General features: G+C 37.2%; 4 protein-coding genes across 11 annotated transcripts; 1 reads left to right on the forward strand and 3 right to left on the reverse strand.

Annotated features, from left to right (window-relative positions):
• Positions 1 to 8,496: 8,496 nt before the first annotated feature.
• Positions 8,497 to 9,696, reverse strand: LOC108339241 (uncharacterized). Its single transcript, XM_017576381.1, has one exon. It carries the CDS (start codon positions 9,694 to 9,696, stop codon positions 8,497 to 8,499), a length of 1,200 nt encoding a protein of 399 aa, XP_017431870.1.
• Positions 9,697 to 11,249: 1,553 nt separating this feature from the next.
• Positions 11,250 to 12,140, reverse strand: LOC128196669 (uncharacterized). The gene has a single exon (XM_052878166.1). It carries the CDS (start codon positions 12,138 to 12,140, stop codon positions 11,250 to 11,252), a length of 891 nt encoding a protein of 296 aa, XP_052734126.1.
• A 3,328-nt stretch (positions 12,141 to 15,468) lies between these two features.
• On the reverse strand, positions 15,469 to 44,540 carry LOC108340358 (leucine carboxyl methyltransferase 1 homolog). Of its 6 annotated transcripts, none has more exons than XM_052877507.1 (13): positions 44,349 to 44,536; positions 42,531 to 42,619; positions 42,294 to 42,436; positions 41,011 to 41,058; positions 40,600 to 40,681; positions 39,715 to 39,817; positions 32,709 to 32,829; positions 32,574 to 32,621; positions 28,610 to 28,693; positions 26,689 to 26,753; positions 16,888 to 16,939; positions 16,013 to 16,083; positions 15,469 to 15,734 (listed from the first exon to the last, which is right to left on the reverse strand). In XM_052877507.1, the coding sequence occupies exons 1-12, from the start codon at positions 44,423 to 44,425 to the stop codon at positions 16,039 to 16,041; spliced, it is 957 nt and encodes a 318-aa protein (XP_052733467.1). In that variant the 5' UTR covers positions 44,426 to 44,536; the 3' UTR covers positions 15,469 to 15,734; positions 16,013 to 16,038. The 6 variants fall into 6 exon arrangements, 4 of the variants coding, with proteins under 4 accessions (XP_052733467.1, XP_017433174.1, XP_017433175.1 ...); XM_017577685.2 differs by having other exon boundaries at positions 16,045 to 16,083; positions 44,349 to 44,531; XM_017577686.2 differs by having other exon boundaries at positions 16,045 to 16,083; positions 42,531 to 42,650; positions 44,349 to 44,509.
• A 16,367-nt stretch (positions 44,541 to 60,907) lies between these two features.
• On the forward strand, positions 60,908 to 67,293 carry LOC108340826 (COP9 signalosome complex subunit 7). 3 transcript variants are annotated; one of them, XM_017578419.2, is made up of 9 exons: positions 60,908 to 61,278; positions 61,830 to 61,905; positions 62,741 to 62,829; positions 63,909 to 63,998; positions 64,125 to 64,169; positions 64,281 to 64,351; positions 64,808 to 64,943; positions 66,216 to 66,321; positions 66,812 to 66,951. In XM_017578419.2, the coding sequence occupies exons 1-8, from the start codon at positions 61,117 to 61,119 to the stop codon at positions 66,285 to 66,287; spliced, it is 741 nt and encodes a 246-aa protein (XP_017433908.1). In that variant the 5' UTR covers positions 60,908 to 61,116; the 3' UTR covers positions 66,288 to 66,321; positions 66,812 to 66,951. The 3 variants fall into 3 exon arrangements, with proteins under 3 accessions (XP_017433908.1, XP_017433906.1, XP_017433907.1); XM_017578417.2 differs by having other exon boundaries at positions 60,909 to 61,278; positions 66,233 to 66,321; positions 66,812 to 67,293; XM_017578418.2 differs by having other exon boundaries at positions 60,909 to 61,278; positions 66,213 to 66,321.
• The last annotated feature ends 4,796 nt before the right edge of the window (positions 67,294 to 72,089 follow it).

The following is a 72,089-nucleotide window of genomic DNA, read 5'->3' on the forward strand; positions in this document are numbered from 1 at the left end:
ACTTCCAATTCAACTCAAAATGTGATGGATTAATAGGCAAATCTGCATATAGGCTAAAATTTGACCAAATGAATTGTGCTAGCAACTTTCAAACATCAATTTAAACTTGTTCAAGCTTTTAAATAGCAAAGAAACAACACCAAGTGAAATCAGACCTTGCAATAGCCAAACATGTAGTAAAATACACCAACTAACCACCAAAATAAGTTTTAATAGAATCAAAAGCTGGAACAGTGATCAAATTGACTTAAGGAAGTGTAAATGCATTGATCTAAGCTAGAATTGGAAAGCTTAACATGACCAAACAGGAATTAGACCAAACAACAAAATTTTAGCACGGTGAAAAGCTAGAATAAAGCTGAAACAGTGAGATGCTAAGGATTTTGAGCAACCAAGCTATGCATATTGCATTTCATTGCTTATTATGGTTTGCTACACCTTTAGCAAGCTCCAACAACACTAAACAATGTTGTACCCAACTTCGACTTCAATGGAAAACAGTTGGAACAGATTTAACAACTTAAACCAGAATAAAAATTCTGCATGAGAATTGAAACAGTATTGAAAATTAGATTTGCTTTTGAGTGCTTCAGCTTGTATCACCAAGGCTAGAACAAGTCTTCATTGCCTTTATTGGTAGATATATAGCTTGTCTAGCATTTGAACTCAAGCAAAAACGAAATAAACCAGTAGAAATGAAAACCAAACAGAGACAAAATGAAAACTGCAACTATAAAGTGCACAAGACTAAGACACTACTGAATTTGAAAATTAAAGCTAGAAATGACTCAACCACACCAAATTCATCGTTTAAAATAAAGGATAAACATGATAACAGAATGGAAGCACACCAAACAATGATTAAACACACCAAATTAAGAAGAACAGAATAAAAAAAACTAAAACATTGCTGGAAGAATAATCTGGACAGAATGCAAAACAGAATACAGAATTGGAAAGGACAATGGATGAAATAGCTTAGCTCTTGGTGTGTGGACGACCTAAGCTCATGATACCACTTGATGGAAGCCTACCTAGACTTGGAACTCGTAAGTAGCAACTCCAAACAGCAAGCATTGATGGTGCAGCGGAATGAATGAAGATGAGTGGTGTTTTGGTGTGTTTTTAATGGAAGGAGTGTATGTAGAGACCTCTCAGCTTAGAAGGCCTTCCTACTATGGAAGGAAGCTAGAGGAAAGGGTAGAGAAAGTGAAGAGAAAGAGTGACTCAAGAGCATATAGGGTTGGAATCAAATTCTGCAGCATTTCACTAAAGCTCAAAAGTGAAAATATACAATGGAGAGGCCCTCTTATTTATAGGTGAAGAGGGGCCTCAAATATGGTCCAAATTCCCTCCAAAATTTAAATGAAAATCGATCTTGGAGGCCAAGCTAGTTGGATCACGGAAGGCATGCTGGGTCACATGAAAAATGCATCAAAAACATGTAGTATGCAGCTCCCCTGGCGTTCAACGGAACATGACTGGCGTTGAGGCTACCAATGCTGCCAACTTGAAAAGCTTCCAAAATTCGGGTTGGCTGGTCCATGGTTCCTGGCTTTATTGTATCCTACAAAAAAAAAAAACAAAACAACCATATAGTATTAAAAGAGAAATCCTTCTAAAACATAGAGAAAGAAAATCAAGAAAGAGTCTTTAAAAGTTCTTCTTCAACTTCCTTTTCCTAGCCTTAGCATGAGTTAGTACTCCTTTGGATGGCTTGCCTAATTAGGTTTCCATCATAATATGCATGCTTCCTTTCTCTTCACTTTCTCTACCCTTTCCTCTAGCTTCCTTCCATAGTAGGAAGGCCTTCTGAGCTGAGAGGTCTCTACACACACTCCTTCCATTAAGAACACACCAAAACACCACTCATCTTCATTCATTATGCTGCACCATCAATGCTTGTTGTTTGGAGTTGCTACCTGCGAGTTCCAAGCCTAGGCAGGCTTCCATCAATAAGTCAAGGCAAGATGTTGTATGTTGTGTTGGGGTGGTGATGCGTTGGCTTTTTTCATGTTCTACCTATTCCACCTTTCTCTTTATTCTCACATTTTCCTCTCTTAACACTTCCATCACCCATGCACTCTCCTTTTTTAATTCAAAAAACTCTTTCTGCATCTCTAACCGCATGGCCAATTTCACTTGAGATGTTGTTGACTTCTTTTCCATTAGCCACACCATAAGTTTTTTCTTCAAGGAGTGTATATCAACCCAATAGTGGGTGTCAAATGTTCTTATAGAGCTGAAATCAAACTGCAAAAACTCCACAAGAAGCTCATCTCTACACTCTTTCAATCTTCAACCAAAATACTCTTCCTCTGCTTCTAGATACTTTAAGATATTCACAAGTTTTGATGTTGTCCCAATCTGAGAAAGAGTGTACCTACAAAAAACACTTTGACATCAAGTCAGGTAGGTGCATTAAATGATAGTTTTGTTTATCCTTATTAACTTTGACTAAGACGTTCTTGTCAACATGATACTACTTTATCCAATCCGAGATGATCTTGGTCATATATTATACATAAATGATTTCACTAAACTATTAAATGTTTATAAGTATTTTTGTCATTATCACATCTGAGTTACACGATTACATAAAATATCTTCATATTATCAACTCGAGTTTAGTAATAAGTATACAATAATTCTTTTAATTAAGTTCATAATTTTTTTCCAAACTATGCAACAATAAAGTTGTTTTTACATAACTTCATACTCTGTTAAGTAGATATAAAATAAAAGCATTCCTTATATAGAATCTAGCTCCACACAAATGTGAATGATGTATAATTAAATTGTTATTTTATACTAGTTGTCTAACTGTTTCTTAAGAACTAGAAGTTTTAAACAATAAAAAAGAAAAGATTATGCACATAATGAGTTTTTGTAAATGTTTTGCAAATTCTTTATGTATATGACCAACTTCTATTTAATAGGTATCACAAAAAGATTTGTTACGATTAGATACTTCTGTCTTATCTTCTTGAGCATCCCATTTGTTATTGAAGTCATTTCTCGATATCTTCATCATTTAACACTTCAATCTTTTTATTTTTTCGTATGACTCATCAAATATTTCTTTACATCAAATTTAAACTTAGACAGTATATAGATATTCATCAAGTTCACGCCCAAAATATTTTTTCTTTCAACATTATAAAAATAATAGATCTAGTTGTTATAAAATTTAATTATATTTAGTCTTTTATATAACTACTTAACATTTATTCAATTATGATTTAAAACTTGATGAAAAAAATTATATTTGATATTAAAGAAAATAAAATATGTATGCTTTCGCCATTACATTCATAATAATATTAAGTTTCTTTTATGTGAATATTTTTATGTTGCATATGCAATGTCTAGAGAAGTATATGTAGAACATTCAAGTGGATGCATTCATTAAGATGAGAGTTGCATTAAAATTGCATTAAATGAATTTCACCTAATTGGTTTCTTTTATCGTTAATCCAACTTGTTTATTTTCCTTAAGCAACAAATCTGACACTTTTCTGCCATTGTCACTTCCCTATTATGCAAAAATAATAAGTTGTTTCAAGTAGCAAGTGGCTCAAAGTGATTGGTTTTTAATGTAGCTTGACTTTAGGCATGAAATCGTTTAGACAAAAGGATAGTTTTTATTTATGAACATTCTCTGCAAAAAATAAAAAATAAACAAAGTGAATAAATGGAAACATTCACACGCAGTTAATGCTCTTATTGCAACATTCTTAGAGGATTCTATCATGTATATGATAGCTTTAATATGAGTTTTATTGTTTGAGCTTTCTTCTTAATGAACATGAAACGTAAGTTTTATGCATGCTAATGTTATCTAAGACTTAGATGAAAACTAATATTTATTCACATCACTTTATAACCTAACTAGGGTATTATCGTCTTAAATCTAACATTACATTTTGACTTGGTTCCTCAAAGTTCAAGTAATATATAAATTGTTCTTCCTTCTAGCATAAAAGAGTATAGTTCATGCATTTATGTATTATGCATGAGTTTTCGTAAAAGATTAGAAAATTAACTACATTAGTCTTATTGTATAAATTTGCTGCTTAGTTTTTCTAGCTATAACAACAAAAGATGATGTTTCGGACGTGTAGGGCTGTGTTATTCCAAATCTCCCAATTCTCCTACTACCGAGCTCCGATGGCTGATCTTCTCTTCAAGTCTTAGTTCCCTTCTTGATCTTGAGGGGTGGAGACCTGTAGAAGATTCTCCGATGCCAAAGTCAGTTTCAGAGCAATGGCTTTTCTTAGGGATAGTAATAAATGTGCACTCAATTTAACCTATCTACCACTCACCCTGGACTTGTATTTATAGTTTTCGCTATGGGCTTGAGATTAGTGAGAAGTTAATCACGGCCCATGACAGCCCAATACCTTCTAAACTCTACTTACCTTAAACCAAGACGATTCTCATTAAGCCAAGATGATTAGCAGCATGGCCGGCCATTGTCACAGATCTAGTCATTGGGCGGCCGGCCTTGGGATGTGTTCATACCGTGTGACATGGGCGCCCGCCTCTGTCGTACTCAACCGTCCCTATTAGTCATTGGTGATGTAATCCCACGGGTTTCAAGTGTTAAAATGGGCGTCCGGGCCTATGACTTGGATGATGAAATGGGCGGACGGTAATATACCGCTTTGACGGTAATTGTTGAAATGGGCGTCCTTCCTTAGGGCGCCCGCCCCTCGCTGGTATACAAGCCCCCCAAGTCCTAGTTCACGTAGTGGACTTAGGATTTCAAGTGTGGCGTGGATTTGGGCTAGTAGTCCGCGTTTGGGCCGTGTCCTGTGGGCTTTTATAGTTGGACTTTAGGTGGGAAGCATACATGGTGCCCTCCTACTGGCGGAAGGGGAAGCGTCTTCGTATCTGGAGCATTGGTCGTGCCAAATCTGGACGGCGAGGATGCGTCCAACGGTTACTAAACTTCTCCTATAAATAGGGGATGGGACGTTGTCATTTTCACTTGCCTCCATCATTCAAGATTTCAAATTTCTTTTCCCTCAGGTAATAAATGGCCGTTATTTCTATCGAGTCAGGTTCTGAGTCTTCGGGCGGAGTCCGGGGAGGGGCGGCAAGGAGTGGCGACGATTCTCCAAGCTCGGTTTCTTCTCATTTTTTGGAGGAGGTTGTTGGGTCTTCTAGGGCGGATCCAGAAGTGCCAGTCATTATGGGCGATCAGATATTTCATGGCGTGCCCATGTTCTTGCTTAAGGGCGGCATCCGTGTAGACGGCTCTCCTTTCGAGCCGGACGGTCAAGGGGTGGTGGTGAGCGAAGGGGCTCCCTACGTTCCTAGCCTGTTTACTTCCGCCTATCCTTTTCGTCAAGATTTGGAGCGGAGGGTCGGTCGGACCCACATTGTCCGGGACGTAGAAGATTCCCGATTGATTCGGGCGGGAGTCAGTTTGAGAAATGAAAGGATTTATTATGGAAAGAGAGCAAGTCCGGATGACTTCTTCTATGTGTACTTGACCTTCTTCACCCATCTCCATCTTCGGGTGCCTTTTACCAAGTTCTAGATGGCCGTCCTTCGAGAGGTCAATGTGGCTCCCACCCAGCTGCATCCTAACTCCTAGGCGGCCGTTCAAGCATTTTTGGCCATGTGTTTAGCAGTGGGGGTTACTCCCACTATCCCAGTGTTTTTCCACTTTTTTGAAGTTCGGCCGGCCCCCAGCGGTGGATGGGTCTCCTTTACCTCAGTTAGGGAGAGGGCGTTGTTTCGTCCGTTCTCTGATTCTTTCAAGAACTTCAAGCAGTACTATTTCAAAATAATAATTGACGCAACCGGCCGCCATGAATTCCATGATGCTGATGGGAAACCGTTGTTCCCCTTTTACTGGACGAGAAATCCCCAGCGAATAAAGGCGATTTCTGTAGGGGCCTTAACAGCATCCGACTTAGAGGCCGTGCGTACCATCAATGCCCTTCCCCGCCGGATTTCCGCTCGATACTTGGTCGAATGCCTTAGTCTTGAGGATTGTAGACAAAAGGCGTTCGGTATGGTATTATTATATTGGGTCTTTTTTACCTTTAGTATACTAACGTTAACTTTTCTGAATTGTTTTGTTTCTTCTCAGAGCTCATGACGACTCCTATCCCCCGCCAATCCAACTTTATGGCCTCCCAGAAGAAAACTGGGGCGAGCTCGTCAACAGTCCGGCCGACGAGTGTTCCTACCATGGCGCGTTCGCCTCCTGCAGGACGTCCTTCCTCGGGCGGTCGCCTCCTGCCTGTGCGCCTAGCTCAGAAGGCAGGAGTCCCTCCAGTTGATCAGACCGGAGGTTCGGGCGTCAAGGCGTCGGGTCCCGACCCCCAGCCAGATTTGGCGGCCATCCACGTGGATCCGTCGTCTGAGGCTGCCACCGCCTCTGTTGCTCCCTTGATCCGTAAAAGAAAGGATCCTGCTGCTGAGGGACGCAAAGACAAGGAGGGCTCCTCGTCTCGATCCGCATCAAAGAAGGCCCGCAAGGGCAAAGACAAAGAGAAAGATCGGGAGAGGGTCCCGACCGTTCCCTTGCCGAGCGGCATCTTCAGTCCGGCGTTCAGCATGAGCGATCGAGCTAAGTTCCATATGAGCTCCTCCCAACGGGCGCTCATCGAGCCTCTCACTAAATTGGAGCTGACGAATGCCATGTTGGAGATGTCCACCCGGACGTCCGCCTTGGCGTGGTATTTGAAGGAGTTTGCCGATCGTCCGGGATTGGCAGAGGTTCAGGCCGCACTGGACGCGGAGAAGAAGAATTCGGCCTCCCTCCAGCTGACAATGGAGCAGATGCTCCTAACTCGGGACGATTATGACCAAAAGATTGAGCAGCTGGAGGCCGATCTTGAGAAGTCCAAGAGGGAGGCCGCTGAAGGTCTGGCAGCCGCCCGGGAAGAGCAAGAACGTCTGGCCGAGGAAGGACGCCAGCTGAAGGCGGAGGTTACCCGCCTGAGGGATGCCGAGGCCGAGCGCGTTAAGGCAAATGAGGCCCTCACCCTGGATGTTGCCAAAGCCAAAGAGAAGATTACTGCGTTGGAGTCAACGATCGTGTTTGAACACGAGGAAGGCTTTAACAAAGCCCTTCGCCAGGTGTCTCTTTTGGTAGAACACTCTTTTTCACCAACTTGGTTTTATGGGCGGACGCCGCTTTTGTTCATGGCCCAACCAAGTCGAGAGTTGTTCTTGGTAGAACACTCTTTTTCACCAACTTGGTTTTATGGGCGGACGCCTCTTTTGTTCATGGCCCAACCAAGTCGAGAGTTGTTCTTGGTAGAACACTCTTTTTCACCAACTTGGTTTTATGGGCGGACGCCGCTTTTGTTCATGGCCCAACCAAGTCGAGAGTTGTTCTTGGTAGAACACTCTTTTTCACCAACTTGGTTTTATGCGGACGCCGCTTTTGTTCATGGCCCAACCAAGTTGAGAGTTGTTCTTGGTAGAACACTCTTTTTCACCAACTTGGTCTTTATGGGGCGGACGGTAGTTATATGGCCAAGTTGAGAGTGGTTCCCGGTGGAAGACTCTTCGCCAACTTGGTCTTGATGGGATGAAGCTACATTTGTGTGAGAAAAGAAGCATCCTGTCATTTATTCATTGGAAATAACAGTACATGACATCAAATCATGAAAATTAACTAAAATAAAATTTTAGATGTGTGGCATTCCACGTATTAAGGATGGGACGTCCGTCCGGTCGTTGTAGTCTGTACGCCCCGTTTCCTAGTGCTTCCATTATTCGGAACGACCCCTCCCATATGGCAGCCAATTTTCCATGTGCTGGGATTCGGCGGGCGTCACCAGCTTTTCTCCATACCAGATCCCCCTCCTGGAAGCTCCTTGGCCGGACTTTGGAGTTGTATTTTCTTTCAACCATGCGCTTACATGCTTCGGCCCTCAAAGCCGCTCGGTCTCGCCGTTCGTCTAGGGAATCTAACTCAATCCTCAGCTCTTGCTCGTTTAGCTGTAGGTCTTGAACCTGTCGCCTCAATGACGGTTCTCCCAGTTCGACTTGTAACATGGCATCAGTACCATAGGCTAGGTAGAAGGGAGTTTCCCCGGTGGTTCCGTGAGGCGTGCACCGATATGCCCATAGGACTTCGGGTAGCTCGTCAACCCACGCCCCCTTCCTCTCTCCTAACCGTCGCTTCAACTCCGCGACCACGGTCTTATTCATTGCTTCTGCTTGCCCATTCGTCTGAGGGTGTTCGACCGAGCTGGTGACATGCTTGATCCCCAGCCTTTTAAAAAATTCAGCGAGTTTTTTGTCAATGAACTGTCGGCCGTTATCCGTGATGACAGAGCGAGGGAGGCCGAAGCGGCATATCAACTTCCAGCAAAACTTCTGGACTTGGGCGGCCGTGATGGTTGCCAGGGGCTCGGCTTCTACCCACTTGGTGAAATAATCCACCGCCACCAGGAGGAACTTCTTCTGGGCTCGCCCCACGGAGAACGGTCCTACGATGTCCATACCCCATTGGGCGAACGGTCAGGGGGATGTGATTGAATGCAGGACGTGAGGGGGTAAGTGGGTGTTGTTAGCGTGCGCTTGACAACTGATGCATTTTTGGACGAACGCCTTTGTATCTGCCTCCATGGTTGGCCAATAATATCCGGCTCTGAGTAACCGGGCATTTAACGTCCGCCAACCTGTATGGAGACCACAAATGCCATTGTGAAGCTCGTCCATAACGTAATGCGTCTCCGCCTCCCCCAAGCACTTGAGGAGGGGGGAGGAAAATCCTCTCCGGTATAAGTCGTCCCCCACCATGAGGTAACGAGCGACCTTCTTGGCATCGCTTGGTCCTACCGTCCGTCCCTCGTCCTGGCGGGTCATGATTTCTTTAATTTCTGTCCGCCAATCTTTCCCCCCGTCGGACACTACCGAACACTCCACTGAAGGTTGGAGTAGAACTTGCCGCACGACAGTGGTCAACTGTCCTATTTCTCTTCCCGAACTAAGCTTGGATAGTAGGTCGGCCCTTGTGTTTTGTTCCCTGGGGATGTGCTGTATGGCGACCTTATCGAACGTTCTTGTTAGCTCCGTTGCTCGCTGGAAGTATCGTAGCAGTCGCTCCTCCCGGACTTGGAAGGTGCCATTCATTTGGCCGACCACCAGTTCCGAATCTGTGCGGCAGGTAATCCTTTTTGCCCCCATGTCCTTTGCAAGTTCAAGGCCGGCCACCAGGGCTTCAAGTTCCAGTAAGAATCCGTTAGGGCCTTCCAGGACGATGCCGGCCCCGCTGACCGTCCTGCCGGACGCTCCATCGACGTATAGGCTCCACTCGTCTTGACCGGAGGAGGGTAGCTCGGTCGCAAAATCTGCTAAGTGTTGGCCTTTGACCGACCCTCTAGGCTCGTAACGCAAGCCGAACTCTGACAGCTCCACCGCCCACGCCACCATTCGTCCGGCTAAATCCGGCTTTCTTATGATTTTGGATATAGGGAAGTTGGTTCTGACGACCACTTGATGGCTTTGGAAGTAAGGGCGGAGTCTTCGGGACGCGTTCAACAAGGCCAACGCCACCTTCTCTACCCGTTGGTATCGGGTTTCTACGTCCAGGAGCGTGCGGCTCACGAAATAAATTAGTCTCGGCTGAGGCCGTTCTTGCATCAACACGGCGCTAATGGCCGTCTCTGATACCCCCAGGAAAATGTGCAAATCCCCTCCCGGTACCGGGCGATTCATGACCGACGGGTTGACGAGGATGGTTTTGACATCTTGAAACGCTCGCTCACACTCGTCGTCCACACCGGGCCGGCCCCTTTCTTCAGTTTGCGCAAGATCGGTCTTACCCTTTCGGCCAGCCTTGGAATAAACCGCGACAGGGCGGTAAGGCGCCCGATAAGTCTTTGGACCTCCTTAAGGCTGGCCGGGCTTTGCATTTGCAGTATCGCCTCGCATTTGTCCGGATTGGCCTCGATTCCCCGGGATGTCAGCATGAAGCCAAGGAACTTTCCGGCGGCGACCCCAAATGTGCACTTGGCGGGGTTTAAACGGATGCCGAACTTCCTCACTTGGCGAAACACCTCTTCCAGGTCCCTGATGTGCGCCTCTTGATCCGAGGACCGGACGACCATGTCGTCCACATATACCTCCATACCCCGACCTATCTGCTCCCGGAAGATCCTGTCCATTAGGCGCTGGTATGTCGCCCCTGCGTTCTTCAGGCCGAACGGCATTACCTCGTAACAGAAGTTAGCCTTCTCTGTGATGAACGCCGTCTTTTCGACGTCCGGCCCGTACATGGGTATCTGGTTATACCCGGAGTATGCATCCAAGAAGCTTAATACTCGATGCCCAGAGGCGCCGTCCACTAGGGCGTCTATGCTGGGTAGGGGGTGGGAGTCTTTTGGGCAGGCTTTGTTCAAGTCGGTGTAGTCGGTGCACATGCGCCATTTTCCGCTGGCTTTCTTCACCATGACCACATTGGCTAACCACGTGGTATAAGTGACTTCCCGAACAAAGCCAGCTTCTCTTAATTTCCCCACCTCCTCCTCCACGGCCCTTTGCTTTTCTTCGCCCACCCTGCGGTTTTTCTGGGCAACCGGACGGGCGTCTTTAAAGAGCGAGAGCTTATGACACATTATCGCGGGATGAATCCCCGGCATATTGGCCGCCGTCCACGCAAATAGGTCCCGGTTCTTCCATAGGAGCGCCCTTAACTCCTTTTCCATCCCAGGGTTGAGCTCCCTGGCGATGCGGGTAGTCTGAGTGGGTTCCCTCCCTATCAAGATAGGTTGGGTTTCTCCCATAGGTTTTAGGCGGTCCTCGGTATTCGTTCTTGGGTCGAGGTCAGCCATGGCCACCTCAGAGCCGACCGCCCGCCTCTTCATCGGCCGGGTATGCAACTTCAAACCCGCCGCATAGCACTCCCGAGCCGTCTTCTGGTTCGCCCGGACCGTGCATATGGTTCCTTTCTCGGAGGGGTATTTCATGGTGAGGTGGGGTGTAGATACGATCGCTCCGAACGCGTTCAAGCACGGCCGTCCGAGCAAAGCATTGTATGAGGTGTTAGCCTCGACCAGCAGATATCGAACCCTCTTCTCCTCACTAGAACGTCCGGTTCCCAGCCTCGTCCTTAACTCCACGTATCCCCGAGTATCGACCCTCTCCCCTGCAAATCCCACGATCTGCACATCATAGGGGACCACGAGATCTTCTGAAATGTCCATCTGCAGGAAGGTCTTCCAATAGAGGATGTTGACCGAACTTCCTTGGTCCACCAAAACTTTGCTGACTCAGTATCGCGCTATTTCGGCGGTTATGACCATCGGGTCGTCCTGGTCAGGGTCGGGCGCATGGAAGTCTTCGTCCGAGAAAGTGATGTCCGGCATGGTGCGACGTGGTTGGTCAACCAAGTGTACTGACTGGAGGGCTCGTACGTGGCGCTTACGAGCGGAGGAGGACGACCCTCCTCCCGCAAGTCCTCCAGAAATGGTGTTGATGTGCCCCCGCAGGGGGCGTTCTCGACTTCGGCTGCGGCTTCGGCTAGGTCGTCGCTCTGAGCGAGGTCGCTCAGTCCCTGAATTCCTCGGCGTATCTGAACGGTAAGCCGATCGCTGGGCAGGCCGATCGACTGGTTTTGGTGGGCGCTCTCCACGGACGTATTTCTTGAGCTTTCCCGCCCGGATGAGCTCTTCTATCTTATCCTTGAGGGTCACGCACTCCTCGGTGGTGTGACCCATATTTTTGTGGTAAGCGCAGTGCTTGCTCCCGTCGGCATCTTTCGGAGTTGGGCGACCCGCGGGCTCTGGGATCAAATCTGCACTTAATGCCTCCCGGAGGATTTTCTCCCGTGGGGCGTTCAGGGGGGTGTACTGCTGGAAGCGGGGTCCTCTTCGCTGCTCTTTATGTTTAGGACCGGACGGTTTTCCTGCTGAGGAACTGGGCTTGCCACCGTCCGCCCTTTCTCCCCTTACCTCCTGGCTCTCCCTTTTGTACGAGAGCTTCATCTCCTCCACCCTTATTTCATCTGTCGCCCGCTCTCTCAGCTCTTCCATCGTCTTGGGTGCTTGTCTGCAGACGCTATCCTTGAACGGCCCCGGCTTGAGGGCCGGTAGGATGTAGTGGAGGGCGAGCTCTGGCGTCAGGCTCTTCACGCGCCGGACGGTCTTCTGATACCTATCCATGAACGCCCGCAGCGTTTCTTCCTTCCCCTACTTGAGGGTAACCAATTCGAAAACGGTCAAGTCTTGGGTACTATTGGCCGCGAATTGTTTAATGAACAGCTGTTTTAGTCCAGCGAAATTCTCTATGGAATTAGGAAGGAGGGTGTTGAACCATTCCAATGCCTCGTCCTCCAATGAGAGCGAGAACGCTCGGCACCAAATGGCATCATTGCCCGTTCGGAATGCCATTGCATTCGAGAACGTTTTGATGTGGGCCTCGGGGTCGGTCGTCCCATTATACATTTTGAATTGCGGAGACACAAATTGTTCCGAGATTTGGACATCCATTATGTTTTGGGTGAAGGGAAGTAGCAAAGTGGACGAGGGCTCCGATTTCACTACCATTCGTCCATCTTCGGCAGCGCTCTCCGCATGCATCGATTTAGCTTTGCTTCCCTCCGCCTCTGACCCGGTAGGCCTCCAAGTTCTATCACACTCGGTATCTTGAGGCGTACGTTCTTCCGCCGCCGCCTTTCCTTTATCCTTCGCTCGCTCCTCTCCTCCATCTACCCTTCCAACCTCCCGGGCTATCCGGGCTTCACAATCGGCCTTTCCCGCCGCCAACTCGCCCTCGTGACGTTGCTGCATCTCATCCATTTTTTGATGTAGGACTCTGATCATCTCCATAGGGTCGTCCATGCTCATGTTTCTCGTGGTCACCATTGGGTCTTTAAAATCACACGGCCCCACGGTGGGCGCTAAATGTTTCAGATGTGTAGGGCTGTGCTATTCCAAATCTCCCAATTCTCCTGCTACCGAGCTCCGATGGCTGATCTTCTCTTCAAGTCTTAGTTCCCTTCTTGATCCTGAGGGGTGGAGACCTGCAGAAGATTCTCTGATGCCAAAGTCAGTTTCAGAGCAATGGCTTTTCTTAGGGATAGTAATAAATGTGCATTCAATTTAACCTATCTACCACTCACCCTGAACTTGTATTTATAGTTTTCGCTATGGGCTTGGGATTAGTGAGAAGTTAATCACGGCCCATGACAGCCCAATAGCTTCTAAACTCTACTTACCTTAAACCAAGACGATTCTCATTAAGCCAAGATAATTAGCAGCATGGCCGGCCATTGTCACAGATCTAGTCATTGGGCGGCCGGCCTTGGGATGTGTTCATACCGTGTGACATGGGCACCCGTCTCTGTCGTACTCAATCGTCCCTATTAGTCATTGGTGATGTAATCCCACGGGTTTCAAGTGTTAAAATGGGCGTCCGGGCCTATGACGTAGATGATGAAATGGGCGGACGATAATATACCGCTTTGACGGTAATTGTTGAAATGGACGTCCTTCCTTAGGGCGCCCTCCCCTCGCTGGTACAGATGAATTTTTTTTTTCTCATACTTGAATCAATTTATTTAGCATAAGTCATCCCTTTATTGTATCAACATGGTATTATATGCATTATTGAAGAGAGTATTAGTTTCAATCATTCAAAATTTAAAAAAATTATCAATCATGCTTAATTGTGTCAATTTTTATAAAAATAAAAAATTCAAATGCATTTTACTTGATTGATACTTAATTCATCTTATTTTAATTCTTTATGTTTTTACAATTATAACAAAAATAGAAAATGAATATATTGCAGACAATATGATTATTTACATTAAAAAAATAAAAAATGAATTTTTTATTAACAATATAACTATTTATGTTGAAAAATGAATAATTCAAAATTTTAATTTTAATTCAACTGTAAAATTAATTTGACGAAACAAATGAGGACCAGAGAGATTTACCCCTCAAATATTCAAAATGACTATTTATCTTTTGAAAAAGTGACTTTCAAATTACATATTTCAGGAAAAAAAAAACAAGTTTTTCAAAATTTTCGGAATAAGATTTCTGAAATATGATTTCTTAGAACAGAATTTTCAGAACGCATGAAATATATCCGCAATGAGTTTTTTTTTTCTCATTTTTTCTCATTCTTTTTCCTGAAATGTTCTCCCACTCTTTTTCAGAAGCTGTGATGGCAACAGTAACGGCCACAGTTGTAGCAGTAGTGGTGTGATGCAATAATAAAGAATCTTTTAGTCTTTTTCTCTTATTGTACGGTTACAATTAGTAATTAGTAATTGTAAGAGAAGCAATAGGCGGACTTGAGTCCCACTAACGAAACTTATAGTTGTGTTCCTTATGAAAATGGATTTATGTTCACTAACGTGTGGATTTGAGAGATACTCTGTCAATAGATTTAAAAATAAGTGAATTTGACAGTAAAAATTTGTGAATATTTATAAATAATTTGATTAATGTGATAGATTAAAAAAATAATAAATTATTATTTATTATTATTAATGATTATAAATATTAAATATGGATGTATTATTTGATAAGATTATAATTAAATTATGATTTGCATTAAAGTATGTTGAAATCGATTCCAACTCTTTTTTTCATATCGATGAATTAATTGCAGCCTCAATGAAATTGAATCCAACTCTTTTATATGGATCATGAAATTGGTTCTACATTGCATGAGAATTAATTCTCTTCTATAGATCACTCTCTTTTTTTTATCTCCAACCAGAATTTGAAAATCATGGTTTTCTGAAGATGTAACCACACGAAATAACATTCCATTGAGAGTTGTTAATCATGAACCACATAACAAGGATATAATTATATTTTCATCTCTATTACCCTCAAATCAAATCTACTCATCTGAAGATCCGAAAATTCTTACATCCCATTAATCATCTCCTTATCTCACTCTCAAATCTGCCCTTATCTCACTCTCAAATCTGCCAAAATCATTTCTTCCTTATCCTTAATTACAGTGTCTCATCCCAAAGGAACACAGCATAAATCTAAATGTGTAAAATCGAGTATACGTGAGCTCATTTTCTCATAAATTTAAACTATTCTTATCATTCTTTTTACAAAGTCTTGTTTATAATATTAACATCCTTTTCTAATTAGAGCATATTCAATTATGGAAATCTCATAATCTTTAATAGCCAATCATATTTAGTACTTTAATTCATAATAATGAAAAATGTTTTTGAAGATTAAAAAACAAATTATGATTAAAAGTTAATAGATTATATGTAGCTAACCTTTGTTAATCTATTTTTATTCCACAGTTAATTTAAATGCAAAAGTCAATTTCCTCTCTTTTTATAATTGTACTATAAAAGTATTGATTGTTTTAATCAATCCAAACACAATAGTTTATCTTAAAAACAACTTTTCACTTGACATATTTAAACATTATATAACAGTAACTGATTATATCTATACTCATTATTATTATAAGCTTTAAAAAGTAATCTATATTCAATTAATAAAATAATCTCTTGGATAATATATATAATCATTGGGCTATTTTCTGATACAAAACAAGTTGCTGAGAACCTTTTTTACCAGACATCCCCAATTGAATGAGCTGGCACATGCTTCATGTATTAACAGTTACAAAACTTCCAACCACATGGCAATAGGGAAGACAAATATAATATAAATACATGCCATGAAGAGTGTCCTCGTGCCTCATCATGAAGGAAGCTCACTGCTGTCATTAACGAAACCAAAATCCCCAAAAAGACCCTGCATCATGGAAGAAAATCAGACAATAAATTCTTATCCACTATGGTCCCTCAAAACTTCCGTAATAAATCAAGAAATAGGAGACATGAAATAAATTTACTCTCACTCATCACATCATTATATATTAATATTAGGCCCCAAAGAAAAAATAAACTTTTTCCACATCATTTCATCATCATATTCTAAGATAGCCAGAAGATGCTACCCCACAAATAATCAGGTCTCTAAATTCAATCCGAGAAAAATGTTACAAAAAATAGCCTCTACCGATGTCGTACATATAGCCGAACAAAAATGATCAAGATCATACCATGCCGTCATTGATTGCATATGCCACACAGTAGTGCTCCTGAAAATCAACAGTACAGAAAAAAAATTCAGATAGTAGTGGAAGAAATAAACGAGGAACTCTTCACTTTTGATGACAAAGCATGTGTTGGTTGTGGGTCATGTCACCAATTGCTTGCATTAAACTTCTACCAGTGCCATAATATAGAAAATGATCAAAGTGTCCATATTATAACACCCCACCCCATAGTGAATTCAAAACTATATTCCAAATCAAGCAATTCAGAAATATTTCAAATTGTGTAATTCAAAGATATTTCAAAATTGATTAATTTGGAATTTACTTAATCTGTGCTATATTAAGATTACTCAATCCAAAACATAGTTCCAGATCACATAATCTGGAAATGTTCTGGATGGCCTAATCCAGAATACAGTTTTGAAAAAAAAAAATTCCAGATTTCTAGATCCGTAACCACTAAGACAATGATACAAGCTTTCATAAACAACAGAATGTCTTCTTGGATGGATTGTTCCGGAACATGTAATCTGGAAGGTCTTTGACATGTTCCGAAAGGAATGAGGTTTTCTATTTAGGTAATGGATAAGGATATTTTAGTATATGCACTTCAGCTATGGGTTGCCAGAAGAAACTTTAGGGGTGGAGGAAGAAACTATGGACAAGGTTTTTCTACTATGACCACTGATTCAATTGATTCCTAGATAAACACGAGGACACCCGCAGCTCACCCCCAATTCTAAAGAGAGAGCAAATCAACTCTGATCTAGTCCCGTCCTTCATAGCCCCAGAAAAATTTGTAAGACAGTTTTATAGAACCTAACAGCAGGAATAAAAAATGGTCACCTGCATCATGTACCACTCTTCAAATTCATCAAACAACTCCAGCCGTTCGATCCTAACAGTAAAGTATGAAAAATTAGTTTATTTTGACATTACTTACAAAAACAACAGGTTAGCAATCAGAGTAGAAAAAAAAACATAAGAGGATGGGGAATCAGGGAAAAACTGCCTTCTGTACAAAGATATACTTTAATACGTAATAGAAATCAAATAGTCCCATGATAAGATACTGGTGGAACATTATGGGGTTAAAATCTTAATGGGAATAAAAGGCCAGACAAAAGGCCTCCATAATAAAGAAGCCAAGAAATGGAAACCACTTAAAGTCATAATTCCTTTCCTCATGCTTCATCACCTTTTGCATTAGTTCACTCTGACATTTGAAGAACTAGTCGTGTTAAATCTAATTTAGGTTTACAGTATTTTGTTACTTTTATTGATAATTATTCCAAATACACTTGGCTGTTTTTAATGAAAAATCATTGAGTTATTTTTTTTATATTCAATTTTTTATAATGAAATTAAAACTCGGTTTGGGATTTCTATTTAAACTTTACGAAGTGATAATTGCCATGAATACCTTTCCCATTCTTTTAAACATTTTATGGCTTTCATGGCATTCTTCATCAAACTTCAAACTTCATGTGCTTATACATCTCAACAAAAAGGGGTGGTTGAGCCCAAGAATAGACATCATGTTGAAACAACTCGCACACTTTTTAATTCATGGTGAGGTTTCTCAACATTTTGGAGTGATGTTATTCTTACTACATGTTATCTTATTAACCGCATGTCATCTTCAATTTTAAATAACAAAATTCCTTATTCTATTTTATTTCCTCATGCACCTCCACATCCCTTACCTATTAAAGTGTTTGGGTCTACATGTTTTATTCATCATTTTAGTCCTGGTCTTGTTAAGTTATCTCCTAGACCACACACAAATGTGTTATTTTAGGATTTACTTGATCACAAAAAGGACATAAGTGTTTCTCTCCTTCTCTTAACTGCTATTTTATTTCCCCATATGTCACCTTCAATGTTTAAGGGCCCTTCTTCTTCTTCTAATGTGTCTCTGTCTACTACATTAACATTCCTGTTATCTGTGATCCTCTAATTGTGTCTAGTCCACCATCAGTTGCTACTTAGATGCTAATTGGGTAGGATCTTCTTCTGATAGAAGATCTACTTCCAGGTATTATCTCCATTGGTAGTAACTTGATCTCTTGGAAGAACAAGAAACAAAGTATTGTGGCAAAATCTAGTGTAGAAGCATAATATAGATCTATGGTCTCAGCCACTTGTGAACTTGTTTAGTTTAAACAATTTCTTAGAGAGTTACAATTTGGAAATGTCACTCAAATGACACTCAAATATAACCAAGATGAAATACTCTATTTGTTCATGTACGTAAAGAAAATCTTATTCAAATGTATAACTTTTATCGTTTTTATTTGTAATGATTTACAAATTTTAAGAGTGTTTTAATATACATCATTACTACATCAGTGTGAGATTTGTCAAAGAAAAGATATTTGTTTGAATCCACTGAAGATCTTGACTTCTCCCACTTCATTGTTCCAATTTGTATTGCCACCAACCACATACTTAAGAGTTTACATAAATAATGTTTTAGAAACTGGATTGGACCTTAAATTGGTCAAGCCCCCAATTCATGGACTGATTGGTTTGACTCTCATTCAGAGCAGTGATGGAAAAGAAATATATTACACATGGATGTAAAGTAGCAAAACAAAAGCCAAATAACAGTGTAATACAAAGTAAATTTAGAATATAAAGGATGCATCTCACGACATCAGTACTTTATTAGAATATTTAAGTATCTTAGATTACCTTTTAGAAGTCATTTCCATATTTCATTATATTTCCAGATTTATTTCCTTATTTAATTTTAGGCTTAATACCCTATTTTGTCCCCAGTTTCGTTCGAAAATGTCAAATTAGTCCATTTTTTAAAAAATGCGTCAATTACGTCCTCACTTGATAAAATTTGCATCAATTAAATCCATTCCGTTAAATCCGTACAAACGGCGTTAATTATCTTGATGCAAAATAATTAACGCTGTTTGTACGGATTTAACGGAAGGGATTTCATTGATGCAAATTTTATTAAGTGAGAACGTAATTGACGCATTTTTTAAAGGATGGACTAATTTGACATTTGCGAGCGAAACTGGGGACAAAATAGAGTATTAAGCCTTAATTTTATTAAGATCAGAAGTCATTTCCATATTCCACTATATTTCTAGATTTATTTCCTGATTTGATTTATTATGATTGGAAGTCTATAATTAGAATAAGTGTGAATGTATTGTATTTTAAATCAACATTATAAACGATAACAGAGACCAACAGTGTCATGCATTGCATGTAACTGACTCACCAAGTGGTCAGGGTATTTGTTGTTGTTTGCTGTCTCTAATCTCTCTTTTCTTTCTCACTCTAAATCCACATAATTTCAACGAGATATGCAATACCTTCACTAAGATTTGTTTCATCACTATTCTACCACCAAGTTCCCAAATATCAGGAGCTCCTCCCCGTTTCCATCATTAGTTCTTCCTGTTAGAACATTAGTCTTAGTAGTCAGCTTGGCCTTGAATTGGTAGTATGATCATTTGACCTCATTATCAACACTACAAGCTCCACTCTCATCCATCTTGGAGCTATGCAAACTTGCCGGAAATGTGTTATTTTTTCCTGAATAGACAGCAATGATCAGTGGCCACCATGGGCTGCAGTGACCAGATAGCTTGTGATAGTGGCAAGCAGTTTTCAGGTTTGAATTGTATGCCTTTTTTTTCAGTTTGTAGGAGATTTTTTTGGACATGCGTATGCTGGTCATGTACATCATCTCATTGACTTTTGCCTTACAGTACCAGTTTGGTCAGGCCCAGCCCCTATCTCCTCTGTTCACCACTTGTACATGGTTGGCTTCACTGGTGTGTTGTTTTGTTTAGTGATCAAATTTTTCTCTGTTTATCTATTGATGTATTATGGCAGTTTCTTACCACTTCTTACTTTGTCTCTAGTTTTTCAATGTTTTAACTGAGGGAGAAATTTTGAATGTTTGTTGAGCAATAAGGAGTCATACCAGTGGACTGGAGACTTCTCCAACCAATGATCACTCCAATTGTGATTGTTTTCCCACATGAATCGTACTAGTAGTAACTTATGTGGGCACTCACACCAGCCTTATCAAGTCCAAGAGATGTAGTCTTGCTCTTATGCTTGTTCCACACCCAGGTTTTTATCCTAGACCGTCTGCCCCCATTCCTAGTCTCAGATGCAGTCCAGCCACAACTTTAGTCCAAGATGCTACCACCTGTCATCATGTTACATTATTATTTTATTTTGTAGTGAATGTGTAGTCTTAAAAATGACAAGCTTAAAGCTTAGCGTGCTTTAATTTGAAGAGAAGTGTCACAATATCTAGAAAATAAATCATGACTTTTTTATTTTTTATTTTTTTGTACCTTATAACGTTTAGAGTATCTTTGATGATCATTATGAATGGTTTTCATATATCATTATATTTCCTTAATTGTTTCGTTATTTGATTGATATAATGATTTGCAAACATAAAATAAATGTTAAATCTGTACCACAATGTATCCCACCAATATAAATAAGAAATTTTATTTATTGGTGGTCTCTTTGATCTCTTATACCTCCTGTTTCTACCTAAGTTGCCATAATTTCATCAGAAAACTTATTAATGGCAGTAAAATCCTAATGTTAATTTTTTTCTTTGGTGCCTCCAGGCACACCCAACGATGTCATTTGTAAAAGAACCTTGAGAAAAGCACACCACAAAATCTAGTTGTTATTGTGGGAGAGTCCAAATCCTTATAATCCCGACACTAGAATATACTTCCATTGTGGGATTGCTGGCAAACACTGCAATGCTGACATCACCGCTGACATTACTTATTTGAAGCTAAGAGGCGTGATAGAAGGGTCCGATACAAAATTATATGAACCTAGAGAGAACCACAACACAACAAAAGCTAGTTGTTGTAGTTGGAAATTCCAAGTTGATAGGAACCACACCACATACACAATAGAATCCCATACTCAATCGCATCCCATATTCAAGAGGAGTGTTTGAAACACTCTGATAGAAACCAAACAATTACTGAATATCAAAGTTGTATTATTTAGAGTATTATGCAGTAAAAAGATGCTTGAGCGGAAAGCTCTACAGCCACAAGGAAAAAAGCCAGAGTCCTAGACTCCTCCAGAGGATTATTCTCCTCCTAACCAACTCAAAACCTCTCCACTCCGTATCCCCTTCACACTCTCTATTCTCTCTCCTATAACAGAATTGCCCTTCCCCTCCATTCCTGACACGTCATTCCCCTCTCTAACTAACTTCCCTTTCTTTTCCTAACCCCATTTTCTTTCTTCTCACGTAAACATTCCATATTTTGGGCCTTGCTCCCTCTATAATTGTTTCATGTTGATTAACAGGCCCATCCTTAGTAGGAGTCCTATCATTACTCCCTCCTGCAACAACAGCCTTGTCCTCAAGGCTAAAATAAGGAAATTGACTTCGCAATCGTCCCTCATCTTCCCAAGTTGCCTCCTCCTCTGTTCTCCCCTTCCATTTAACCAACAATTGTTTAGTAATAGTATCACCCTCAGGAATCTCCCTGGTTGCTAACACTGTCTCAGGTTCTTCTTGATCTTCCTCCTCAAGACTCAATTCTGTTGGTAAAGTGGGTTCTACTGCATGATTACCAATAGCCTTTTTTAATTGAGAAACATGAAAAACCGGGTGTACTTTTGCTGATTCCGGCAACTGCACCTTATAAGACACTTCTCCCTTTTTCTCCGCCACTACGAAAGGCCCATAATACCGAGGTGCCAGCTTCTGATTAATACGTCGAGCTATGGTTACTTGTCTATGGGGACGCAATTTAATAAACACCCACTCTCCGACCTCGAACTGCATGAATCTCCGCTTTTTGTCTGCAAATTTCTTCATTTGCTGCTGGGCTCGCAGCAGATGATATTTCAATTGTCGAATAGCTTCATCTCTATCAACCAAGTCAGCGGCTACAGCTTCCACACGTGTTTCGCCCTGTGTAAAACGCACTAAAGCAGGTGGTGTTCTCCCATACACAATTTCAAAAGGGGTTTTTCCTGTTGCTCCATGAAAAGTAGTATTATACCATAATTCTGCCCAAGGTACCCAATATGACCAGTTCTTGGGCTGTTCCGACACAAAACATCGTAAATAAGCTTCTAAACATCGATTTACCACTTCCGTTTGACCATCGGTCTCAGGATGATAAGAAGAACTCATTTTTAAAGTTGTTCCCTGTAATCGAAATAATTCCTGCCAAAAAAGACTCATGAACACAGGGTCTCGATCACTAACAATCGAATGCGGAAAGCCGTGAAGTCGTACAATCTCCTTAGCAAATAATTCAGCAATCTTCCTGGCAGTATAAGGATGTTTCAATAAAATAAAGTGGCCATATTTAGACAATCGATCCACCACTACAAATATAGCTTGAAACCCCTTCGATTTTGGTAAGCCCGTAATGAAGTCTAGGGAAATATCTTCCCAAATCCTATCTGGAATAGGCAGGGGCTGTAGTAATCCAGCTGGAGACGTTGCTTCATATTTCTGTCGTTGGCACACATCACATGCTTTAACAAACTCTTGAATCATCTTCTTCATTCCCGTCCAGTACAGATTTGCTGCGATACGTTTGTAGGTTCTTAAAAAACCCGAGTGACCCCCTACTGGTGAAGAATGAAACTCATTTAAGATAGTAGGAATTAAATCTGACTTAGCTGACAATACCAAGCGTCCTTTGTAAAATAATACTCCTCTTTGCAAACTGAAATCTGCAACAGATGCATCTTCCTGTTGTAACTTCTGCACCACTTGCTGTAAGAAAGGATCTACTTCCACTTCCTCTTGGATATGCTGTTCCTGCAACCATAATGGAAAAGACTGAATCTCCCTCAATTCACCCGCTTCGAACATTCTTGATAGTGAGTCAGCAGCTTTATTCTCTGGGCCCGGTTTGTAAATCACCTCAAACTGATATCCTAACAACTTTGCCAGCCAATTTTGTTGAGCTTCGGTGGTGATCTTTTGATGTAAGAGGTGTCTTAAACTCTTCTGATCTGAGTACACCTTAAAACTCCTTCCAATCAAGTATGGTCTCCAATGTTGGACCGCCAACACTAATGCCATTAATTCTTTCTCATAGGCTGACTTGTTAACATTAATCGGTGCCAAAGCTTTACTAAAATAAGCTATCGGTTGTCGGTCTTGCATCAATACTGCTCCTATCCCTGTCCCTGAAGCGTCACACTCAATTTCAAACGGTTTAGAAAAGTTAGGTAAAGCCAATAGGGGAGCTTGAGTCATCACCTTTTTTAATTCCTCAAAGGCCAATAATGCATTTGGACCCCAATGGAAACCATCCTTCTTCGTCAATTCAGTAAGGGGCCGAGCAATCTTACCATAACCCGCAATAAATTTTCGATAATACCCCGTTAATCCCAAAAAACCCCTCACACCTTTGACATTATGAGGTATGGGCCAATTTATCACACTTTTAATTTTTTCTGGGTCTACTGCAACTCCTTGCTCAGAAATTAGATGACCCAAGTATTCTACTTGCCGACTCCCCAAAACACACTTTTTTCTATTGACCATGAAAGATTGTTCACACAGCAGCTCAAAGACTCTCATTAAATGCTTCAAATGTTCATCCCATCCTTTACTGTAAACTAGTATATCGTCAAAGAATACTAGTACAAACTTCCTCAGATAGGGCTTAAAAATCTTATTCATAGTAGACTGGAAAGTCGCAGGGGCATTAGTCAAACCAAAGGGCATCACTAAAAATTCATAGTGACCCTCATGTGTCCTGAAAGCTGTTTTATGAACATCTTCCTCCGCCATGCGTATTTGATGATACCCAGATTTCAAGTCTAGTTTAGAAAAATAAGTAGCACCATATAACTCATCCAATAACTCCTCTACCACTGGAATTGGGTATTTGTCGGGAATTGTGACTTTATTCAGCTCCCTATAATCCACGCACATGCGCCATGAACCGTCTTTCTTCTTAACAAGAATTACCGGGCTAGAAAAAGCGCTAGAACTGGGTCTGATAATTCCTTGTTTCAACATCTCTCCAACCTGTTTTTCAATCTCCTCTTTATGATGATGTGGATACCGATATGGTCGCACACTCACGGCTTTTGCTTCTGGCTGCAATGTAATAACATGCACCACATTTCTATAAGGTGGCAGCCCCTGTGGCTCTTGGAATACAGTCGCATAACCCACTAAAATTTGTTGAATATCTTCAACTTGTGTCTTTGATAAGCTTTGCTTCGAAATGGACTTTTCTCCCAAACTATTCTCCTTCACCACACTCTGGAAAGATGTCATCAACGCTATATGTTGTCTGTGTTTTCTTAGTTTCTGACCTTGTAACTCTAGATATTTGTCCTGCCAAAAAAAACTTAGCGTCATCTCTTCCCAATCAAAAGTAACCTTTCCAAACCTTCGCAACCAAGAAACTCCCAAAATCATGTCCACGTCCCCCAATTCCAACACATATGGCTCTACCGTAGTAGAGAATTCTCCTAATTGGATGTCCAACTTCTCACATTTTCCCGCCGTAGACACCCTATGTCCATCTCCCAAACGTACACCAATCTGTTTTCTTTTGTCCACTTTCAACTCAAGAGCAGCCACTACAAGGGGAGAAATGAAATTGTGACTGGCCCCACTATCAATCAGCACTCCCAGGGTTACCCCATTGAGAAGACCCTCTATGCGCAAAGTTGTAGGGTTATTCCGACCACCCCATGGTACTTCAACTTCTGCGAACAGCCCCATAGACCCACACTCCAAGTTATGGTCATCTTCCTCTTCTTGCGTCTCGCTCGCGATCACCTCCCCTGCTTCATTTACTGTTTCGTCATCCGCTAACACCACCATTCGGAGTTGCCGCTCTGTGCATCGATGCAAGGGGTGATACTTTTCACCGCATCGAAAACAAAGCCCTTGAGCTTTCCTGTTCATCAATTCAGAGTACGGCAAATGTTTCGTACCGCGATTTCGGTCGGCGGTCGGAAAACGATCACCTGAAACGCGACTGCCTTGCGTAGTCGAGCGTGACTCATGAAGGCTGGAGCCCGCTGCCGATAATGGTTTATTTGATATGCTCTGGGTTGGGCCTAACCCAACGCCTAATTTCCCTAAATGTGGGCCTTGACCCGACCCGGATCCAGACTTCTCTCCTTGACCCGTACCCCAATCACGATTGCTTTTCCACCCTCGTAATCCTCCTCCACGCTGAAATCCCTCTCCCTGCACTTCTGCTTCCACGTCTCGAGCTAGGCGCATGGCTTGGAGACGATTCATCGGGTTGAAGGTGCGAACCCTCCGCCGAATCTCCGGTCGCAACCCTCCAAAAAAGTAACCCAGATATTGCTCCTCTGGTAAACGAGAAACTTGAGAGGAGATATATTCGAACTCCGCCAAATACTCATCTACGCTGCCCGTCTGCGACAAATCTTTCAATTCCTCGAAAGGATTACCGCTAGTACGACCACCATAACGACCGATCAACTCTCTTTTTAACTTGGTCCACGACAACCCCACTTCTGCTTCTTGTAGAAGATTAAACCAATGAATGGTTGCCCCTTCCATGCTTAGTTTTGCCAATCGGACCTTCACCTCTTCTGTAGAGCCGTGCACTTCAAAATATGTCTCTGCCCTGGTAATCCATCCCACAGGGTCAGTACCATCAAATGATGGCAATTCCACCTTCTTTGCTGCCATCCTGTACTCTGCCCCTGAATCCATATCTGAAAACGGAGATTCTCGACGCTCTCCAGCTTGCTCGTTACGCAGCTTAGTCAGCTCTTCCAACATTAGTTGGCGAAATTCCCCCAACGTCTCACGTACAGACACTTCCATTGCTAATAATCTTTCCTCCAATGCGTCGACTCGGTCAGACATTTTGGGTGGCATGGACAACAATGCTAGCTCTTCTCGGGTATCCGGCAGGTCGGACCAATGATAGAAACCAAACAATTACTGAATATCAAAGTTGTATTATTTAGAGTATTATGCAGTAAAAAGATGCTTGAGCGGAAAGCTCTACAGCCACAAGGAAAAAAGCCAGAGTCCTAGACTCCTCCAAAGGATTATTCTCCTCCTAACCAACTCAAAACCTCTCCACTCCGTATCCCCTTCACACTCTCTATTCTCTCTCCTATAACAGAATTGCCCTTCCCCTCCATTCCTGACACGTCATTCCCCTCTCTAACTAACTTCCCTTTCTTTTCCTAACCCCATTTTCTTTCTTCTCACGTAAACATTCCATATTTTGGGCCTTGCTCCCTCTATAATTGTTTCATGTTGATTAACAGGCCCATCCTTAGTAGGAGTCCTATCACACTCTTATAGGCTAAAATTTATTGGAAATTATAAAATCAGGAGGGTTACTCAATAAGTTGTGGGATCCACCAAATTTTGTAATTTCCAACATATTTCAATCATTGAGAGGGTTCAAAAGGATGTGTTAGAGAATGTATTCCTAGCATTGCTTTATATTTTAATGCTCACTGTATAAGATAGATAAATACGTATAAGCACATAAGTGAAAAGTCAATATCAAAAGGACCATGTATCAAGTACCAACTATTAGTTAGTTGCCTCTAGGAACAAAACACCAGCAAACACAGCTTTTGTAAATCTAATACACAGGCTCCCAGGTTCTATCATAGTACCTGCGTCTCTCCTGAGCATCAATAAAATCATTGTAAACTCTCAGCATGTCCCACGCAACAGATTTCTGACGCCCACACATAAAACAAACAGAAAGTATGTTATTATGTTAATCATATACTATAAATACAAATGAAGACCACATCATGTTATATAAAATTGAAAACAGCATCAATATTATTACTTGAAATGGAAAAAAAAGTGAAATATATGAACAGTAAGAATTCTGAAAATGTGCTTCTAATATGACCGTTTATGCAATCCATCACACCAAGAGAATAAAAATAGCAGCAAAGTGGCATCAAGTCCCCTGGGAGCCACTTGATCCCAGGATCAAATATCTGCTATGCCCATTTCTGCACTTCAGCCTACAATCCCTCTCCCAATCAAATCACAACCCTTGCAAGGAAAAAAATTGAATTCGGAGAACATATTTTGTTACGTATCCGAGTGGGAGACGTAATTAAATACGATCACAATAGGTAGAAAAGACAATGAACAAATGATAATGGATGAATGAATTTCTTTTATTGATAGTAATATCTGAATAAACAAAAGTAAACAATAATTGGGAACATAACCTCCTTTAATTACTTGGGAGCATAACCTCCCTCACATGACACATAGCCGCCAGTCAACAAAACTCAATAATCAAAAACATGCCCTAAACAATAGCATCTAGCTTTATTTATATTAAATATTTCCCCATAATATAATTCTATTTACTATAATTAACTTATACTGAATAATTTCCTAGGATATAATTCTATTTACTATAATTATCTTATACTGAATATTTCCCGAGGATATAATTTTATTTACTATAATTAACTTATAATTAACTTATAATTAACTTATAATTAACTTATAATTAACTTATAATTAACTTATAATTAACTTATAATTAACTTATAATTAACTTATAATTAACTTATAATTAACTTATAATTAACTTATAATTAACTTATAATTAACTTATACTAAATACTTCCCTAGGATATAGCTCTATTTACTATAATTAACTTATATTAAATATTTTCCTAGGATATGGCCTTATTTACTATAATTATTTCCCGTCCATCCTAACTGTTGTCCCAGTTAGGATAGTCTCATCAACCGATCAGCTCTAGCTCTTCACCACCTTCTGTTCGGCTTGCTTCCCCCTGTATCCTACCGTTCGGCTCCAACTCTTCACCACCTTCCACCGTTCGGCTTGCTTCCCCCTGCCTCCTACCGTTCGGCTCCAGCTCTTCACCGCCTTCCACTTGCTTCCCTTTTGCCTCCTACCATTCGGCTCCCCTGCCTTCTATCCTATCATCCAGTATCCTATCATATTCCCTAATAGAAGTGCAAATAATATGTCTATACTTCTCTGATAGTGTATATCATGTATAGGTCCTACTGTGAGTAGCATGGACAAGCAAGTAGCTTAGAGCTACTCCTTTGTTAGTTATAACAGCTGTTGAGTTACTTGCAACAGCAGTCAGTCTGTTAGACCAGAGCTCTACCCATGTACCTTACGGTAAACACAAATCAACGGCAATGAAATCATTGAGATTATTCTCTTTCCAAATTCTATAATCTTCTACTTTGCTTATTCACTAGAATTTTCTTAGCACAGGTAGAGGTCCTCCTAGTGCATACATTGTCGCTGAATTGAGAATTTCCAGCCTGAACAGCCCTCAACTATGATAAAAATTATAATTAATTTAAGATAACTAATAGCTACAATGACAATTTAATATCAATTACAAAGGATCTCTAAATGAGAATTTTCCATCCTATTTTGAAGAGATGCAAATTAATAACTGCCTCTAGTTTTGTCTACTGTGTTCTCAGGATATTCATGCCTAAATAACTCCCTTAAAATGTACAAGAAAGAAACACCAAATATATATTTTCTAACAAAACTTACAAATATACCTGCCATCCTTGGTCCAGAAATAATTTTTCCTTCGCATGTAAAGTTGGTGTATCATAAATACCCAACAGAGCACAACCTCGAGACTGATGCAAAACAGGAAAGACAAATTATATTATAATTTTATACACATCATATATATATATATATATATTCTATTTTATAACTACAGTTTCATACACATCAAAGATATTTTTAATTAATAGTTTTAGTTTAATACACATCAAAGGTATTTTTAATTAATAATCAAAAGTCATAATCTCAACCTAAGATCACAAAAAAATCTTAAATGAGCCAATAACAAAAAATCCTAAATGAGGGAGAAAATGCAGCATCAAATTTTAAATGTATTTAAACCTAGCAAGCTATCAAATCAAATACAAGTTTTTACTTAATCAAAAATGATGTCCATAAACGAAGACCAGTCGTGGTCCATAGGAAAATTTAGAGAAAACATAGGAACAAAAAATTAATAAAAGGAAGATTTCAGAAAGAAAAGTAAACAAAATAAATATGATAAGAAATTAGGAGAATATGAACTGTGAAGTTGGAATGAAGAACACAACAGATGGGGCTGAGGGGAGAGTACTGATTAGGAACATGAAATCTGTGATTTGTGGACAGAAACAAAGGATTAGAGATCAAGCTGTGATGCCTGAATAGACAAGAAGAGCAGAGACCTGCAATAGGTCACTGGGCAGCAACTAAAGCAGATTTTACATAGAAACATTAAACACTGTATTTTGAATCACAGCAGAAACCCTAGTGTTTCAGATGAAAAAATTCATGAAACTACCCCAAGATATTGCTGTTATTACCCCTACACAGGATAGCACATGATTTACCAAGAAGTTATCATCCTCAGTCAAAGAAGACAATCAGGACAAAATATGTGACGTGATTAAAAGTATGCATTGGTCTGTGAGACAGGATACTCGGATGATATTGTGCAATTGCTTATCCTGTTTTGAGTAAGACAACTAAGCCTCACACCAGGTTCAGAGGCGATCTCTTCACACAAATACTCTTTAGTAGTTGAATCTCATACATTGCAGACATAGCTCATCCGTCCAGGACTCCAGCATGGGATTTTTACATTTTCCAGTAAATTAAAAAATTTGCAAAAAGGGTTGGATTTTGAAATAAATTACAGGGTATGAGTAAAATGTGTTTTGAAACGATGACTCCTTTAAATGTCTTTTAAAATCATACAATTTAACCTCAAAAATTATTTCAAATCTACCTATACTCTGCAATTTATTGCAAATCTATCCATTTCAGTAATACTTTCGGAGAAAAAAAAACAGCACCAAAATTGTAAAACCGACACTCCAGCTTGCTACCACTAACTGCACCCTTATAAATACAAACGCAGCACAACAGCAATTAGAGGGGGGAAAGGTGAAAAGTACGTGCACCGTTAGATAGGAAAAGAATTCCACTTTTGGAATGAGACATATCCAGGTAGACTAAAATTAATCAATGTTAATGTAACATCCAACTATTTTTATTAATTAATTATTATATTTGTGTTTGTGTTAGGATCTAGGATGATAGGATAGATTGGGTTTAGGAGTTAAGGGTGTGGGGTGTCGGTTGTGTCGGTTGAAAAAAGGGGTAGCGGGTTAGAGCTGCTATAAATAGAGCTCTTGTAACTCTGTAAAGGGGATTGAATATACTTTGCGTAAAGTCAGGCATTTTAGCTTGTAGAGAGGGGTTATGCCCTCAGCCAGGGAGGTTATGCTCCCAACTCATTCTTGTAAAAAAGTTTCTTTTACTGTGAATAATACAGAAAACCCATTCTTTCTTTCTGTCTCCATCTTTTGATTGTGTTCTTGTTAGGTTCCAAACCGAGGAACCTAACAAATTGGTCCGACCCACCGGAGCGGAGTGGGGGTGAAGGATCAAGAAGTAATCAAGAAACTGCCGGATCCCATTTGGAGAGGGGTGTCGGATTATTGGGGAAAGGAGCGTGATGGAAGGAAGAGACAATTCTTGGGAAAGGAGGATCAGCGAACAGAAAAGGGAGCTAGCAGAATGGACAAAAAATATGCAAGAAATGCGGCAGGAAACTAGAGAACTCTTGCGAGTTCTTAGAGGAAGGGTGTGGACCCAGGAAAAGGGATTAGAAGGCAGTCCAGGGTCTGTAGGTGAAGATCAACATTCTGTTAACGAGAATCAGAGAAGGAGAAGGGAATGCTCGGAGGAGGAACTGGATGAAGACCGAAGAGACGCCCAACCTAATTGGGGAAAAAGGATAGAACTACCCACTTTCGAAGGGTTTGATACGTTGGGGTGGGTCTCTAAGGCAGAGACGTCCTTCGAGTTGCAAGGTGTGGCAAAGGAGGAAAAGGTGCGCCTAGTTGACATCAGTATGGAGGGGAGCGCTGGCTACTGGTTCAGAGTCTGGAAGGAAAAAGCCAAGAATCGTTCTTGGGAAGGTCTGAACGGGGCAGTGGTGGTGCAATTTGGAGAACGGAACGGGGGTACCATCTTTGAAAAACCGCGGAAGAATACGTCCCAGCATCGAACGTGAATGATCGTACAGTCAAAACGGTCTACCAGTCATTGGCCGAGCGATCCGAGGCCATAGAAGACCAGTCGTCTTGGGGACGAACGAGCGGTGAGGTGACACGGTCAGAGGCCGATCGCTATAACCCATGCCGATCGGGAGTTGCCGAGTGGTCTGAGGCCAATCACCCAGGCCGATCGGGAGCCGCCAAGAGTGTGGGGTCAGTCTGGAATATGCACAGTCTGCCAGGGAACTGAACGGTATTGGTCATTAAACAACGAACGGTTGAATGCAAGGGGGAGGAGCCGAACGGCAAAAGATATGGAGAAGAGAACCGCACGGCAGAGGACTATTGGATCCGAACGTGAGAGGACGACCGGAACCGAACGTGAGGGAACTGCCGGAACCGAACGGTCGAGGACTGCCAGAACCGAACGGGAGAGGACATCGGGAAGCGAACGTGAGAGGACAGTCGGACCCGAACGAAAGAGGATGGGAGGAACCGAACGGTCTTATAGCTACAGTAAAAGGCCGAACGGTTTTACACTCAAAACGGTCTCCTAGTCATTGGCCGAACGGTCTTACAGTCTCTCAGTAATTGGCCGAACGGGCTTACCATTAGAATGAAGGATGAGGAGGGAAAGGTGGATGGAAGAATCAATGCCCGAGAGAGAAGGACGGATTTTGTGAAGAGGTGGACCAGCGAACTAAAGAAGGGTCTTGTCGTTCGTGAGGCACCTGCAGAGGGGAGAGAACTTTTTGAAGCTTTGAAAGACATCGAAGACCATTTTCTCACGGCTTATAATTCTGGAAATGAGGTGACCAGAATGTTGGAAGCTAATAAAATCCAAGAAGAATGGAAGTTATTGGAGGAGGAATTGCCACCACCCAAACCTCCAGACCTGAATTGGAGGGCAGTTGCCAAAGGGCTCCATTCATATGAGTACACGATGATGAAGCAGAGCAAGGAGATCAAATCTCATGTTTCCAACCTTGAGGACAAGGTTGTTCTGAAGCAGGGTGTAATGTTAGGATCTAGGATGATAGGATAGATTGGGTTTAGGAGTTAAGGGTGTGGGGTGTCGGTTGTGTCGGTTGAAAAAAGGGGTAGCGGGTCAGAGCTGCTATAAATAGAGCTCTTGTAACTCTGTAAAGGGGATCAAATATACTTTGTGTAAAGTCAGGCGTTTTAGCTTGTAGAGAGGGGTTATGCCCTCAGCCAGGGAGGTTATGCTCCCAACTCATTCTTGTAAAAAGGTTTCTTTTACTGTGAATAATACAGAAAACCCATTCTTTCTTTCTGTCTCCATCTTATGATTGTGTTCTTGTTAGGTTCCAAACCCAAGAACCTAACAGTTTGATAAATAAATATATAATAATTAATTAATAGAAATAGTAGGATGTTAGAATTAACCTGAAAAGCATGGTATAGAACAAAACTTTCAAATCCATACCTCCAAATTTCTTATCATCTGCTGCCCAAAAGCATCATCAGGGAGGATCTGTTAAGAATGTGTGCAAAAAAGATCCTACTTCATTCCCATGAAAGTAGTAGTCATAATAGAATATGAAACTATGAAGGCTGTTACCTGCTCATAAAGAAAAAATATTGCTGTAGAAAACATTTGAGACCCCCAACCAACAATTCTACGACTAGAATCTGGATCCAAGTAGATCAGAACACATTCTGAAATTATAAAAGTTGGCAGACTGATAACAATAACAGAATGAATCAATTTATCACTCCTTGGTCATGAAAAATGAGTCTTAACAAAATTACAACTAAACTAAAATAGACACATACACACAACTATGCAAATTAGGTTAAAAAGGCCAACAATACTAAATTAGTATCAAATCCCAGGTATAAAAAGGGCACCTACATTTATATTACAAGTTAAAAGCATAAAACTACAGAAAGAAAGGGAAAATTAAGAATTTCTACGGCTGAACTTGGTTCATTCTGGTCTTTTCCCATTTTCTCAAATAGATAATTGTAAAATGTGTGAAGGGACACATCATTGCTTTCCAATTATAAAACTTAGAAGCATTATACTTAAGATTAAAAACAGAGAGATATATTTTGAAGGGCTTAAGCGACCCCTCTCATAATCTTTTATTTATAATGAAAAATTGATTCAAGATTATATGGAAGATTAAGAGACTATACTAGACACCTAGGTGCAAAACTAGGTATGACTATAGGTACAGCTAATAAATTGTTTAACACACTACACCCTACTTAGGCTTAATGATGATACATAGATGTAATGATTTTAACACTCCTCTCAAGTTGGAGCGTACAAATTGTATATTCCAAACTTGGAACAAATACACTGAATTCAAAGTCCCCTTAAGGACTTAATTAACACATGCAAGTTGGTCATTTGATCCAACAAACTCAGTACAAATTTCTTTAGACAACAATTTTTCTCATACAAAAGTGACAATCAATTTATGTGTTTAGTCCTCTTATGAAACACTAGATTTGATGCAACGTGGAGAGCAGCTTGATTATCACAGTACATCTTCACGGTTTGAACTTCATAGAAATTAAGCTCTCGAAGAAATTGTTTTACCCATATAAGTTTGCAAGTGAGAGACACCATTGCCCTATATTTAGTTTCAGCAATTGATCGGGCCAATACATTTTTCTTACTTTTCCATGAGATAACATTTCCTCCAAGAAAAACACAATATTTTGTAATAGAGTGCCTAATAGTGAGTGAGCCTGCCCAATCAGCATCACAATATTTGAAGACTTGGACATTTCCTTTATCTTCATATAACAAACCTTGTCTTGGAGCCTTTTTGATATACCTTAGAATGCAGATGATGGCATTCCAATGGCCACTACATGGAGCCTGCATAAATTGACTAATCACTCCAACCGCAAAAGATAGATCAGGCCTCGTAATAGTAAAATAAATTGGCTTTCCAACAAGCCGCCTATATCTTTCTGGATCAGGTAATGATTCACATTTTTCCATTATTAGCTTTTGATTTTGGTCCATTGGACTATCTACTAGCTTACAGTCGAGCATGTTTGTCTCTTGTAGGATGTCAAGTGCATCTTACTTTGAGATATTACAACCTATCTTTTGATTGAGCTACCTTAATGACCAAGACATATTTAAGACTTCCAAGATCCTTGGTTTGAAAATGTTTACACAAGTACTCCTTCAATTGAGTAATTCCAACAACATTATTTCCTATATCATTAACATAGACTATTAGGTAAATACATTTCCTAAGAGGGGTATTGCAATAAAAAAATTGAATGATCTGCTTCACTGCGATTTAGCCTAAAAGTTTAGGCAATTGAGCTAAATTTACCAAAACAAGAACATGGTGATTGCTTGAGACCATATAGAGAACAACACAACGTACGAACCTTACTAGACTTCCTATGAGAAACAAACCCAAGAGGTCCATGTATAATTCTTCTGCAAGATCACCATGTAGAAAAGCATTTTTGATATCCAGTTGATGGAGTGGCCAATGACGAATTGTTGTCATGGCAAAGAGACAAATAGTAGTCATCTTTGCCTCTGGAGAGAAGGTATCATTAGAATCGAGGCCATAAACTTGAATGTACCCTTTTGCAACTAATTGTGCCTTGAGACAATCGACTTCACCATTAAGGCCAACATTAATGGTATAAACCATCGACATCCAACAACCTTTTTCCCAGTTGGAAGGGAAACTAACTCCCAAGTATTACTCTGGTCAAGAGCCTGTATTTTCGCAATCATAGTTTGTCATCATCCAGGATGATCAAGTGTTTCCTTCACATTTTTGGGAATGGTAATAGAAGACACTAAAGATATAAAAGAACAGTAGGAAGGCAACAATTGGTGATAACTTATAAAATTATAAATAGGATGTGGGTTTTGCAAGGAACGAGTACCTTTTCAAAGAGCTATGGGTCAGCCTGAATCATCTTCACCAGAAGTAGTGGTATCAAGGGACAGGGGAGAAGAATTTGAAGTAGAAGATTCACCGTGTTCTTGAATAACTAAACTATTCCCTAGGGTCCTATGTTGGAGGCTATCAATAGGTGGAGATGATGGTTCAGAAAGACTCTGATTAAGACTGGGATTGGCAGAAACACTAAGAATACTAGACTCAGCCACTAGTATATGAGGGACATGTATGACATGAATATCTTGAACAAATGGATAGAAGGTAACATTAGCAGACATGTAGTACTTCTTGGTTTCAGAAGAGTAATATCGATACCCTTTTTGAAGCCAAATATAGCCCAAGACACATTTGATTGCATGAGTAGACAGTTTGTCCAACCCTGGAGACATGTCATGAATAAAACAAACACAACCAAACACACGAGAAGAAATGTGAAAGAAGGATCATTAGGAAAAAGAATTGAAAAAGGAACCTTATTATTGAGGGAGGAGGATAACATCCTGTTATAAGATAACATGAGGTTAGGATGACATCTCCCAATGATGGATAGGAATATTTGCACCAAACAATAAGATGCGAGCAATCTCAACTAAGAGTCTAATTTTCCTTTTTGTTATACCATTTTGTTGTCGTGTGTGAGGACAAGTAGATTGATGTAATATATCATGTGAACTTAAGACTATAGAGAAATTAGATGAGAAATACTCTTTAGCATTCAGAAAATTTTGATTACTTAACCGAATTGATTCTTGATCTCATTCAGAAAAGATGTAATGATAGACAATAATTTAGAATGGTCTTTCATAAAATAAACCCAAGTACATCTTGAATATTCATTGATCAGTGAACCAAAAGAAAAGGCACGACTAGGTCCCAAAATACCAGAATGGACAATGGAAAAACTAGAATTATACCTTGATTCAAACCATTTAGGAAAGGTAGATCTAACATGCTTTCCTAGTTGACAGGACTCACATTTTAAGGTCTGGAGACAACTAACCTCATGGACCATTTTCTATAGTTTTGACAAATGTGGATGACCTAACCAATCATGTAACAATTTAGGACTTGGAGATGCAACACACGACACATGGGAACTAGATCCAAGATGGTATAAACCTCCAACTTCATATCCTTCTCCAATTTGTCTCCCTGAACCACACTCCAATATAACAAGATTTGTTATCAACGGTTATTGAGCAATTTAATGTTTCAGTTAATTGGCTTAATGAAATCAAATTGAAAGGACAATTAGGAACAAAAAGAACATATTTGAGATTTTGGAAAGGGGAAAGTGACACTTGACCAACTCGTTTTGATGAAGTTTTAGAACCATTTGCCAAGATTATGAAATGATGGTTTCTTTGAAAGGAAAGGGATGAGAAGAAGCAAGCATTACTAGAGATGTGATCAGAAGCATGAGTCAATTACCCACGAGTTTTAACCTTCCATATTGAGAAATGCAATTTGTTGATGTACTTGGAGTTCCAAATGTTTATGCTAAGTTGTTAGACTTTAACCTTAAATACTCTTCATATTCATCCTCAATTAATTTGGAGTCAGTTGTTTCACTCTAAGAGACATTGGTTGTCTTGGTAGGGAAACCATGTAGGGAGTAACAGTTTTCTTGGGTGTGACCCATCCTCTTCCAATATGTGCATTGAGGATGCTCTCGACCTTCACGTCCTCCTCCTCTCATGCCATGTCGTCCTGTTCCCCGTGTGACAACCATGACAAATGGTTTTACTAGTTCATAACCTTCCTTAGTTTAGGCGTTGGGACTCGAAGAAGGCATGTAGGGGTAGAACTAGGTACAATTATAGGTACAGCTAATAAATTGTTTAACACACTACATCCTACTTAGGCTTAATGATAATACATAGATGTAATTATTCTAACAATAATCTTCAGTCATTTTCAATTTTAAAATTTTAGATCACATGCTCTTTGTATTTATATTTATCACTTCCCCATAGATGTTGGCCACCACTAACAAATTATTGTTGATATCTGATAACGGTTGAAAAACCGTTATTTTTATACTTAATTTTGATATTAAAAACACCCTTTTTGACTTAGAAGCTTGCTTGAACTCATGTTTTTGCTCTAGTTTTGTGAATAAGAGACTAGAGGTTATGCTTGATGATTTTATCACTGAATTCCCTTGATTTTGTAGGCTAATTGAATGATTTGAAAGAAGAATTAAAGTACCAAATAGTTGGAATGCAGAAAAGTCAACCAAAATGCAGAAAAGTCAACCAGGGTACAGAAAAGTCAACCAGTGCAGTGGGGTTGAGCGCCAGTTGGGGCTGAGCGCTAGTTTTAGTACCGCTGAGGGCCACTTTTGGGTGTTGAGCGCCAGTTTTGTGGGGTTGGACCCGTTTTCTATTATTTAGTGGGCTTGGACCTGTTTTCTATTATTTTTATGTTCTATTAAGGACTTGCACGTCCTAGGTTTTGGATCTTTTGATGGCTTGAGCACAGAAACACACTTTTAACCCCTTGGGGGTAGATTTGGAGATGGTGATAGCTCTCCTCTTCTCTTTCTAGGGTTTTTCTATCTCTTCCATTCTTTCATTCCATTGTTCATCTAGTTTCTCCATGATAATGGAGAGCTAAACCTTATTTGTTGTTGGGAAAGATGTAACCTCTTAAACTCTCATGTATTGAATTGATTATTGATTATATATGCTTTACTTCATTAATTGTTAGGGTTTTTCCTCTTTTCTCTTTGCATGTTTTGTTTAACTCATTCAATTGCATGATCATTGATTTATATGGAGCAACCGCCTAGCTTTGTTGCTCAGGGGGAGTCATCTGGATTGGTATGTCGTCTTCGCAAATCCTTATATGGCCTAAAACAGTCTCCTCGGGCCTGGTTTGGTAAATTCAGTTGTGTTGTTCAACAATTTGGTATGTCTCGCAGTGAAGTGGATCATTCAGTGTTCTATCGCCACTCAAGTGCTGGATGTATCTACTTAATAGTGTATGTCGATGATATTGTTCTCACAGGAAGCGACTATCTTGGCATCTCTCAGATGAAACAACACCTTTGTCATCATTTTCAAACCAAAGATCTTGGCAAACTCCGGTACTTTTTGGGTATTGAAGTAGCACAATCCAACACTAGTATTGTCATATCTCAGAGGAAGTATGCGTTAGACATCTTGGAGGAAACGGGGTTAATGAACTCTAAATCTGTTGAGACACCTATGGATCCTAACATCAAACTCCTACCAAATCAGGGGGAGCTTTTCTCAGATCCTGAACGGTACAGAAGATTAGTTGGTAAATTAAACTATCTTACTGTTACATGTCCTGACATTTCCTTCGCAGTTAGCGTGGTGAGTCAATTCCTAAACTCCCCATGTGAAGACCATTGGGATGCAGTTGTTCGCATACTGAAGTATATTAAAGGATCACCTGGAAAAGGTTTGCTATATGGTCCTAACAACGATACAAAAATTGTTTGCTATTCAGATGCTGATTGGGTTGGTTCCCCTTCTGATAGGAGGTCTATTTCTGGATATTGTGTTTCTATTGGTGGCAACCTGATATCTTGGAAAAGTAAGAAGCAAAGTGTTGTGGCAAGGTCCAACGCAGAAGCAGAATATAGAGCTATGGCATCAGCTACTTGCGAGCTTGTGTGGCTTAAACAATTACTTAGTGAATTGAAATTTGGAGATGTCACTCACATGACACTTATATGTGATAATCAAGTTGCTCTCCATATTAGCTCTAACCCTGTCTTCCATGAGAGAACCAAACAAATTGAAGTTGATTGTCATTTTATTCGAGAAAAAATCATATCCGGAGATATCAAGACTGAGTTCGTTAACTCAAGCAACCAGTTGGCAGACATATTCACTAAGTCCTTACGAGGACCTAGAATTGATTATCTTTGTAACAAGCTTGGAACATATGATTTATATGCTCCAGCTTGAGGGGGAGTGTTAGATATTAAGATGTGTGTTTTTGTTAATTGGGCTCAGCCCATTCTATATTAAAGGCATCGGCCCATATCTTACATTATAAATAAACTACCCTGTGTGTATGCAAAAGACACAAGGGATATTTCTCCCAATCTTCTCTATTTCTCATAAGCCTCAATTGATCAAATTGCATTCTTTTTTATTTTATTGCATTTGCATTCAAAAACCCCAAAATTTGTTCTTTAGAGTCTTAATTAGTTGAGTAATCACAACTGTTTAGTATCGTGAGTCTCTTGGGAAACGATACGTGGTCTTACCATTTATTATTACTTGATACGATTCGGTACACTTGCCGATGTATTAACAAGTTTTTGACTCCGTTTTCGGAGATTAAAAATTTGTTTATCAATATCAATGACAAAGGCATTTAGAAATGTCACAAAGTTGTATGATAAGCTACATATTCCTCTCCAATTATTAAATTCAGATTAATTGTCTTTTATAAAAATAACAGAGACATTCATTAGAGAAGAAAAAGAAAGTAACTGGACATTTTATCAGCAATACACACTCTTCATAACCCTTTTTATTTAAGCTTTTCAGATTCTAAGGACCTTTTCTTATTTTCAAAGGGGCTGATGCCTTCAAACAAATTATAAATTATATTGAAATACTAGCAGAATCTCACAACTGTACAGATGGAGAGGCAGAGACGAAGCTGAATCCCAATACATACCTTGGATCCATAGCAGCAACAGATATAATATCATTTAATTGTTTTACATCACGCAAATCTGCAGGGACTAGTTTATATTGAGCACTGACCACTTCTCCTTTCTCTAGCAGGGAATGAGACATGCATGCATCAGATCCAATTAGAAGTAATCATGAATTTTAACTTTCAGTATTGATGTTACCAAAAATCAAAACGAAAAAACTATGTTGATTATATCCTCAGATATGATGAGGCAGTTCTTAGATGTTTCTACTTTGTAGTTCTAAGATTAAGCTTGGTAGCCGAATCAAAGTTCCTCGACCTTCTGAATTGGAACTCTTTGTTCACACATGCATACTTTTTTATTGCAATTTTAACATAGAGATTTAAAGGGCCATAGACTTTATTATTTTCTCAATCTTTATATTATTTAATCTGACAAATTACTTTATGGGTCTAGTCTCTAGATCCCAACTCCATCTCTCCTTGCAGATAATTCACTTAGGCATTTTCAATTATAATGAACAAACATTAAATAAAAAGCTTTTAGAATTTAAAATGTCCCATTCCCTCTTTAAGAAACTAAACTATCCCTATCATCAACACTCTTAGTGTCATATTATGCATTATCCTTTCCTTTGTTTGTTCCCTTAGTGTCATATTATGCATTATCCTCTCCTTTGTTTGTTTAAAGAACTGGTGAGTCCAAATGGACATACAAGAATAGAGAGATTAAATGTCTAGGGTTTGAAGACTTTAAAGGGTGTGAATTTTATACCTCTTAATTTATATTGTCACTTCAGCACCAGGTGCTACCACAAAAGAAAAGGACATAACCACAATAAGAGAATAAAAGTTATCAAAGATGTTCCTTCCATATAAATTATCATATTTAGCATAGCTTACCTCTTGATATGGTTGCTGTTTCACCAAGTTTATTCTTCAATTGACTGTTAGTCTCGATAAGAGCTGCCTTTTTACTAGTTACCTAGATTACAAATACAATAGTGACAGTCAAAAACTTACAATTTAAAAATTATATAAACCACTGTCTCTTCAATTTACAAACAGCTGCCATTTTACTAGTTACCTTGATTACAAAATACAAGAGTGACAGTTAAAAACTTACAATTCAAAAAAATATATAAATCACTCTCTCTTCATTTTACAATTACATATAAATTTAGTCAAAACAGACAGTATAGTTATCGAGTTTCTAGACAAAATACATGTGAACAATCCCACTCAAAACCCAAAATTAACTAGAAATATGCGTTGAATTGAAACTAAAAATTTGAAAGGTATTCAAGTTTCTACCTCCTTAAAATCCACTTCAACATACAAATCTGGTGCTTTCCCCTCGTCCTGCCATGAAACAATTTTTAATTTATGACATGACTGTACATTAGCACAACACTAGTTTAGAGAAGCTAAGCAAACAAGTTGCTAGGAAAAAAATGGAATTAATGATAATGAGTAAACAAACTACAACGTTTCACAATTTCCATCCACAACCGGAGTCACATGGAGGCCACAGTAAAACAGCTTAAGCAACCAATGAAGTTCCATACAACTAAATTTGTGTCCTGGATGCGCATGGGTGAAAGAAGAAAACACTCTTATTCACTACCGCGCACAATAACTCTATAATCTAAACAACGATGTTATTAAAATAATAGGAAAGACAGAAGCTTTAAGATACTTATACATAGTACAAATAAAGTATTTTTTTCACACATATTACTATATCATAATTGAAATAAGCATACACAAAATCTAGGTGAAGCATGGCATCATTCTACGATATGTGCAGCACTTCAGTAACCCTGACCAAAACATTTTTGCAGCCATCAGAACAAAACTAGAAAAAACAGAGAGCATAAAGAAACAGAAGTAAAAGAATAAGAGATGGACATGGAGAATTCACAAGGCCTGGATATACTATAGAATATTGCACACATATTCTTGTATTAGAATATTCTACCACTCAGTAATTCATGTTAAAATTATATGGAAAAGATAAGTCCAAAGGTCTTCAAAACTTGTTGACAGGTAATTAGTGACTTAACTACTTATTCATCCATACACGTACTTTTCATCATTCTTCGTCTATTTACTTTTTCTCTAAATACACTGGTATAACTAACCTACAAAGTCCTGAAAGGAAATTACATTCCACATAAAAGAGAACAAAAAAAATATATTCAGCCAAAACAAATATGTGCATGAGACTTAAGGTTAAAAATAACAACTATGTCTTGTGTAAGTAGAGTGCAACACCCAGTCTTATACATTGAGATTGCAAAAGCAGAAGGTAGCTATTATAAGCACTTGGGAACCCACCCTTTAAAGCTAGCAAGTTAGTGCAAGAGCACCAACAAGAATATAAACCTAAAGTTTTTCGCGTCCTTTAAAACACAAAATAAACAAAATTCGCTAATATTTAAATGCAAAAGCATTCGATCAATAGTAGTTCAACCCAAACCATAATTTAACCAACAAGGCACCAAAAGGATAGGTAAACCTATAGTTTAAAAGTCAGAACCAGATTAATTTTTAAGTACAGCATGCCAGTACAAATCACAAGGAAAGCCAGGCACCTGCAACTGAAAATATGTTGTATCAAAGCCTGCTCCAAGTGATAATATCTGCTTCTTTATTGGGGCATCTCCATCTGCCTTCTTCTCAATGTCAAGAAACTGATAGAGCAGTTTCCTAATAGCAGCCCAACGGGCAAAGTAACCTTCATACTCAAACAATTCAAATGAATTAATAAACTAGTAACTAGAAGGACAGGTATTTACACAAGTAAATTACTTAAAGAAGCAAAATCCTACCACGATTAATAATTGGAGATCTCCTCACGGGTCTTCTCACAAATAAATGAACATAATCATCTTTCATGTAGCCCTTTTTTACACATGACCTACAGCCAGTTTGTAGTGAGCAAACATTCACTACATAATAATAACTATAAATCATCTGAACTCAGAAGACAACTGAATACAAGATGAAATTTATGACTAAAACTGAGTGAGAATAATACAAACATTATTGGAACCAATGTTACATGATTTGTTATAATGTTTTGCGATGTGGGACCAGACTTTTTACAGTACAGGGAAAGGATGGATAGATCTAACCATATTGCTATTATGGATCAAGGTCCATTTAAATTTAACCCCAGTTTTCAATTTTGGAGCCCATGGTACATATATTTTCAATTGTTTTTCTATAACACATTTTTAAAACTAGATTACTGACTTCTTACATACATAATTTCAAACTCTACAGTTTCGTCCCCGGTCTGAACAGGCCAGAAAATCTAAATGTTAAACTTTCAAGTCTACAATATTTATAAAACAATAAATAAATGATACTGTAGGAAACCATAGTATTATATTATTTAAAATTAAACCAAGCTGTTACCAATAAGAATTCAAATGGTCTGGCATGATAGCATTTGAAAGTAAAATAAACAGAGAAAATGTGTTTCATTGTGTTTGTTTCACAATATAAGACTTCAGACTCACTCCAATAAATTTAATTTATCCATCCAGTGTTTCATCAAAACCATGTCATGAATATATAACATTGTTACATGCAATACATTGTTATATTTCATCAAAAACCCAAAGCAGTTCCCATGAACATAGCGAATTCCAATACTGAGACAAAGATTTGTCTCCATTAATGCTTATGCCGTTGGGACCATGTAACTTAACCCCCTGCAATATTCATTTTTCACAGGTGCAAATGCAATTTTTCTATTGCATCGCCCTTTGACAAGCCATCTTTGAGAGAAAGCTCCAAAGAAGGTAAAACTAAGGTAGATCAGTATACATTAAAATTTTAGAAAGAGTAAACGACCTAAAAAGACAAACTCATCAATTACAAGAATGAAGTAATTCCCATACACAAAACAAAACAAAAAATGAAATATCTCATTTTCTTTAGAAAGCCACTTAAGATGGCTTGCGGATTCATACTTAGGACAGAGTCTTACAGAAAGGGGTATAACTTCTAACCACTATCTAACTATTCCCTATGTTGCATGTAAACAGACATTGCAGTTTCTGGATAGACCTAGGCGCTGTTTGGATAAATTCACCCTGAGCGCATCAGACGCTGCAGCTTCTAGATATAGACTCTGTTTGGATAAATTGTACATAAGCACATGTAGGAAAAGAAAATAAGACAGCAGAATGAAAAGAGCTACCCCCATAAGCGATATCAACCTGTACACTTAACTTCTGTTGAAGTTCTCTCGCCAACTTCTCCAAAAAATTGAGGTGAAGAAGTTTATTTAGCTTGTAAAGGAAGCTCGATTCATTTTTTTTTCTCTTACTTTCTTCTCCTATGAGTAGTGTTTACGGAAAGTCTATCCAAACACAACCCTATTCCCAATTTACTAAAATGGGGAAATAATAAAAGAGGTATTGTAATAAAAAGCAAACACATGAAACAACAACTGAAGAATGTTATTCCCTAATCCCTAAAATGGTGCAGAATGAAACTCCCAAATAGTAAATCAATGGACTAAAGAGGCTTAAAAGAACATCATAGTTGATTTGGAAACAACAACAATTACTTGACCCGAGATGCAATGCCAGAAAAAGAGTCCAATTCCTAATTATTAATTGAGGTGCCCTTACAATTTACTGGCGGATGCGTCGTCGTTGGTGGCTTGCACCGCCGCATTGTTGCGTGAATCGACCACCGTGTCTGTCATAGTTCTTTGACAAAGGTCCAATCTCTGTTTAGGTTATGCCTGAAAATGAGCAAACAGAAAGTGATATCTGGATAGAAAAATAAACAAATATTAATGATGAATTAATGATTTTTTTTTTCTTTGAATTTCTTTACTATTGTTTATCCTTGATTAAAAACATAATATTTTCCTTTCTAAGAAGTTTTTGAAAGGGATTTATACAACGTGGATTATATAATATTTTCGAGATAAAGACAAAGCAAAAGTATTATTGAAAAAATACTAATAAAATATACTGTAATTTATTCGGAACAAAAATATATAGCATAATCTGTGTTCAGAATCTAGAAATACATATTATATTTTTATCTATTTTTATTCCTTTTCACAATTTTCTCTCTTTATTTCAATATGTCCCATCAAATATCTTTAATGTATAATTTATTTTCATTCAACCTATTTATGTTTTTTGTATTAAACAAAAGAGTAGATTTTAATAACTATTAAATAAAAATAAGTTTTTGATCTTAACAAATTTTGAATTTTCATTGCGCTCCTCAGTATAAAAAATTATCATTTTGGTTTCTATAAAAAAAATATTTACGTTTTGTAATTCACTTTACCCTCTTTAATTAAGTATGAAAGACTCAACATTTATAAGAAAAAGAAAAAAAAAGAGTTCTAAAAAAAACTTTAATCTTTCTCAAGTTGAAAAAAAATATATGATACAATTATGTAAACGAAAAAAAATGAGTTCTCAGGAAAAAAAATTAATCTTTCTTAAGTTGAAACAAAATAAAAATATGATACAATGTTTTAGAATTTTTTGAAATTTTTGCAAAATATCAACTTAGAAGATAATTTTTTTTAACAAATATATTATTAAGTGATTTTGTAACATCCCAAAATATAGTAATTACCATAAATTAGAATTAATTACAATTAACAGTTAAAACATGCAGTCTTACACTAAACATAAAATTCCAAAACTGAACGTTCTTACGTACAGAAATAAAATACCATACAGCAGTATTTCAAAGTTTAAAGACGAACGGTTTTACAAACTTTAATCGAACGTCCAAAAGCTAACAGAAAATAAAAGCTACAACTAACGAGCGCTCTAGGGCTCGGCTTTAACCTCTACTTCGACCAGATTAGCGTCCTCCAAATTTTCTTCTTCCAGAGTTTCTTCAAGTAACGCCTCTCCGTCTGCTCACATCCACACGGATGATCATTGCATAGACAAGACGAACGTTCATGGACGAACGTTCATGGACGAACAACAACACAAGGAAATAACACAAGGTAAGCTTATCGAATTTAATTCACAAGTAATTCATACAAGTAGCATTTTAACATTCATAAAATATCACAACATAGAAAATCAGCTCAAACTCTCATAAGACAGACCGTCCGGACTGTATGAATCCATGTACCTACAGGCGTTCGTGCACCCGGGTGATGTGATAACTGTAAACATTCAACAGCTGCCACCCGAGGTTAGCCCTATCAGTCCAAAGTACTCATTAGGACTAGGACCTCCTGCCGTTCCCACACATGACCTACTCCCCTCTACTTGAGGACGAGCACTCACGGAACATCAGGATGAACTGCCATCAGCAGATTTACCATGGTCATACTACACAACTTCTCATATTCAAATCATAGAGACGTTCCTCCTTGGAACGCTCGTTCAAATTCCATAATCATAATTTCATATCATATACCGTTCACACATTATACAATTCCCTCTAGATCACATTTTCATTCTTAGTTCCACTTTCATAAAAAGACGAACGTTCAGACCCCTTCATAATGAGGACGAACGTTAACATGATACCGAGAGGTACTCGTTTCTGAAAGAAAGAAAACGAACGTCTTTCCAAGGACGGACGTCATGACCACTTGAATCAGTTAAATGGACTGACTCTAGAACGATTCAACTGATACTTAGAATAATTTAAATTCAAGGACTTTAGATCGAATCCAAATGAATAAAGACATCGCAAGACTTTTAGATATTGATACGGATATGAATTTATAAAAGATATTAACCGCCAGTCAATGACCGAACGTGGTAACGGATATTAATTTACTGTTTGGACGAACGCTATTTTCATACGTTGGGAATTCAAGGGTAAGGACGAGCGTTCGGTATAAAACCGAGCGCTACCCATAACGAACGCTCTGGGTCGAGACCCATCGCTGAGGCGGAATATTAATAGAAAAGGGAAAATGAAATAAATAATCATAGTGAAGAGAATTATTTAGGAACGACTAAGTATATAAGATGGTATTTTTCTAAGCTTCTCACTTTCTCGCATAACTCTCAGTGCACCTACGTTTGGCCGAACGCTCAAACGTAAGACCAATATAAGAGGGCGTTCGTCCTAGATCAGTATTCTTTCCAAATGAAAGAATCCTGTTTTCAAGTGAGTACAAAATATCGAACGGTCAAAGACCGTTCGATAACGAACGTTCATTTTCATAGTATTTCATATTTCCAGTCTCAATTACAGTAACTCATTTTTCAGTATAAACCTTCATACATTTAACTACTCATATCATAGCACCTTTCATAAATTTCATATATCATCTCATCATCCAGATCATACATCAAGGATCAAAAATACAAATTTCATACTTTATAATTTCATATAATTCATACAGCACAACACATACACATGAATTAAACTTAATAAGCTTCCCTTACCTGGATCAGTAGTGAACGAACGTCCTAATGCGAAATCCCGAATTCACCCAACTATCACTTCTATCCTCGGACCACTCAACTTCTTGTGAACTAAAACAAAATCCAGAATCAAAACTTGATTCAGATAAAGAGAATGCCTGTAACCATATTTGGTTTTGCATGAACCCTAATAATGAACAGCTAAGGGACGAACGTACCAGAATTTAAAACTTGAACTTGTTCGGTTTGATGGAAAGCTTATGACGTTTGGATCGTTTCTACGGTCTCTGAAATTGGATCGGAGAAGAAGAAGGTAAGTTATGGTAGAGAGAAGATGGAGGTTCTAGAGAGAAGGCAGAGAATTTGGAAATCAAAGGTTTAGGGAAGAAGATGAAGCATGCAGAGAAGTGGGAAAGTGTTTTTCAGAAAATTAATTTCTCTCCCCACGTAGGACGAACGTCCATTCACCTGCTGCCACTTGGATTCCACTAACGTTTTCGAATGTTCCAAAGTGACACTTGGCAGCTGCATGCAGAATGAGTGTGAGTGCGTTTTAATGGCACTGCACGTGTGGCGAGGGTGCATTAAATGGTGCTCAGAACGAGAGGGTGTGGGTGCGTTTCTTAATACAAATTCTGGACAGGATTTTAGGGCATTAATGAGGTGATTTGACAAGTGGAGGTGATTTAAATTTTCGAGATCTTACAGATTTCATAAGAAATTATATTTGATGATAAAAGTGAGTTACAACTTCTTGACTGATAAATCATGTAAAATGTTTTTCAAAATATGTTTTTACAATATTTCTTAGAGGAGTAATGAAATAACATGAATATAAGATATGAGAAAGATTTATATTATATTTTTATATAGATTTATTTGATGATAAATACTACACTCAATTCTTAATTAACTAATTGAGTTTTATTAAGAAGATAATTGTTATAAGATACAAATATGTATTATTTGGACTTGAGTCATTTTTAACTAAAAATGAGTATTATTTAGACCACAACTAGTATTGGTTAAACGTATTATATGGAACATAATCATTCATGTATAAAACACAATATTTTTTACTTCTCGTTATCACAAGTGTTATTTGGAATACAATCACGTCTAACTAAGACATAAATTATTCTTTAGAAGTAAATCCCTTTTCAAAAAAGTGAGTACTATTTGGAGTGGAACCACTCCTAACAAAAAAAGTGAGTATTATTTGGGTCATAATCACTCTTAACTAAAAATCAAAATATTTACAATGAATGTGAAACAAAAAGATAGCATATTCCCTCACTAAAAATAAGGGTGGCATTTTATAGTGTATACAAAAGTTATCATTCTTCTAGGTCACTAATGAACATGAACATTGTTCCTATGAACATTGTTCCTTCTCATATATATATATATATATATATATATATATATATATATATATATATATATATATATATATATATATATATTCAAAACGAAATTGGATCTTTCATAAACTAAAATTATATCTAAGTTAAAAATAAAATAGAAAAACCAGGTAAGAAACTTTCTACCAATGCACAAGTTAATTTCAATTTATTAGAAAAGTCATTTTTTTTCATAAATAAAGTTTATTTTCTAAAAATATTGCTGGTATGTAAGAGTGACAAAATGGGTTAGTCTGGTACATTTTTTTCTGACTCATCCTTGATCTGCCAAAAACAGACCAGGTTGGACTGGTCTGTCACGAGAAAACATGTTAGAAATTGCAATCTTGTCCCACCACAAGACGAGCCGATTGATAACAGTTGAAAAACTATTATTTTTATACTTAAAATTGATATAAAAAACAACCTTTATGACTAGAAACTAGCTTGAAATCATGCTTTTGCATATGTTTTTGGAAATAAGAGAGTTGGACAGGTTTTATGCTTAATTTCCTTGTTTTTGAAGGTTTTTGAGATGAATTTGATAAAAGAAGTAGAGTGGGACAGAGATGAAATCAGAAAAGGACACAAAAAGTGCAAAAGAAGAGAAGTCGCAAGTACCGCTCAACGCCAATTACCGCTGAGCGGCACTTTCAAGGACCTGTTGGCACCGCTGAGGGGTAAAAATGCAGTTGAGGGGCAGAATAGAAGACACGATGTTGCCGCTGAGCGGTATTTACCGTTGAGCGCCACTTTTATGGGCTTGGGCCTACTTTTCTATATTTTTTAGAATAATATATAAGCTTTTAGTTAACCTAGGTCAGACATCTTTGGCTAGGACGAAACAGAAACACACTCTTTCACCCCTTGGAGGAGGATTTTGGATGCTACAGCTCCTTTCTCACCTTTCTAGGGTTCTATCTATTCACTCTTTAACTGTAATTCATATAGTTTCAACATGAATATGGTGAACTAAACATTTATTGTTGTTTGGGAATCAATGTAGTCCTTTTGAAACTCTCGTGTATGGAATTTGTTCTTCAAAATCTTCTTTAAGATACATGCTTTCTTTCATTAATTGTTAGGGTTTTTCCTCTTTGCTCAAAGCATGCATTATTTAACTCATTCGATGTCATGATCATTGATTTTGTCGATATGGACAAATACGAGAAAATCTAGATCTGGGGAATCTCTCCCAATAGTAGTATAAACCTAGACATAGGAGTATGATGGTTAGTTACCTTTAAGCTTCTGTTCACTATAATGCATGATTAATTCCTGGGGAGATAAGACATTGTAAACTAGTGATTATGATTAGGCTTTCTTCGCCGGACATCGGGTTTAAGGTAATTTAGAAAGTGGCATTAACAATTAATAAAGAAAGATGAATTCCTGAATACATAAGAGTAGATAAGGATGAAATTGATAAACGCCAACAACATAATCATCCATATATTTCAATTCACGTGTTTTGTTTCTTCTTACCATTGATCAATCCATGCATACATATTTACTTTTGAGTATTTGCATGTAAATCTTAATCAATTGGTTTTACAAGTCTTAGTTAATAAACAAACCACAACTGTCTGGACCGTGAGTCCTTTGGGAGAACGATACTTGGTCTTACCAGGTTTATTACTTGATACCATTTGGTTATATTTGCCGAGGGTTTAACAAGTTTTTGACTCCATTTTTGGGGATTAAAGATTTGTTCATCAAGTTTTTGGCGCCGCTGCCAGGGACTCGTGGTTTAACTAGTCTATTTGTGTGATTTTTGATTAACTTTGACTTGATTTGTATATTTTTATTATTTTATTTTTTATTTTATTTTTTATTTTATTTTTGTTTTTATCCTTTTGTATTTCTAATTTTATTTGTTTTATCTTTCTATCTTCTATATTTTTATTTATCTTCTTTATCTTTTGTGCTAACAATTGTTTCTAGGAACTTGTTTTCTTGTGTATGCAGGAAGCAATTCGCACTAGAAGCAAGAAAATTTCAGAATCTCTTCTTGAAGGTTTGGACGAGAGTAGACAGAGGAGAAGAATCTGTACATCTAGAGAATTTTTCCTTCCTCCAGAAACACTCTTACAACCATCACCACAAAGGTCTAACCAAAGCACTGAAAATATGGCAAAGGAAAATAATGGTAGACGAACTCTTGCAGATTACACCATTGTGGTTGGCCCTCAACATTTTAACAGTATAGCAAGGCCAAGGGTCAACGCTGCAAACATGAAGGTGAAACCAGCATTGATACAACTGCTAAAGAGTAATCAATTCAATGGGCTATCACATGAAAGTCCATATGAGCATCTCACTACTTTTAATGAAATTTGTAACACCGTGAAGATAAATGGGGTGCCGGATGAAGCAATCAAGCTTAGCTTGTTTCCTTTCTCATTGGGAGGCAATGCTAAGTTATGGTTAAACTCTTTTCCAGAAGAAAGTTTTATAGAGTGGGAAGTTGTGGTTGCAAAGTTTTTAAACAAATACTTCCCACAATCTAAAGTCAATAAAGGGAAGCAAGAGATATCTTCTTTCAGACAAGGCATGGAAGAGACATTAGGTCAAGCATGGGATCGTTATAAAAGTTTGTTGAGAAAAACTCCCACGCATGACTTTGATGAAGCAGCAGTAGTCTTACTTTTCCTTGGAGGTCTTGGTTCAGAAACCAAGTTGATGCTAGATGCCTCAGCAGGAGGTAATAATAAATGGAAGACTCTAGAGGAAGCAATTGAGTTGATAGAAAATATGGCTACTAATGACAATGAGTTCCACAGTGAAAGAGGAACTCCTATTCAACAAAAAGGGGTTCTACAATTACAATCAAATGATGTCTTGCTTGCTCAGAATAAGATTATAACTCAACAATTGGAGAATCTAACAAAGACACTTGCTTAATTGCCAAAGGAATTAATGATTGTTGCACAAGTTCAACAACAGATGTGTGAACTATGTGGAGGTGACCATATCAATGGTCAATGTTCTTTTCCAGTGGAGGCCCTAGAAGATGTAAATTTCATGCCTAATCAATTTCCATACCGCCAAGGTAATTTCAACCAAGGGTGGAAACCTCACCCAAGCATGGGTCAAGGTCAAGGACAATCTGGACAAGTTGGGCAATCAGGACAATTTAATAGGCCACAACAACAACCAACATTATGGCAACAAGTGTCTACACTCAATGACAAGTGTCTACACTCAATTATGGTTTGTGTAGGTGAACTACAATTCTTGGTGGATTTTGTGGTGATAAAAATGGAGGATGAAAGGGTGTCAATTATTCTTGGAAGACCATTTATGAAGATGGCTAAGGTCATCATTGATGTAGATGAAGGAATAATGGTGCTTCAGGACCAAGAAGAAAGGGTGGTTGTTGATGTCTTTAAAGAAGAACAGTAGATAGAGACTAGTCATAAAGCTACATATCAAGATGTACTCGTGGCTAGTCATAAAGATGCAAAGTCAAACTTCCCAAGTAAAAATTGTTTCGTGTTTCAAGTCAGGGAAGAAGACAAAGTTGGCAAAGGAAGGACGGTATGATGACTTGATGCAAGCACAACCCAAACTTGGTAAACATGTAAGATTCAAGAACAAGTTATAGGTTGTGAAAGACTATAAAGAAGATGGAGTGATAGAAATTGAATCTCCACATTCAAGAAGAATCAAGGAGGTGGACCGGAAACAGCTGATGAGTTGGTGTGATGACATAAAGATGAACACCAACATGGAAGATGGAACTTGAACTTTATTGGGTCAAGCTAATGACGTTAAAAGAGCGCTTTCTCGAAGGCACCCTAGTGGTTTCAGAACATTACTTCTTATTTTATTTTTATTTTTTGTGATGTAATTTTATAAACTTCGGACATTATTTATGTTGAAATGTTTGGGTATAGCATCTACTGATGGATGCTAGGTGGTTAAGTATCTACTGAAGGATACTAGGTTTTTTACACCTACTGATGGGTGTTGGTGGATTTTGGGTCAGGCTCGTGACGTTAAACAAGCGCTACCTGGGAGGCAACCCAGTTGATTGACTTTATCTTTATTGTTTGTTTTGATTCTGCTTTAGTTGTATGATAGGGATTGAATGTATGAGTGATCTGAGAAATTAAATGCATGGAGTGAGTGAGAGGCATGGGTAGAAGGCACTTAGGGCAAGCTACGAAGAAAGAAAGCAAATCACGCAAGTGCCGCTCAGCGAAAATTTTCACTAAGCGGTATCACTGCAGATTAAAGGGTTGCCCTTAGCAGAACTCGAGCCCATTAGGGAATTTTTATACCCTAGGACGTGAGTTGGCCTCTATTATCAAATTTCCTTCCTCCCACACACTCCTAAACACTTTTCTAAGAGTTGTCTACACCTTTCCCTTCATTCTCGCTTACCAAACCTCTCTTCCACTCACTTTCTCACTAGTTTTCCATCTATGTTTGGGGTTTGGAGAGAGCCTTGCTATTGGTGCTGAGTTCTTCATATTCTTAGAGCGTTTTGCATTCATCTAGCATCTCCACCCAAGTAAGTCAAGAAAATTTTCATTCTAGGGTTCTTGAAAGCATGAATTGGTATGAATATGGTTATTGAAGCATGATTCTTTAGGGGATTTTGATTTCTATGCATGATTTGAGGAATTAATTGATGTTTGAACCGATTAAACTGCTTAATTTTGGTCCCCGGAAGTAAGAAGATTGCATGTGGGTGGAGTTAGGAAGTTTTAAAAAGGGATTTTACCAAATCTGCAGAATCGCCGCTCAACGGAAATTTCCTTTGAGCGCGATTCTGACAGACTTGGTTTTGGCTCATTTTTCTTGCTGGTTTGGTGCACTGGTTGCGCTGAGGGGTTCTTTTGACCCTCAGCGGTGGTTTAGCATGGATTTGGGGTGTTGTTTGTGGTTTACTAATGATTAACAACATGTCCTGTGGTTTTGTGATTTGTGTTTGATGTAGGAATGACATCCTCTTCAGACAAAAGATTGAAGACTACATCTTCTAAGAGGAAATACAAGGAACCATAACACACCCATTCTAGCAGGTTCCTATCTCGCAAGCATGAAAAACACTTTAAGATTGTTCAAGATAGGAGGCTCCTGATGGAAAGGAAAGCTAGAATGATACCTAACTTTGCTCCTTAGTTTGGAGAGCAACTGATGGGAAGAAATTGGAGGAGGCTAGCCACATACCCTGCACCAGCCAATGTAGCACTGGTAAAGGAATTTTACACCAACGCAAGGAGGTTGGGTGATTATCCGGCTGAGGATTACCTAAGCTATGTTAGAGGCCACACTATTAGGTATGATCCTAACTCTATCAACAACTTTTTGGGTACTTAATGGGTTGGTGAGTAGTGCCAGTTTGACTCTGTATGGAGGAAGGCACTGATTTTGATGATGTGGAGAGTGTTCTATGTGTACCTGGAGGACACTTCCAGAGGAACAGAAATGGTGTAGTGGTTAACATTAGGAGGACTGATTTGACTCTCCTTGCAAAGTATTGGATGACATTCTCTCATGCCAACATTCAGTCGTGTTCTCATGTTTCAGACATCACTGTTAGCAGGGCACTTCTCCTCTACTGTGTGCTCAGAAATATGAGCATTAACATTGGCCAAGTGATAGCCAATGAAATATAGGTGTGTGCCAACACGATGAACAACAAGGCACCTTTAGGGCATCCTTCCTTGATTACACACATGTGCAAGATAGCTGGGGTGGATACTTTTGCTCCACCACTTGAGAGGCCGAGGAAATCCATTGATGAGGCCTATTATAGGTAGTACTGTGGAGGTGAGGAGGCAGCTCAGCCAGTTCCATCACGCCATTCTCGTAGAGGGAGAGGATCAACACAGAGTCAGGCATCTGAAGAGACTCATGAGGCAGAGCCATTCTAGATGGGGGATATGTATATGTCTCTTATAGATGCCCAGATGCAGTCCATCCACAGAGGGCAGGTGGCCACTGCTGAGATTATCATTGGGATGTATGATACCCCCCAGCACACAGGTGGACTATGAACGAGTTTCATAACGTGGTGGCATGGCCAGTGGAGAACGCACAGGGCAGTAGAGTTGGAGCAGCTGAAGCTTCAGCTATGGAGGAAGATGAAGATGATGATGATGACACATTTGAGGATGCTGAAGATAATGAAGAGGAGGAAGATACAGATGACAACACAGACTAATGAGGAGTTGAGATAACATTTACTGATGGATGCTATCAGCACTAGAGTAGGATCTTCTCTATCTTTTGTTTTGTAATTTTGAACTTTTTTGCTTCTATTTTTAGAATAGGGTTGATGTACTCAATTCGAAACTTTATCTGTTATGATGGTTTGCTTGTGACTGTTGTGTGATAAGTAATGCTTGATGATGCTTTGATCTTGATTGATGTTGAGAATGTGCACATTATACAGGTGGTTCACAAGCTTTGTGAACAAATGCGTGAAGTTGTGATTGTGATTATGATTCTAAGCAGGATGTGTATGTGGAATGTGAATGAGCTTATATGTGAGATTTTGAGCTCCAGAGTTGTTGTGATTGAATGTTATTACTTTGAAAGCATGAATGACTTTGCCCAGGTTTTCTATGATTGAATTATTTGCCTGTTTGCATCATATGATCAAGGCCATTTGTTGGTAACCATTTTATTAGCCAAATATATGATTTTAACCCAATCAAAAGAGAACACTATGTGTTCTATCCTTTGAACCTGTAACCTTGAACAAGATAGAAAACCCTCTTTGAAAAGCTTTACCTTGAGTTAAGTTGAAGACATTTGTGGTATTGATAAATGTTCAAGTTTGGGGTTGTTGGAAAGTTAAGAAAAGGAAAATAAAAAGCATTGAGCTAAAACTTAAGCTTGTGAAAAGCAAAAGAAAAAGAAAAGCTCAATGCAAACGAAAGTTGGGAATAATTAAGAATGGTTGTGTAGATGATTCTCTTAACTCAAGGGTTTTGTGATCTAGAAAAACCAATTTTCTTGTTAGCCCAGCCACATTATAAGCCATAGAAAAGTCCTTGTGATGATGCTTGCTTGTGAGTATTTTTTATTGTAGTTAAATGAAAAGCAAAGTGAATTCATGTGACATTGTGATAGTAGAGTGGATGAGTGAATACCTCTTATACACTTTTGTGTTTGAGTGAAACACTTTATCTAGTGAGGAAAGATTCCATGAACACATAGGAACATCTATGCTTAGTTGATTGATCATTCATGAAAATAGCATTTGTTGGATATTATGTGCTTATGTGAACACTAAAGCATGTGTACATCTTGATTGAAGTCTTTGTGAAGAGCTAATTTGAGTATTTACTTGTCTTGGAAGAAGGAATTTTGAATATGGTGAACCATTGTATGGAATGGTAGAAGATTGAGTTACATCTTGTTTGCTTGAGACAAGCAAAGTTCTAAGTTTGGGATTGTGATAACAGTTGAAAAACTGTTATTTTTATACTTAAAATTGATATAAAAAACAACCTTAATGACTAGAAACTAGCTTGGAATCATGCTTTTGGTTATGTTTTTGAAAATAAGAGAGTTGGACAGGTTTAATGCTTAATTTCCTTGTTTTTGCAGGTTTTTGGGATGAATTTGATGAAAGAAGTAAAGTGGGACAGAGATGGAATCAGAAAAGGACACAAAAAGTGCCAAAGAAGAGAGCCGCAAGTACCGCTCAACGCCAATTACCGCTGAGCGGCACTTTCAAGGACCCATTGGCACCGCTGAGGGGTAAAAATGCAGTTGAGGGGCATAATAGAAGACCCATTGTTGCCGCTGAGTGGTATTTACCGCTGAGCGCCACTTTTATGGGCTTGGGCCTACTTTTCTGTATTTTTTAAAATAATATATAAGCTTTTAGTTAACCTAGGTCAGATATCTTTGGCTAGGACGAAGCGGAAACACACTCTTTCACCCTTTGGGGGAGGATTTTGGATGCTACAGCTCCTTTCTCACCTTTCTAGGGTTCTATCTTTTCACTCTTTCATTGTAATTCATATAGTTTCACCATGAATATGGTGAACTAAACATTTATTGTTGTTAGGGTATCAATGTAGTCCTTCTCTCATGTATGGAATTTGTTCTTCAAAATCTTCTTTAAGATACATGCTTTCTTTCATTAATTGTTAGGGTTTTTCCTCTTTGCTCAAAGCATGCATTGTTTAACTCATTCGATGTCATGATCATTGATTTTGTCGATATGGACACATACGAGGAAATCTAGATCTGGGGAATCTCTCCCAATAGTAGTATAAACCTAGACATAGGAGTATGATGGTTTGTTGCATTTAAGCTTCTGTTCACTATAATGCATGATTAATTGCTAGGGAGACAAGACATTGTAAACTAGTGATTATGATTAGGCTTTCTTCACCGAGACATCGAGTTTAAGGTAATTTAGAAAGTGACATTAACAATTAATGAAGAAAGATGAATTCCTGAATACATGAGAGTAGATAAGGATGAAATTGATAAACCCCAACAACATAATCATCCATATATTTCAATTCACGTGTTTTGTTTCTTCTTACCATTGATCAATCCATGAATACATATTTACTTTTGAGTATTTGCATGTAAATCTTAATCAATTGGTTTTACAAGTCTTAGTTAATAAACAAACCACACAACTGTCTAGGCCGTGAGTCCTTTGGGAGAACGATACTTGGTCTTACCAGGTTTATTACTTGATACGATTCGGGTATACTTGCTGAGGATTTAACAATTTTTTGACTCCATTTTCGGGGATTAAAGATTTGTTCATCACCAATGAGTTGGCTCGCCACTTTTTTATTATTTTTTTAAAATTTAATTTTTAAAATTTGTTTGTATATATACTTATGAATAAATATTTAAAACATATATAATTGATTAATTAATATTTTTAATTGAATAAATTAAAATAGTTATTATATTTACATGTTAAATTACTCTATTATAACTTATTATTGGAACTTAATTTATAAGCGTTAATGATTTAAATTATAATAGTATTATATATTTACATCTTTACAAGTATAATATAAAAAAGCTAATCTTTTAAATTATTTTTAATTTAAAAAAAAAAAACAACCGAGCCAGCAACCAAGAAGTGGGCTAAGCAAGTCGAACCAAACCGGGCTAGTGAGTTGAAAAATTTCAATCGACCCTATTCCATTTTGAATGGTTGGTAGTTTAAGTGGAAACCTCAACTTATTTTAACACCCTAGTTGTATGTAAGTTACTATCCACTATATGACATTTGTTAAGATGATCAAATAATTGTTCATACTCATGTAAACCTTGTTTTCATGGTTATACAAACAACCTATAAATTAATTATCATTAGGAAAAAAAAAACTTTATATCTTCAACTTCTTTCCCATCTTGTTTAGATATTAATCCACACATCTTCATCAATGTCTTCTAAAAAAAATAACCTTTTTCACTACTGTTGTTTACTAACATGATCAAAATATAACATAATTTAAATATTATTCTTTTAATTCAATCAAACTATAAATACAACCAAATAACTCTCTTACGTTTCAATTATAGTTAATTGTCACTAACTAGTTAGTTACACAAATTGGAATAGAGTTTCTATGAATGATAATCTCCATAAATATTCCTATAACAAAAAAAAAAATTAAATCACATCAATTTTTCATAAATTAAAATTAATTTATAGAAACTTTCGTATAATTTTTTTAAAATTTATATATAAACTAATTTTAATTTATAATTTAGTTATATTTTTTTAATGCTTTGTAAATCTTGATAAGTTTTTTTTTTTCTTTCTAAATTGTACTTTTCGACCAACTAAGTTAGTTATATTTTTTTTCTTTCTAAATTGTATTTTTGATGATGTCTCAAAAACAAGTCTTAAGTGCTGTTATTGCAGGAAGATCTTCATGAAAACTTGTTTTTATATTAAAACTTTTATAATTTAGTAGATTTATGTATAAGATGTGGTTTATATTTGATTCTATGTATTGTTTGTCTTAGTTTGCGTTAAAATTTATTTTGAATTAGAAAACCTCATTTTATACTCAAGATAATTGACTATCAATTTATAATAATCGATTATCAGTAATCAATTATGACTTACCATAATTGATTAGATATGGACTCTCATTCAAAAATACGAAATACAAAATACGAAATAAGTGTATTTTGAAAAATCTTATCTAAACTGTGCGGTGATAAGTTTTCTAGGGTTTGTTGAACCCTTGTGCTGTGGCTTTGAGAACTTGGTGTGTTAGCATAGATCGAGAACTTTCATAGGGAGTGTGATTGAGTGTTGTCGTTGTTGCTGAGTTAAAAGCCTGTCATCCTTCGTGAAACATTCGAAAGAGGTGTTCATCCTTTGCGAAGGAGGGGAAGTGACTTTCATCTTTTGGGGGTAACAAGAGAGATGGTTTCTAAACTTTTACAAATTTTTTCTTTGTGATTGTAATTGTTGTGTGAGTAGTAAACTGTTTATCTTGATTTGAGATAAGCGATTGGATGTAGGACTGATAAGATCCGAACTAGGATAAAATCATCTGTGCAAATTTCTCTTAACCTTATTATCTTTATTTGTTATTATTATTTGTTTGGTAAGTTTAATTGAGTAGAAATTAAAAGGCACACGTTTGTATTAAAAACTCTCTTGGTTTGTTATTCCGCGCTAACCATTCCGATGCAGCCGCGCTCTAACACATGCATGTATGCATGATATGTTTTTGGATAGAATACATGACACATATTTTGATTAACAAGACAATTATTTGAGGAGTAATAAACTATATGATCAAAATATTTTTCTTCAATATTATGACTACTCAATGGATAAAGTCATTGGTCCAATGGAATGGATAAAGTTTTTGGTTTTAAGGAACTATTAGAACCACAAAGTTTACAACTAGTTCTTTGGTCATAAGTTGTAGAGGATGATTTCATTGAAAAACCATTTGCAAGATAGTAGAAGTTTCAGTAAAGACAATTGTTGATGGTTGTCTAATGAATGAAAGAGTCTCATTCACAAGCTTTTAGGATAATGGTTGAAGAAGTAGACATCATTTTTATGGTCGTTACAACCTAAATATGGATAGTACGTTGTCATATGCGATTTTTTTTTGAAGAATTTGAACTTGCTATTGTTATTATTAGGTAGGATGGTTCTCAATATCCTATTCAATATTGTGATATCATACATAGGATATCTAGACCATGTGTGTCAAAAAAATATTAGACTCGTCTTATTATATGAGATAATCTTTAAAATTAATATTGTATATTTTTCTAAGTTAGCTTGTGAATGAAAAATTGAAAATAAGAAGGGAGTAAGAAGGAAGAAGAATTGAAAGAAAAAGAAACCAAAGACAAAAAAAATGACAACAGCAAATAATAAAAAAAGAAAAAAAAAACCAAAATACCATTTAATTCTTAAGTAAAAAACTAAATTACTTTTAATGCATCATCACATAAAATCTCTCTTTTCAATCTTAACTTAAGGTATATACAAATTAGAGAGGTAATCCGATGGAAGACTCTCATACCATGCTAAGAAGTGAATTTAAATCTAACTCAATTCTACAAAACCGGTTTGTAAAATAAAAATTACACCTATTTATATACTTTAAATTGACTTTAATAAGACTTTCAAGTAAAACAAAAATGTAATATTAGATTACATCATGTTTACGTAGATTTAATTATTATTTTATCTTTAAGATAATTTATTAGGTTCAATATATTTTTTTATATAATTTTATCAAATTATTCAATATCGTTCTCAATTTTATTTTATTTTAACGTAGTTTTCATTTTTATTAATAAGAGTCAATATTATTAACTTTCTTAAATTATTATTAACGTTGTTTAAAGAGTGAACATGATAATACAAGTGATACATGTCATTATATTATTTCATGATTTGTCATTTTCATTATCTTGTTGTGACCTTTTACACGTAAAACACCATATTAAATTTTATAATAAAAATAAAAACTACATACAAACATAACACATTGAGAGATATTAAATAATGTTAACAAAAGTTAGGATAAAAAAACTACTAAACCCATTTAATACACACATAAATTATTAATTAAATTTTATTTATGTACAAATGGAAAAGAAAATATTTATTATTACTATTATAAAACAATATTATATATTATCTTCAAATTTAATTTAAACTAAACAAAAGGTACCCTTTATAAAATTCAAGTGAAACTTTGATCACATTTCTCCTTATATTTTCATTTAGTTATTATTTAACTTAATTAATTAAAAATAATTCAATATCGTCCAAAATAACTTTATTAATTTAATTATTTCCCAACTATTTATTTATTTAACTTTATAACTAAAAAATAAGTCTGTTTAATCGAAGTTAATAATATTAATTTAAATTTACCTGTTATATAAGAGCCTGCCCTGTCACAGAAACATAGTATTTTCTCTTCGGAGACGCATTACTCATCACCGGTTGGGAACTAAGGTCTCTCACTTTCCGAAAAACTCTCTAATTTGCAAAAATCTTCTAATCCTCGAATCCTCAGTCGAAACCCTAATCCTTTTACCTTCGATTTTTCCCTCAATTCCATCTTTTTTGCCCTCTCGAAAAAACCCTAGTTTGTTCCTTGCTCTTAGAGATGGACATCGAGCAGAGGCAATCGGAGCTCATCGAGCACTTCGTCAAGCGTGCGTCGGCGGTCTCCGACGCCGCTGCACTCGCCTCCGTCCTCGTCGAAGCCACTTCTCACCCTTCGCTATTCGCTTTCTCCGAGATTCTCGCTCTTCCCAATGTTCTTCAGGTTCCTCCTGTCTCACTCTCTCGGCTTTTCTTCTCGTTTTCCACACTTTTGTTGTTGGTTTTATTTTGTATTTTATTCACGAATTGTATCGTTTACTATCCAAGGCGACTGTTTATTGTGCAGGGAAATGAAAAAGTATTGATTTCTTCATAATTATCTTTTTTTTTTTAAAAATATTTGTTGCCATTTTCCTTCCCTGTGATTATTTTTTGGTGCTGTGAAATTTTCATGTTCGTGGTAGATTTTTTTGTTTTAATTATATATTGTCAATGTCTTATTTGTTAAAACGGTTTTGGCTGCGAAATGAATCTATTATAGTTTTTGGGTACTGTATTAATGTTAATGTTTGTGGATGCCGTTTTAATTTTTTTGATTATATATTGTAAATGTTTCATTTTGTTAAGGCGCATTCGACTGTGAAATGAAATTGGGGGAATATGAAAGGTTGTTTTGAGTAACATGGATACTAATATACTATGCTTTTTCTGTTTTGTTTTTCTGAACTAGTTCCAATATGTCTGCTCAATTTTTTTACTTGTGATTTGTTGCAGCTTGAAGCAACCGAGAATTCTGCTTTCCTTGATATGCTTCGGTTATTTGCACACGGAACGTGGAGTGATTACAAGAGTAAGCCTATGAATTCGTCTTTCTGTTATTTTTTAGGTTTCCTCACTTCACTCTTTTTTGATGGGTATTTTCCTCGATTATTGTCAAGAAATAAAAGTTGTAATCTGTTAGAATGTGACAATTGAAGAGGATGTACTTACATAACGATTTAATTAAGTAATAATTAAGCTTGCTCCCTTGATTTCCCAATCAATTCTTGTCATTCGTAATTTCTTTTTATGCCATGCCCCTTTCACTTTACAGAAGCTAAATTTGATGCCTTTGGTTGTGGTTGTTCTTTCATTGTGATTCTTGATGTTGTGGTTTCTGAAATCATGACCGCTTACTGTTCTTTTTTGAACCTTGACATCCTTAAAGCATCTCATGCTATTTTCATTGTAAAGGAACTTACGTACATGTGGACTATTGTTAAAATAGGTATTAAATATAGGCAGTTAGCAATTGCATTAGAAGATTGCTATATGCTGTACCTATTAGCTGTTTACTTATTAGCATTAATTGTCTAGATACTCTAATGTAATTTTCGTCTGTAAATAACAAAAATCAGCTGAGAGATAATAAATCTCTTAAGCTCTTTTTCTCATATGTTCATTCTTAAGTCTTATAAAAGGTATGGAAGCCTGGTTAGTGGTATATTTTGCAATTTATGATTTATAACAGTTAGATCATGCTAATTTTGAACTCCACTAATTGTGATATATAAGCTTTTCACGTTGGTTGCCAATTTAAATAATATCATTTGGGAAGTTTGTAAATATATCCTTATCTTTGCGTTGCCAGTCTGTGTATGTAAATTGAAATAAAATGTGTATTGAAAGGTTTACATGACTTGCAGGTAATGCTGACCGTTTACCACAATTGATACCTGATCAGATTCTCAAGCTTAAGCAACTTACCGTTCTTACGCTTGCTGAAACACACAAGGTGCCTATCGATAACACAAAGTTATTGGTTATCTTGTTTTGCAGTTTTTGCTTGACTTGTTTACCGAGGGTTGTTAACTGATCCATTTGAATCCCATAGTCACTAGCAACTGGCCTATGCCAGTTTAGATAACTTGCATATTTATTTATTTTTCGAACTAGTTTTTTTATAAGTGGAAGTTGATTTCTATTTCATAGGTTTGTCTCAATTACTTGTTTTAGCTTGGGACTTCTGTTGAAAGATGAATTCTCTTGGCTAATAGAGTGGTTCAAAGACCTAAATTGAGATGGCTATATTCTGCTGCTAGTCTTAACTGTTTAGATTATGCTTTCTCATTGTTAAATATTTATAGTTTTATTTAGAAAGAGGAGGTACCCATGTTGGTTTGGGATCCCATGGTTGTTTCACGAAATCTTTAATATGTGGAGACATTGGCCAAACCTGTAGGATTCTTTATTCTCCTTTGTGTTTTTGGGCTTGCTTTGCTCACACCCTATATGTTCCTTCGTTCTTTTCTGTTTGATGATTTTTTTTTTGCTTTAGAAAAAGGGAAATATTTTCATGAGAGTTGAACATCAGTTTAAGGTGTCCTGAATTTTTCATAGATTTGCTTGTGGTACCATCTGATTTTTATGTATTGTATATGTTATTTACCAGCATCCTGTGTTTTTTACTCAGTGGTAAATTTGCTTTGGAATCCATCATACTCGAATTCATATATTTTATTTGTTTCACTACTAGGCAACCCTTTCTTAGTCAGTTGTGTTAGCATTGTGCATCAACTTTGATACAGTTTGCAACTCTTGCACCTTTATGGTGCCCACTTTGCCCCTAGATGTATTGCGAGATTATGTTGTTTGTGGTCTCTATGTGGAGTTTTGCCCACTGTTGTTTAAAGGTTTAACTCCTTCTTGAGTTTTATGTAGAGGATAGTTTCATCTAATTTATCAATTTAAATATAGATTATACTTTCATAGAACTAAGTGCTTGATTAACACCCAAAAGTTTCTTTCTCCATTTTTTCTGTTTCTAGTGTCCTTGTCTTCGAATCAGCTCTTACAAAATTAATTGTTTTTCAGGTATTACCCTATGACCAATTGATGCAGGAGTTAGATGTAACAAATGTTCGTGAACTTGAAGATTTTCTAATTAATGAATGCATGTATGCGGTAGGCATCATTCCCTACCAGAGAGTATTTTTCTACAATGTTTGATATAATTGTTAATAAATTGGTTGCTTGAAACGATATTTGATGAATGACAGACAAGATTTCTAATTTTGTTGCTCTCATCAGGGAATAGTCCGAGGAAAGTTGGATCAATTGCGTCGGTGCTTTGAGGTCCTTGCTCATCTTCATCATCTGTTATTGTATTTAACTGTATTTTGATCCATTTCTATTTTTTCCATTTAATGCGTATTAGAAGTTTACCTGATTTAAGTGTGATTTCAGGTCCAATTTGCAGCAGGGAGGGACTTGAGGCCTGATCAACTTGGGAATATGATCCAGACTCTCTCTAACTGGTAATCTCTCTTTTTCAAGTGGGGGCCTGAGTAATTTGTAATCATGTGGATGTTATTTATTAGTCAATTACCAATTCTTGGAAAAATCATGTGAAATTTTAAATTTCTGTTTGATATTAAGCTTGTTTGTGATGCTGGATGACTTGAATATCAATAGAACTTGATTCAACACTTAAAGCTTTGAATATTTGGACTGTGATCACTGTATAAAAATATCCAAGTCTGTTTAGCATCCAATCTTTAGTTGAAAGTTCCTATTGTCTACTTGTCACAAATTAAATTTTGTATTTTATATACATTTTTTGATACTGAAATTTGTGTTTGAATATTCTATTTCTTGTTTCTTTCGTTCAGAATATCTCAATTTGGTATTTTATACACAATACTAGTTTTTGGGATGTAATGTTTAATATTTATCTTTGAAATACTAAAATTAAATATGAATGGGAAACATAGGTTGTCTACCTCAGAAAGTCTGCTTGTTTCAATCCAAGAGAAGATCAAATGGGCAGATGCTATGAGTGAAATTGACAAGAAGCACAGGAAGGATGTGGAAGAGAAGGTGGAAGACGTAAAGAAGTCTATTTTCAAGGTGGGTTGGATTTATTATTATGCCTTTTAACATTTTTACAGATGAGAAAATTTCTGAGAGAAAATTGTTTGCATATAATTTCATTCTTGTACCGAATGTGTTGAAAAGTTCGTTTATCCTTATGTACATTAAACTCTTGGAAGGAGAGCAAACATTGAACTGAAACTGTGTGTTTTTAAGATAGTAGGGATGTTTTATTTATATTGAGAAAAAAGTAATTAATACAATAAATAGAGATGTAATACCTTCTAGTAACTAAGCTATGACATTGGAATGAAAAATAGAAATGTTTCTAATAATACACATATAGATATTCTTGATTATATAGAATCAGTTCCTTATTTGTATAATTGTAATAGTGTATCTGTGTTTTTATGAATTGGTGTTTGATTATTCACTGATATATAATGCAAGCTGGAACTCCATTCCCTACGCTATTTTCTAAATTGCCATCACTGCTCTACCCGAGGTTATTATGACAGAGGGAAACAATTTTTTTTGTCATTAAAGTAATTCCCATTTATATGTATTCATGACTAAAACTTTGAGTGGCCATTGTGTTGCACAAGCAGAATTCATTATTCTTTAATAATCAAGCTACAACGTTTTGGGGTTAGCTTATGGATCACACACAACCATGGCTTCCTGTCTTGTATTAAATTCTAATATAGGCCTTTTACCTCTAAATCTCTGAGGTTTGGCTGATAACTTTTCCTTGTATCCTTTATCTCTATTTTTTTTACCATCCTTCATCTCATCGTCGTTACACTCTTTATTTTATGCTTCTACGGGCTTTCTTCATACATGCTTAAATTACTTATGATGAGACCTTACTATTTTATCTTGTATCTAATAATTGTATTTCTAATATTCCTATTGAACACCTCTCATTCACTGGAGATATGATTAAAGTATATAGGAATAAGTGACTGTAAACTTCACTTTACATGCTAAATTTGTGGGGTTAACTTTGATTAAAATCCACTTTCTAGAAGGCTAGGAGAGTGGTACCAACTTCTGTGACCTTTTTTGTCATTAATCCTATCAACGCTTCCATAACTGCTTATCCATTATTCTTTTCATCAAAAACAACATTTTATGTGTTTGGCCATGTATATAGGTGCTGCTGTGTGCTGCATTGATCTTATGTTTGGTTTTGGAGTTGTATTAGATAGTGTAGAAGTATCTGCCTTAATTATATACATAATTGCCTGCTGTTCTTTATGGTTGGAATATATTGGTCGACGTGTCTTACTTACTTCGTGGCAGAAGTTACACACTGTAAGCAGGCCGACATCGACTTCAGAGGCCATGAGGAGATCTGCTCTGAATCTGGTGGAGTGATGGATTATGAAGAAGATCGAAGCCGACCAAAGAGGTAATTTGAAAAAACCGTGTTACAACCAAGTATTTGATCAGATGCCCTAATCAAAAATTGATTTTCTAAGTTGACCATCATTGTTCTTGAACTACAAGTTTGACATGGATATGGCTGGCACTTTTGTTTATCTGTCTATACCTTAAATGTGTCCGCATAGTATGTATTGAAGTGTATTCATATTAGCAATAGGAATATAGATTAGATATGGCATTGTAAATGTATTGTGTTCTGTAGGCGTCTAGTTTAATCTAGAATACGATTGAGTTGTCATTTTTGCTTTTTGAAAAATTTAAAAAGAATATTATTAAACTAAATTCCAAGTTTAGAGCACAAGATTTATCCATTTGAGCAAACCAGAGCAATATAAATAACAGACTCACCACATATTAATATCAGATATGCAAAACTCTACAAACATGTGTATTTAGTTTATTATGATTTCCATATATTCTATCATAAGACTTATTATAGGTTGAAAAATTTGCAGGAGGCGGCATCCAATATCTTGAAGATTGTAGTAGATAAAGGGAGCTCATTGGATGAGTTCTTTAGTTGCTTGCCTGACTTTTATTCATGGCATGCGTCCACAGAGGGGAATCAGCTTTTGCAGACAAGTATATCTCATCGATATTACTCGTCTGTCACACCACAAAGCGAGATATGAACAAGGAGAAAAAAGGGGGAAACCTGTTAATTTCTTCGAGGTTGCACTTAGGAAATTGATGGTGTTTCTCGAACCATTTTAATCTAATACTGAGTTGGCAAGAACAAGCTGAGATGGTGGTGCGGCTATTTATTTTGGGTTGCTGAATTTATGCACTACTCTTTTCTTTTGTATTATGCTTCATATATGCTGCTTCAATTGCATTGCTATACTTTTATTTTTTTGGGTGGTTGGCCTCCATCGTATGAATCTACTGCTGGTGCTTATGATTTTTTTGGTTAAGAAATTCAAGGGAGAGGAGAGGATGAAATTATATTTTGTATAATTTGTCATAAAAGGTAAAATTCAGGAATAAATCTATATTATTTATATATTATTAATTAAATCAGATCCTGTTTTTGCGAGGTCAAAATTTTCACCTTTTTATGTATAAAATGATTAAATTGTTTTTTTTATTCAAATCACTTTTTTTTTCTTTTTTTGTAGAGAAGAGGATGAACATAGAAGATTTTTATTTTATTTTATTCATTTCCTTCTCATCTCAATTTTTCAGCTTATTAATAAGTGAGCCGGGTTAGATTGGTTCAGTAAGTGACCACCAACCTGTGGTGAGTTGAGTCGGATTATCCGTTTTGACAGCTTTATATAAAAGTATAATCAGAAAAATATTGGAATGTATGTTTTATAAAATATTATTGTATTCTAGAAGTACTTTATTACCAATTATAACAAAGTATGCGATATGTAAATAAAAAGGAGTGTTTGGGCTAGTTGTTTCAGTGAAATAATACTTTGCTTATTTGGGCGAACTTCAATTTTCATATTTATATTTTCTTCACACTCATTTTGTTTAAACTTATTACAAAATATTATTTTATTTTATTCTCTTATTTTTTGTGGGAAAATTCAATTGTTTACATTTTCAAATATTACACTTTAGTGTTGTCAAAATGGATTGTAACCCACGAGCCAATCCGTTCTACCACGGATTTGAGTTGGATTGGGTTAGAAAAAAATGTAATTTTTTTATACGAATTAGTTTTCAACGCGATTCACTTAAAATTCGACTCACCTAGTTGCACCCGTGGTGAGCGAGTTGACTCACCAACCCACCTAATTTAATTTAATTATTTATTATTTTGTATTTCAATATTATAAGTTAATATTTTTTTATTATATTGTAAATGGAATAAAAACAAGATGTTTCAAGAGAGAAAAATATTATAGATTTATCTATTCAAGACTTTATTTAATATTATAGATGGATAAGTGATACAAAAATCATCAATATTAAAAACTTATTTGTTCACATTTTGTGCTTGTTTTTGGATTACGCTTGAATTGTATGATATATATATATATATATATATTTGAATTGTTTTTAAATTTTAACAAAGTGAAATTTATTTAGATTTGAATTCAAAAATTTATAATTTTTTTATTTTAAAAAACTTATAATTAAGTGAATCAACCCGTTTAACCCACTAACCCGTGGTGGGTCGGGTCGGGATCAAATTTTTTCAACTCGCTAATAAATGAGCTAAATTGGGTTGGTTCACTAAGTGACTAACCCATGGTGGGCCGAACCGGATCGAGCTGGGTTAACAACTCTTAAATCCTTGAGAGTTGCTCCCTCCACCACCCCAACTTTTCCTACACCTCCCCATAATGTTTTTAATTATAAAACTACCCTTTTTACTTTAATATTTTTCTTTTTACTTTTTTTATCAAAACCCAGAATCCCTCATTTTTCACTCACAGTCGTGCAATTCCCCCTCCCCCCACCACTCTCACTTTCAAACTTTTCTCCTCCAGATCTGTTTCTTTCCAATCCCTTTTCTTCTCTAGATCCGTTTCTTCCCAACACATTTTCTCCATAGCCCTTTATTCGTTCGTTGTTCTTCGTTTCTTCCCAACCCATTTTCTCTGTTTCCACTTCACCCATTATCTGATCAATGGCCACATTTTAGGTGCTGATGATGATGGTTTCCCTCAATTGTTCTTCCTTTCCTTTCTTTTTTCTTCATTTGTTTCTTTCACGAAGCCTACACCATTACGAATCCACTGTAGAGTCCCTAATTTAAGAGTGCATGAACAACATTTACAAAAAGATGTCGCAAGGGGTCACGCAGTTGCGCGCGGCGGTGACGCCGATGAGGCAGACGACGACATAGGGTTCGCTGGTGATGATGATTTTGCGGTGGCGGTGACGGGTGCGGTGGAGCTTCCGTTTCCCGGTGATGGAGGCGCTGCAAGTGTTGAGGGCAGATGATAACAGTTGAAAAACTTATACTTAATTTTGACCTTAAAGACAACCTTTATGACTTAAAAATTAGCTTGAAATCATGTTTTTGCTTAAGTTTTGGAAATAAGAGAGTTGGATGGGTTTTATGCTTGGTTTTCCTTGTTTTTGTAGGAATTAAGATGAATTATATGAAAGAAGTTGAAGTAGTAAGGAGCTGTTGTAAGATCCTTGAAAATATTTGTAAGTTAGATACTAGATTAAAAAAAAAAAGTGAATAGTAAACTGTGAATAGTAAAAAGTGAATAGTAAAAAAAAAAATATTTTTGGAAAGGATAAGTGTTCCACGTAGCTTTGAGATCAGAATTCATCAAATTGCAAATAAAAAATTATTTTTGTAATAGTAAAATGAATAAAAAAATGAATAGTTAAAATGAATAGTAAAAAATGAATAGTAAATTTTTTTGCTATAAATAGCCAAGGGGGGGAGGCTGAAAATTTACACCAAAGAACTTAGAAATTTTTTGAAAGAAGAGAGTTGGAAGAATTTCTAATTGCAAAGGGGATATTCTGGAAGTTTTCAGAGAGCGAGGAGATTAAGTCTGTAATAGAGGTAAAGGGAGTTACATTTTTGTTTGGTATTATTTTGAGTCTTGTATATGTTGCTTTTGGTTGATCTTAAATCTTGATTGTGAAGTATTTTGTTTCTGTATGAATTTTAAATTTTGGATGAGAAATGCGTCTGTGTTTAGATCCAAGTGTGATAGTTTTAAATGTGATGTTGATTATGTTATGCCATATGTATGCTATTAATTGTTTATTTTTGTATTTTTGGATGGATTAGAAGTTGTCTAACCGGCTCTACCAGATTCAACTTCTTGTTTCCCCATACTTTATATTGTTTTCCTTATTTGTTTTTATTTTTGGATGGATTAGAAGTTGTCTAACCGGCTCTGCCAGATTCAACTTCTTGTTTCCCCATACTGTATATTGTTTTCCTCATTCGTTTTTATTTTTGGAAGGATTAGAAGTTGTCTAACTGGCTCTGCCAGATTCAACTTCTTATTTCCCCAAACCTGTTATTATTCTTATTATTTAATTACATTGTATTCCTGGAAGGATGAGAAGTTGTCTAACCGGCTCTGCCAGATTCAACTTCTTGTTTCCCCAGAACTTTTATTGTTCTATTTAATTTTTATTGCATCTTCTTGGAAGGATTAGAAGTTGTCTAAGCGGCTCTGCCAGATTCAACTTCTTGTTTCCCCAAGAATTTTTATGTATTAAGATTATTTTAATGATTGTCAAACACTTGATTCTTCTACGATGACCATTTATAGTAATATTTTATTATTGTTATTTTATTTGTAATATATTTATCTTGTATGATTTTTGTGATGAATTTAATCTGTTTTGAATGAGTTTGTTGACTGAAATTGATCTTGTTGGAAGGTCTGGAGTAAGGGTTCTGTAATAGCTTGTATATGGGTATTAAATAGATGTACAGATACTGTTTGAGGGTGTTGTGAGAGGAAGTAAAAATATTAAAATTAGGCATTTTAGATTTGGAGCATAAGAGAACAAGGTAGATAATTTAAATAAATAAATTGTTAATTATTGAGGGCCTCCCTTTGTTGGTAGGATAGAGGAACCTTAAAAACCTGAGTTGGCACATCCCTGATCATAGAGCAGCCCTGGCCTGGTCCAGTCAGTTGTGACTAGTCATATGTGCTGGCGTCGAAGGTGAGTTTGATGCGTTCAGACATCTGGGTCCTCTCCGGTGACCAATTGGGGTAAAGAAAGATCTCTACTAAGATGAAAATAAAATAAAATAAGTTGATTGTAGATGCATAAAATTATCATGGTAAAACTTCATATATATTTCATTTATCGTTACATTGAACTCAAACTTTAATATGTAGTTGCTAAGATATGTTGAAGTGTTTTGGCTGATCTAAGATCTTTGTTTAAAATATGTTGAGTTATACTCGTTATGGTCAAAATGAGTTTATAATATGAAGTATGATATCTGGCAATATGTTTAATTTATTGACACCAAAATAGGTTATTGACAAATTATGATTAGAGAATGAACATGATTGAGTTATGTGGATAAGAGGTTATGAATGGTTGATTTGATAAAATGTTGGAGTGGATAAGAGCGTATGAAATGTTGATTTGATGAAATGTTGGAGTGGATATAAGAAATCATTGCTTATGAAATGATGTTTACTACTGGGAGTAGTATGTTCGGTTTATACCATGAGAGCTTGATATGAGCAAAGTAACACCTGAGGTTTATGAAAGCAGGCAGAAAGTGGTCTGACCATAAGGCTTTGACATAAATATATGGTTCATAAGTTTTATAGAAGCAGGCAGAGAGATGTCTGACCATAAGGCTTCAGAAAGTAAGATATAATATACAGGTGAGGCTTAAGGAAGCAGGCAGAGAGCGGTCTGACCATAAGGCTTCGTGAGTAAGCATGGTACACTTGTAAAGTTTATGAAAATGAGGAAGATGATTTTGATAATGATGAATTAATGACATCGGGATAATGATATTTTATCAATTGCAGAAATACATGATTGAAATATTTTTATTACAAGTTTAATGATTTATATGATATGGTTGGCTTACCCTTATTTGTTTGTGCTATGATCATATAACTCATGTTATATGTGAATAGATAATGTTGCAGATGCGGTTGAAAAAGCTTAGAGATGAGGGAGATGCGGGGAAAAACTTTCAGGGATATTTTGTAAAAAGAATAGATTTGTATTGGAAAAATTATGTTGTGTAAAACTTATAAGTTGAAATTTCGAATTTATGTTAAGTGGTGAAGACTATATTGTTTGAAGTTT

The sequence above is a fragment of the Vigna angularis genome, chromosome 5, assembly GCF_016808095.1.
Source record: "Vigna angularis cultivar LongXiaoDou No.4 chromosome 5, ASM1680809v1, whole genome shotgun sequence".
Lineage (NCBI taxonomy): Eukaryota > Viridiplantae > Streptophyta > Magnoliopsida > Fabales > Fabaceae > Vigna > Vigna angularis.

Coding starts and splice junctions, on each gene's coding strand:
- LOC128196669 (XM_052878166.1), bottom strand. CDS start 12,140: ATGGATAGGTATCAGAAGACCGTCCGGCGCGTGAAGAGCCTGACGCCA.
- LOC108340358 (XM_017577685.2), bottom strand. CDS start 44,425: ATGACAGACACGGTGGTCGATTCACGCAACAATGCGGCGGTGCAAGCC. Junction 42,620..44,348: donor GACGCATCCGCCAGTAAATT/GTAAGGGCACCT, acceptor AACTGGCTGTAG/GTCATGTGTAAAAAAGGGCT. Junction 16,084..16,887: donor AAGAGTGGTACATGATGCAG/GTGACCATTTTT, acceptor GTTGATTTTCAG/GAGCACTACTGTGTGGCATA.
- LOC108339241 (XM_017576381.1), bottom strand. CDS start 9,696: ATGAATCGCCCGGTACCGGGAGGGGATTTGCACATTTTCCTGGGGGTA.
- LOC108340826 (XM_017578417.2), top strand. CDS start 61,117: ATGGACATCGAGCAGAGGCAATCGGAGCTCATCGAGCACTTCGTCAAG. Junction 64,352..64,807: donor ATCCAGACTCTCTCTAACTG/GTAATCTCTCTT, acceptor TGGGAAACATAG/GTTGTCTACCTCAGAAAGTC. Junction 66,322..66,811: donor GATCGAAGCCGACCAAAGAG/GTAATTTGAAAA, acceptor AAAAATTTGCAG/GAGGCGGCATCCAATATCTT.